This window comes from Strongylocentrotus purpuratus, unplaced genomic scaffold (assembly GCF_000002235.5).
Source record: "Strongylocentrotus purpuratus isolate Spur 01 unplaced genomic scaffold, Spur_5.0 spur5_scaffold_2, whole genome shotgun sequence".
Taxonomy (NCBI): domain Eukaryota; kingdom Metazoa; phylum Echinodermata; class Echinoidea; order Camarodonta; family Strongylocentrotidae; genus Strongylocentrotus; species Strongylocentrotus purpuratus.
The window spans coordinates 15,933,623-16,005,711 of NW_022145605.1; the positions used below are offsets into that span (position 1 = coordinate 15,933,623).

The 72,089-nt window shown below is 35.4% G+C and overlaps 4 protein-coding genes and 1 long non-coding RNA gene across 5 annotated transcripts; all 5 read left to right on the forward strand.

Moving 5' to 3' along the window:
- The first annotated feature begins 2,310 nt into the window (after window positions 1-2,310).
- On the forward strand, window positions 2,311-3,978 carry LOC105442515. The gene is made up of 3 exons (XR_004065096.1): window positions 2,311-2,376; window positions 3,046-3,117; window positions 3,835-3,978. It is a non-coding gene; the product is annotated as an uncharacterized LOC105442515 (long non-coding RNA).
- Window positions 3,979-8,292: 4,314 nt separating this feature from the next.
- Window positions 8,293-10,325, forward strand: LOC100892586 (G-protein coupled receptor GRL101-like). Its single transcript, XM_030991074.1, has 2 exons — window positions 8,293-8,321; window positions 9,071-10,325. The coding sequence occupies exons 1-2, from the start codon at window positions 8,293-8,295 to the stop codon at window positions 10,323-10,325; spliced, it is 1,284 nt and encodes a 427-aa protein (XP_030846934.1).
- Window positions 10,326-13,494: 3,169 nt separating this feature from the next.
- Window positions 13,495-19,000, forward strand: LOC115926396 (galectin-3-binding protein-like). The gene is made up of 2 exons (XM_030991075.1): window positions 13,495-14,006; window positions 18,639-19,000. Exons 1-2 carry the CDS (start codon window positions 13,883-13,885, stop codon window positions 18,998-19,000), a joined length of 486 nt encoding a protein of 161 aa, XP_030846935.1. The 5' UTR covers window positions 13,495-13,882.
- Window positions 19,001-24,483: 5,483 nt separating this feature from the next.
- On the forward strand, window positions 24,484-30,382 carry LOC105442514 (G-protein coupled receptor GRL101-like). The gene is made up of 5 exons (XM_030991043.1): window positions 24,484-24,549; window positions 25,166-25,237; window positions 26,946-27,017; window positions 28,476-28,547; window positions 29,156-30,382. Exons 2-5 carry the CDS (start codon window positions 25,233-25,235, stop codon window positions 30,321-30,323), a joined length of 1,317 nt encoding a protein of 438 aa, XP_030846903.1. The 5' UTR covers window positions 24,484-24,549; window positions 25,166-25,232; the 3' UTR covers window positions 30,324-30,382.
- A 33,695-nt stretch (window positions 30,383-64,077) lies between these two features.
- Window positions 64,078-66,453, forward strand: LOC590788 (neurotrypsin-like). The gene is made up of 4 exons (XM_790379.2): window positions 64,078-64,105; window positions 64,779-65,087; window positions 65,601-65,909; window positions 66,098-66,453. Exons 1-4 carry the CDS (start codon window positions 64,078-64,080, stop codon window positions 66,451-66,453), a joined length of 1,002 nt encoding a protein of 333 aa, XP_795472.2.
- The last annotated feature ends 5,636 nt before the right edge of the window (window positions 66,454-72,089 follow it).

Genomic DNA, 72,089 nt, shown 5'->3' on the forward strand with positions numbered 1-72,089 from the left:
TGGGAGAATTTACTGTTAATCACTGTTAGAGGGTGTCATACATCGACTCCTTCAGAGAAAACCATAGATATCTTCGTGGTTTGAGAATTTTTTCATGAATTTGTGCATGTCGGAGGGTTAGTACAGTAGAAGGAATAATAGTAAGCAACATTTTATACAAAAATTAAGCAATTTTTTCATCAACCTTCAACGATGTTATCAAGTCACTTTAACTAAACTTGTTTACAACTAATTTATTGCCTCATGATTTTTTTCTTAGGGTCATACACTCAGCTCTTTGGCATTTAAAACATAGCAATACTGATGATAACAATTTATTTTAGTTTACTTAAGTAATATTTAATTTACAACTATTTCATATATTGGTGGTGAATAGCAGTTATAATTTTCTTTAAATGTTGCTAATTTCCGTCACTGTAAAACGTCTTTCATATTTTCATCCTGTACGCCCTCTGCAGAGATCTTTGCATTAATCCCATCTAATAGATTCTAAGACATTTCCATTTTGCTATATTCATCATAAGCGTTCAAAGCCTTATGTTATTCACCAAATCGATCAACTTCTTACGCACACACACACACACACACGCACATATATATATGTCTTTAGGATGGCAAAATTCAACAATCTGATAAAATTTAATGGATAACACTGTCTCATATAAATCGCTAACAAAGAACTGCTTGGATCGATTTTTTTTGTTAATGTCTGTCCGTTTGCTTTACAGGTACTTGGATGGAAACTTGATTGAAACCCTACCAGTATCCATCTTCAGTGGAACATCCAGCTTAAATTACTTGTAAGTAGCTTATCCATGATGAACATATTCGGAAATCGAATCTCTACATTATTACACAAAACCACGATAGTTTATTCCATTTTAATAGTTATGATTTAGAAACACGATTGCATTTTCAGACCCAGAGTACCTCATAAAAAAAAATCACTGTGTACATACAAGCAATGAAACTGTCAGTAATAAGCCTACAATTCTCAAATATTCGTAAATTATTTACAACTTATCACAATCTATGACCAAACAAGGGGTTTTTGCTACATCGGGAAACATTAAAGGTTGACGAAAGTTTTTTTGTACTCTTATAAAACACCTAAAGCAAATCTGTCTTTTTCTTTCCATTTATAGGTATCTGAATGAAAATCGAATAAGATCAATTCCAGATGGGACATTCAGCAGTATGTCGCTTCTGTTTTATCTGTGAGTGTATCATTTTGAATTTCCGCATCATTTCCATACTCCACACTGTAGAGTTTAAGGTCACGAAGGACATGTGCATTTAAACTCATTCATGTAAATTCTGTTCTGATATTTTGTGGTTCAACACTATCTATCAATAATGCAGTATACGACGTACTTTATTATGATAATGATGATACCAAACTTCGTTTATGAGTATGATATTAATATCAAATGGGTATAAACATGATTATAACTCAAGACACAGACCTATGCCTTCATACAGGGAACTGATTAACATGAAGTTACAATGTAATTCAACTTTTTTTCAGTTTTGGATGCAGGACATTATTGTTTCGATTTGTTTAATGAAAATTTTACGAGCGGTATTACGTAACTTTCCGATGAAACTTTCAAACAGAGATCTCCATCAGAATCGACTTGAAGTAATTACTGATGGCACTTTTGACGGATTGTCGTACCTATTTGTCTTGTAAGTAATGCAATTTGTAGACTTTCATTATTTTAATCTATAATCAATATTGCAGTTATGTGCCTAGGTCATTAGTGATCATGATATAATAAGACAGGGCATATGAAAGACTGAAGCTCTATAGGTGGTTTCGTCAGTTTTCTGTAGTTTTCTATATGTTTTGAATGGTATTTTGATGACAACTTAAAATTCCTTGATAGATTAAGCATGTAAGCATGCACATTTAAGGAGCACGAGAGCTTAATATTTATACAGAAATAAGTATTTACTGTTGAACTTTTTTTTGTTTACCTCTTACATGCAATGATATCATTTAAATGTCTACATTTGAAATACCTGATTTTTTTTTTAAAAGAAATAGATTAAAGGTGTATTTAATATTTCGAATTTCGTATTTTCCTTGCATATTCACATAATTAGTTTTACTTTTTAGTATCTAATTCATACATGCCTTAAATAAAGGTTGTCCGTACGTAGTTCTTTTGTTGTTGTTGTTCTTGGGTTTTAAGGCTGACCAATCTAAAAAGATTATTTCTGCCAGCACTGATCGTTTTACATGCCCTTAATGTAATTTAATATTTGCACTTTAATTGTAATATCTTGTTTATATAACAGAGACCTCTCTCACAACAACATCGAAGTCATATCGCCGGGTGCATTCGCCGATATGTTTATGTTGGACCAACTGTGAGTAACAATATTGAATTAAACACCCGAATAACTAGAAATGGCAAACCTTTGTATTTCAAGCTTGCTTTTGTATTTTTTCACAGTGACAATAAAATAAATGTAACAAATCAATACAGAAAAATACATTACCAGCATCAAGCTGCTTTCTACTTTGCCCCCTACTAGCTCATATTTAGATGATGGTATTTTTCATATATTTTTGCTCATTTCCTCCTCTTTTTTTGAAATCATATTGTTCCGAACAGATTTATTTCAGATTAAAGATAAACTTGAGTTTTGGTAAACATAAAACAAATATTCTCACAGAATCCAACGAAACTTACACTGAATGTTCAAGATTACAAATCAATGACAAGTGCCAGACGATTTTGGAAGAAAATGTATAGTGGCTGAGTAATGAGCATAGAAAGATAAGGAAATCCGGGTAAGTAGGCCCGACACCATGTGCTTAACACAGGTCACGAGGTGCGAACGGGAGTTGTGGTTTTTATCGAAGATTAGCTTTTAGAGTATATGTATATAATTAACAAAAGAGTGTAATTCTTTAAATTCTCGAAATTTTGTATTAGGAATATAGAGTTATGAATATTGCATTATTTCTGATTCTTAAATGTCTGCCTCGAATGAATTAACATAAACGTCATGCCATTCTTCTTTTTCTTTCAGCGATCTGAGGAACAACAGGATCAAAATATTACCAGAAATGATTTTCAGAGATTTGCACGCCTTATTCTATTTGTAAGTGATAATGCAATATTATAATTATTATGGACTTTCAGTTTTCTAATTAGTATTAATGTGCTCGTTCCTATTGTTTGTGATTTTTTTTCGAACTCCGGAGATAATCTGAATTGAGATGAGTCTCCGCCATGCTTGCTTAAAACATTATTTACTGTTATAAATATTTACTATCATAAATACCTTAAAAAGCAAATTTGAAAACATATATCATTTGCTAAATTGTAGACACATTTTCCTAACACCCGTATCAAAAATGTTGTTCTACTTCCAATCTTATTGTAAACAAATAATCACTTGTACCATTAAAAGTGTGTGTGTAATACTTTTACATGTTTTACTAAATTTTAACCGTTCTACCTGTATGAACTCTACATCATTTCTTTAAAGCTTTGAATGTTGGGTTTCCTAGAACTATTTTAAATGAATTTATAACGAAATTTCGGCTTGCACCCAGTAAATAAATATGCTCAATCTTGTAAATACACAAAATAATATTTGTTTCCAGTTCATCGTGACTGTGCCGTAGACCAGTGATAGACTAGTGGTAGAGTCGCTGCCCGACAATCAGTAGTTTACAGGTCCATATCCCTCTGGCTTCAATAATTTTCCTGATATGTTTTTTTAATTTGAAGATCGAGCAAGTGATCTGAATTTACTTTGTGCGAGCCAAAACTTCTTTAAATAATACACATTTTATGTTGGATTTTTCTGCAGATACCTGCAAGATAACCAGATTGATGGAATCCCGGAAGGTGCTTTGTCTGAAATGGAGACGTTGAGGACCCTGTAAGATACCTCCAGTATCACAATAATGGTCTAACATTAGCGTGAATGCTTTGACAAAGAGCACTCAAGCTAACTTTGAATATCCTATTGCTCTTCCTATAAAAAATAATGGCCTAATTATGTAGTTTTTTGTTGTAAAGTTAGCACATTTCATTGGATGATAAGGTTTACAAAGTTCATATTTATTGTCTATTTAAAAATGGAAGTTCGTCGTGTTACATTGTATATAGATACACATATATGACATAAACACTCATAGAAAAGTTCAATAAGATAGTTTTCGAGTTGACAGAAAACAAAACCAAAACCATAAACAATCAAATAAAGATTTAGTCATGCATCGAAATTAATATAAATGTATACCAAGTAAGGTGGAGTGACGATAAGTTTTTACAAGTATCAATAATGTATTACATTATTATAGTCTTATTGCTGTAGTGGTACGCTGATTTAGGCAAAACATTGACCTAAAGGGGGCGCTATAGCAATAGAGGAGTTGGGTTAATTTGATAATTTGTATGGTTGTTAGTTGGACTTTGTATACATATAAAATTGTACAGAATTAATTATGTTTCCGATAGTATGCCAGAAACGGGTAAACAACCACTGGACCTAAATTTCTGCTTTAGATTTACAGGTGTTTATTTCCGATTAAACACGTTAGACAATAAACTGTTTTTTCCCGGGGATCTAACATTCTTGCGGGCTATAGGCTCCTCCTACTTTCTGCGGTACGCAGTCAGAACCACTCCATTTATTGTGCTTTGCCATTTGTTATATTTAATTGATTGTATAACTGCTCTCTTGATTGGTAGATTGAACTAATCTCGAGGTCGGGTGGCTTACGGGTCATTCTATATATCCTATCTTGTAATTGGTTGTCTTCGTATTTGGCCCTCCCGATTGGCTAGTAAGATCATGTGACATTAAAGCGGTGTCGGGCGCATGCATATTTAAGCACCATGTGCATGACTTCGTACCCCAGTTTTGTTTTTTACGTTTGCGTATTAGGATGTGCTGCTGAGTTCTCTCGATCTTTTAGGGCAGCCCAGCCTTTGAGAGAATAATTAATATAAAATGCCATTAAAAAGATAATCTTCGTTTAAAATACTGGAGCTTCGGCTGAGTTGGTAGCGACATTATAAATAATAAATTGGACCTCAACTGTATTTCCGAACCTGTTTTGTATTTATTTTGTCTCTGAACTCATAATCATCGATCCATTACAATGTTATCATTATTATTATTATTATTAATTATAATTATTATTATCATTATTATTAGTAGTAATATTATTGTCACTAATGTCATCATCATCATCATCATTATATTATTATCATTATTTTGTATTAATATTACTATTATTATAATGTAAAGGTATCATTATTGTTAACATTATTATCGTCATTATTATTAACCGCATTTAACATCAAGTTTTTTAAAAAGTTTGAACATTTATGCATTGAAACATTCATGATGGGAAAGGGTTAGAAATTGTGTTAGTTTGATATTTTCGAAAGTCTTTGTCATCATGTTGAATTGCCCATCTTTATCATCACAATCATCATGAGAAGGTGCGCTGCGAAAGGGGTTGAATGGACCCCCCCTCGGAATTCCTGTCAGGAATCCTTTGATAAATTTTTCGGAGAGTTTGTGGGTATATTCACTATGTAAAGGAACAGAATTACATCCGTACATTCTTGGTAAAGGTACAAATGAGAAAATTGGCCTTAAATGTTCAGACCAGTCTTTAAAATTTGTTGTCGGATTTATAAAAAGCCTCTTAGTTGTTAATGTTTCCGCTTATACTTATGAGCAAAACATTTCTTTTACCGCTTCGTTTCGCCATGTTTCTATGTTGTAGATTGTTGCAGAATAACAACATCACTGAAATACCAGACGGGATGTTCAACAATCTGTCTCGTCTTAAAACCTTGTAAGTATTCCCATTACCTGACGTAGCGACCCGAGAGTCTGGCCGTTGGGGCTTACTGGTATGTGTGTGTGCGAGCGTGTGTGTATATTATGTGTGCTGTGTGTGGTGTGTGTGCGTGTGTGTGTGGAGGCGGGGGGGGGGGGTATCCGGCGGCCTTAATAACTGGATGGGCATCCCTATTTTTCTCCCCTCTCCTTTTCCGTTTTTCCTTTTGTCTCGCTAATTGGGGCACCAGTTTTTTTAATAGACTGTTTGAATGAAGTCTAGGTCAAAGTATATCGGTCAATAAGAAGAATTAAGAGTTCTGCATTCTTTGTTGTGTATACATTTTAATGCTCTTAAAGATAAAGTTGAGTTCTGGTCATGCGATTTCATTGTGAAAGAAAAGGTGTGGAATGGATCATAACAAGTTGATCATGTAGCATGTAAGTATTGGTGTGTATTAAATGCAAGGTTGTGTAGTCATCAAAATCATAATAAATTTGGCCCAGTCTTGGTAAAGTAACAAGCACTGTACACAGAAAGACGTATAACGGACTACACAATGGTGTCAGGCTACTTACCTTGACTCTCTTATCTTTCCATACTGATTACTAAGCCAGTATACATTTTCTACCAAAATTGTTTGGCAAATGACATTTATTTGTAATCTTGAACATTCAGTGCATGTTTCGTTCGATTCTGTAAGAATTCATTTTTGTCTCTCCAGAACTTATGTTTATCTTTAATAAAGATAACTCATGTCACGATCTATGTACACATTTTTTATTTGAATGTTTTGTGGATAAGGAAAAGAGAACTGGAATGAAATAAATGTTACTTTGAACTTGGACTTGAACATGAAATACAAGAATACGAGGACATCCTTTGGTTCATCTTTGTCTTTTTGTTCTTTCGCTCTACTCGGATATGAGAATGGGGAAGTGACTTTCATCCCATCTCATAATTTATATTTTCTTCCTAGAAAATATTAAACTCTCACGGGCATATTGCATTATGTTTTACAAATTGCCATAGTAACAAAAACAGACAAAATAAAATCTGTTTACCGAACGTGTGTAATTGCACACAAAATCTGAATCATGGTCAACTCCACGACAGTTGGTTGATGGTATAATGGCATTGTTTATTCCTTTAATACAACTTGAAAGAAAATGTTTACACCAAGTCATGTCGTTGAGCACACTATCTATCGTTTATTAACGTTTCTACGTGGAAACCGTTGACATGTCCGAAATTGTTTGTGCTTACCTGAGTGTAAACGGTTACGCGTAAATGTAAGACAAGCTTAGTTAATGTTCGATGTTTTGCCACATTATAATAATTTTTTACCCCATTTTTATAACAAAAGTTTACATCCATGTTGGTATTTCATTCTTCAAGATTGGCTATTTCTTCTAGGAAATGTTCTCGAGCTTCAGCGCTGGACCTCTTCCCATCTTCCAGAGGATTCTTATATGTTCGGAGAGTCCAAAGAAAAAACCTTGGTGCCCACTTGTAGCCGTGGAACGGTACTGTAACATGAACGAATTCATAATAAATATTTGAGGAATAAAATATGATTAATACATTAATTTGTGTCCTTTTTTCTGTACAGAAATATGTCATCTAATTCCATCACTCAGTTGCAGAATGATGCTTTTCTGGAGCAAGACAATTTAGAGTATTTGTAAGTGAAACAATATAGTTTCGTATAGTATACATTACAGTTACAAAAACACATACATTTTTGACAAATACGAAATTTCTATGCTTTCATGTTCGCTAAGTTCATAAAAATAACAATCTCATACGTTTAAAAAACAATCTTACAAGGGAGTGCATTTCCAAAGATGAACGACTAGAACTGATTACACTTAATTACGAGTGACAATGATTCTTCCAAAAAAATTAATGAACACTGATACATAGAAAATGAAGAAAAAGGTTTACAAAAATGAAAGTACAGCATGCCTTTGTATAACAAATGATTAAAATGTACAATGTATAACTGACATGTCTACTCTTTCTTTTTCTGATTATGTCAAACAGAGACTTGGGAAACAATCGGATAAAGAACATCGAAGCTGGAGCATTCGCCAACTTGAGTAACCTGCATTACCTGTGATTAAGCATTTCTTTTTGCAATTCAGAGTTATTTATGCGGAATTGTTTTGAAAGGGTTATAAAGCACACTTAATGATACAAAATCGATTGAAAATGAAACAAAAATAAATCTAAATCCCATTTCTCTTCAGTATTGAAGTAAATTACTTTATTTCTTAGCATTTAAATTAAAAACGTAATGTCAAGAATATGACACCATTTACTTAAACCAGATTGGATTTAGATATAATGTGAATTTATGGGAGCATATAATAAAGTGAGATATTTCTTGCCTTTTTACATGTTTTGATCATCCTTGCAGATTTCTTTTAGATCTTGAGCTGGACACTATTTTTTATAACACAATGAGTGGTCTAACTGGACTCAAAGCTATGTAAGTTGAATAGTTCAAAGTTCTTCATGAAAATTCACAGCCATGTTACTTCAGCGCTTAAAGAAGATGAAAAGATGACGATAATTAAGATAAAAAGATTAAATATCTTTCTCGCATCGTGTTGTCAAACCAAATTATACCAAGTATACTGTTTTTTTAAACCTGGCCTCAAAGTTTTTTGAGTTTGAAGGTTGAAAGTTTAGTTTTTAAGACATACATTCTCAGTAAAGTGCATACATTAAAATCTTATTACATGTTTAATGACATATTGGTTTTTTGAAGTAGGAAAGGTAATTACTTGAAATAGTTTCCTTAATTTTAAAGTCAAAGTTATGATGAAAAGATTAATGGTTTTGTTTATCAGACTAATATATCAATTTCTTGTTTATTTCCTAAGTTATAACATATTCAACAGTTCACCTGTCGTGTCAGACTGCGTATGAAACGATGGATTTGTAAATGCCCTCCCATTTCCAATCTAACTTCCTTTGCATGTCTACATAAATATGTTTAACATCCTTGGAAATAGTTCATAAAACCTTCCAGCACATAATTGTCATATTGATGAAACTGTTTTAACAATGACTTGGCTAGAGAAATACACAGGAGTGGACGAAAGCTTGTCTACTAAATATTGGGTTTGGTAGAAGCTAAAACTACTTGTATTGAATCATCAACTTAAGAAGGTATTTTATCGATGATGAATTTGTAGTAATTAATTTTCAAAGTTTGACAATTGCTTTTGACAGGTCCACATCAGACAACCGCCTCTGCTGTCTTCTCAGCAATTCTGAAAACGTCACCTGTGCCAGAACCTCTCCACCCAGCCCTCTGGACACATGCGGCAGCCTATACCCGAGCGTTGTCCTGCGTATTGCCGGCTGGATCATCGGTCTTTCATCTCTCTGCGGCAACGTGGTCGTTTTATTTCTGCGCGCCACTCAGAAAAAACGCGCGACGGTTCAGAACATCCTCACCATGAACCTAGCGGTTGCAGATTCTCTGATGGGGGTTTACATGATTATCATCACCTCTGCAGATGGCTATTTCAACAGACTCTATTTCCTGAGTGCCCCGTTGTGGCGAGAATCCTACCTCTGTAAATTATCCTCTTTTCTTGCATTTTTCTCAAGCGAACTCTCTGTATTCACACTGACCCTCATCACACTGGATAGATACATCAGCATCGTTTATCCGTTTGGACAATACAAGATAACGTCCAAATCTGCCAGCGTCGCCTTAGTATTTACCTGGATCTTCACGTTCTTGTTTAGTTCGGTTCCATTCTTAGTCGGATCCAACGTTTCCGGATTCTACGGACTATCTGATGTCTGTTTCGGTTTACCGCTCCATGTAGAACTGGGAGAGACTGGTAGGCTGGATATCATCTGGGACCAGGAACTGAGCTCTGAGTTCATCGTTAAGTACGTGGCCACCGATGGCGAAAAACGGAATTTCTGGGTGTTCTCCATCGTGACCTTTATCGGTATCAACATGGCGCTTTTCCTGATTATCCTAGCCTGCTACGTCGTGATGTTTGTGACCGTCAAGCGCTCGTCGGAGGCCATCCATAACTCAGCTTTCAGGAAACGCGAGATTCGAGTCGCCAGGAAGATGGCGTTCATCGTAGGGACCGATTTCGCCTGCTGGATGCCCATCATAGCAATGGGTATCTTGACCCAAACTGGTCTGGTGGTCCTACCAACGTCACTTTATGCCTGGAGTGTGATTTTCATCATCCCCATCAACTCCTCGATCAATCCTGTCCTCTATACTGTCATTAATTATCTCGAGGGTAAGAAAACTAAAGAAAAGTGTAATGGTTTTCTCCAAGCTCGGTCCACTCGGTCAAGCAAAGAGGGAAGTACGAAAAGGATGAGTCGCTTGGACTCAAACAGCTCAAAGATAAGCGATAAGCAGGCGCCGAGTAATACAAATCCCGAGATTGCAATGTACATGGTGAGAGATAAAGGAATAAAGGAACTGCAAAAGCCCATTATTTGATAATGATATATGATACAAAATATGGACCGGGCATTATAGCAGAATTATGGCCTGTTTGCTAATTTCATGCATACTATTTTAATGAACAAAAGTCTCTCGTGACAACTTTGTAAAAAATTACCAGAGGCTTATCCGCAATAGCAACAATATCTGCAAAGAGAATTCCATCTACAGAGATGCCATTATGCAAAGCAGGTGAACTACATGTAGGTAGTTGGTAACTAGGCATTACGGAGAAACATATGCATGAATGGAAATATATACAGGTTCATTGCTCTAACTCTGTAACGCTATACAGGCCTTCTGAATTCTTTTTTAAAGCGCATTTATCTATTTAAAAGAAGGAACAAGAAAAAGCTAGGCCAATGACTCAAAGTGTACAAAGTATACATTGAGAGAAATACATCACTTTCTGTGGGCATGATAAAACGTGATAAAACACTTGTCACATTTCTAAGCAAATAACTTGTCATGAAGTGTTCAACAAACTACTCTAAAGACGACAGACAACAGATTTTAAGATTAAAGTCTTGAATAAACTCTTGAAACAAATCCTGACTTGTGGCTTCAAATTAACTTTTTAAAGTCTTGTATATTAATCCGTTTAAAATAGATTTGTGCTTTGTAACTCACAAACAAAACCTCTAAAACAGACTTGAATGTGTTCGAACGCTAGTAGAATGGATATCGAAATTGATGCAATTAACAAGTTAGTTTCCTGTCAATGTTTAGAGTTAGAGATTATTGTGATTTTGGTGAGTTCCAATATTGGAGATGACAACCGAATGATTATTCTTATTACAAGTATCACCTTGATGTTCACGGATTTCATAATTCTAATGCATGAGCTGTTATATCTGTAAGGACTTTATTTTGTGTATATACTGTTAATTAAAAAAAAAACTAAATGAAAATATATAACGTTACGTTTGTATGTTAAAAAGTATATGAATTGAAAGTTTATTGTTTATCTTTTATGATAATATAATTATTTTTTTTTCTTCAGGCAATTACACTACCAGCTCTTTATTTTTGATGATTCAGAGACTTTAATTGCATCGTGTGTTTCGTAAAAACGAGACCTTATATTTTCTTTAAATTCTAATGATATATCGCTGCAAAAGGAACTGAAATATTTGTGTTATGTTTAGTGGTAATGAAAACGTTTGTACTGATATTGCGTGTTTTTTTTGTAGACATAGCAAGACTTATGTTAGTCATCATGCCTATAACGAAATAAATCTTGATTTACAATTTGTTCAGAATTAATTTAACGAATTTTATCTATGGATTCGGGCACAAAGGATGTATCGAAAAAACATGCCATGTATCTGCCATTAAACATATACAGAAAACACTTTGTAGTTATCATATTTATATTTGAACATGTTACTATACAATCTATTTAGTCTATATGCGTCATTCATAATTTCAATTAAAGTGAAATTGAAATGAGATCCGATTAATTTGATTATCGAGTCCTTTTTTAAAATGTGATTGTAGATGAATGATGGATGGAAACGTCAAATACCCTTCGTCATGTGTTTATTGTGCACTGTTGGGATTAAACAATGCAATACAATTTTTGCCAGCTCAGTGTTCCGTCAACGCCAATTTTCAAATAATTCCGAAATCGTTCGCTAGCCTGTAGCACACGAGGGGTCATTTCGATTGCATTATTGCTAATCAAAATTTATGAAGGCAATAATCTCAGCAAGTTAATACAATATTTGCACTCTTCTTTTTTAAATTAATTTTTTGGTATACAATGTCACACTCATACGACGAATAACAAACCGTAGCAGTCGCTTAGGCAGTCTTACGTCAGCAGGAGACGTCTCGCGTGCGACGGGCATAATGTATTATTGCTAACTCTAATCAAGCCTATCGAACAAATCAGTGCATGTGACAGCGTTTCGATCACATCTTGTACAATGTCACTTTCACATGGTCAAAGTCAAAGTCCACACCAGGCGTTGACGCAGTTGTATACTGGAGTCTAGAGTTTGCACATACGTGTGTATGAAAATGCTTGAATATCCTAGATAGTGCATGGAACTGATGTCTTGTGTGCAGCTGGCATATTAAACGTACAAGGCAAACACACGCAGTGGCGTAATGAGCAATTTTTTTTTGGGGGGGGGCAGAAAAAAGAAAAAGTATAATTCACAAAAAAGTGAGAAACCCCCCGGAAAATCATGTAATTTGTAAATCACAGGTATCGAATTAGAAATAAACCACGTTCGAATTTTGTTAAGGGGTGGGGGGGGGGGGGTAACTGCCTCCAAGTCCCCCTCATCGGTACGTCAGTGCACATACGCAGCCACATAAATACACACATACACACACCACGCACGTACACACGTTCACAACACATTCACAAAGGAAAAAAAGGAGCAACTGACCAACGGGAATACATTAATCAGAAAATTGTTCTTATACATACTCTCTCTGCAGAATAAAACATCGTCGCCATTTATCGAAAGGCTAACAGTATGTAACTAATATAAAATGTTCATGTAAATTTGTATATATATATTTACAATTAAATGATTAACGCCGATGAACAACCGCGCTAATTTGTTCGTTCCAATCTACTCCTGTCATAGTCTCTGTTTAGATAAATCAATATTAATATTATTAGTAACTTACACTTTTTGATGTTGGGATTCCAGAGGGAAACTTGGAATCGTTGTGGAGGGGTGGGGAGGTGACAGTGCAGCGAGAACACCGCCCTGTATAATAACACGGTCGCAAAGACTTCCGAAAAACATTTGAAAGAAGCGAAAATTATGTAATAGAGTAAATACGTCATCCCAATATGATCTCTTTGGGATGCCAATAGGCTACCGCAAATTGCCTATGAGTATATATATAGTTGTAATATTTGTGTTGTTTTTGTTTTGTCAATTAATTGTACAATTCAACCTCAATTATTTTTTGGTCAACTCATTTGCCACGGATCCACAATTTTTAAATCGACATTGTTACGATGTCTAGTGTGAACCAGGCACGTAGCCACGGGGGGGGGGGGGGGGGGGGCACGTGCCCCCTAAAATTTCCAAGATCGGTTGAACTTTTTAAGACCCCCTTTTTTTTTAAACATCGATTGATTACATGTATGTGCCCCCCAAACATCGAACTCTGGCTACGTGCCTGATGTGAACCGCCCCACTTCAAATCTGATTTCTGCCACCGCCAGATTGTGCATACTGTCATGAACTAAGAATCAATTTGTTTCATTGATCGATGGAGAAACCACAGCCCAGTAGGTCATCCTCCTATTAATATGGAGACGGCAAATTAATTAGTTCGATGAGATATTTGTTACCGTCGTTCTAGCGTTTCGAGATTTTATCGTGCAAACGTCAAGTTCATATTTTCAGTCGACATGCACGGATCAATAACTGCATTTATCCACGTTTTTAGTTAACACCCAACAATCTACAAGAAAGAAAGTGGTTTACTAACTTTCATTGTGTACGTGCATTTAAAATCATTTATGCGATTTTAGTACTGGACAACTTGAATGCTTAAAGTCATTGGTTATTATCACCATGAAACTCTTACGTGTTTTGAGGATTGCTTTCAAATTAACGATAGTTGCAAAAATGTTTTACTTTTGTCGTGGTGACGTACCAGAGAATTACTCGCCTCGCGGTTCGTGTACCGCCAGCGAAGGTAAGTGTATTATATCAAAACAGTCATGTACACTGAATTACATTAACAAACAAATTAAAGGCATGAACCAAAGGGAGGAGAAGATCTTCGAGAAAGTTAGGTCCTTGGCCCTCAACAGACTAGAGTGGCGGGGTCTAATTCGGTTGCTGCCATCTGACAGGCCTACAGGCATCCGGGTGAGAAGGTGGAAAGGTGGACATAACTGCTTTGTTCAAGTTATATTCCCGGAAGGATTCTTTTTCTTTATTCTTTAAATTGTAAAAAAAAAACGGTCATATTTTGTTTAGAAAAACAAATGGAAATATATAATTAAAATGCCATAAGTTCGAGGAAACTTCCCTAGCCGTAAATACTCTCTAGGTTTAAAAAATATTGTTTTAGAATGCTTACTCTTCAAAGGATTTGCATCATATTTACCTTGTTATTGTGAAAGTATATGATGGCCCTATTGAGAACTAAACAAGAATGCACGCTCTTATACCCTTGCCGTTTCGATTGTCATGCAATCATGTTTGTGCATTACTCAATTATTTATGCAATTTATTGTGATTGCCAAAACAGCTTTGCAGAAACGATTTATCATCACCTTTTAAAAAGTACCTTCCGGTCTTTTAGAAGGAAGGAGTGAATAAACGACATGTGCCTAGCTATTATCAAGGCAGAGGATGAATTTGTTATCGGAGACCACAAAACATTAACAATCTTTTATCCTTAAAATTTTAATTTTTATCCATTTCATCTGCTGGGCTTTGATAGGGTCATCAGCATTTTTTTTTCTCCAGTTTTAAAATTAATTTTGTTCATATCATTTTGGGCTGGAAAGTTTTGTTTGATCTGGAAAATAATAAAATATTATTGTTTTGCTTATCACTTTATATATATTCGTTTATGTAGGATGTTTGAAAATTATGTTGAGGGTTCTTTTTTTTTTGGTTTTTGGCCGCCTCCTCCTAATAGTGAATAATGTTGATAATGACTGAAATTATTTGCTTATAAAGCAGAAGCTACATCATATCCTGCTTTAATCGAAAAGTGTATCATAATTGGACAGTGGTTGAGAGTTCTCGGTGCTGCTCTCTGATAAAACTATAAACTGTTATCAAATAAAATATACAAAGCTGACTATTTCTTAAAGATATGGTCTTCTACAAAGATAAAGCCTTTGCCTTCTATACAGAATGAAAATTCAGAGGAAAGAATAAATATAAATATAATATAAAAACACTCTCCAAGTTTAAAGTGCATCATTGTAGGGAAGAACACAGTGCAAAAACTGTTCCCTTTCGAATAATTTGAGGCAGAATAGCGTTTCATCATTTTATTAATTCAAGGGAAAATATATCTTCGGTTACCATTAGATGTGCTTAAAAAGGAAATCCAACCTTTGTAACGAACTACTCTAAAGGACAGCATAACAAACATAGACGCAGAGTGGTGTAAGTTTCAAAGAAATTGGATAACAAATCTAAAAGTTAACAATGAAAGTCGTAACCCCTATACGTACGGGACCTATGGAACCTTGAATAAGTAATGTCACTGAATAGTGCCGACAACTTTTCTGTTTGTTCCAACACACAGATTGACTAAAATATTATTTTGTCAACATGTATTCCTGTGTTTGCTCTTTGGAGTACCTATAATAATATGCTTACCAAAAGTATATATTTGAGTAGCGCCCTAGTCGAGAAGGTACTTAAGAAAGAAAAAAAAAACGGAAATTAAATATTTTTCAGCGGCTGGCTGAGTCGTTGCGATTTTTTGGGGACCAAAAAAAAAAAAGTGTCCGCTTACCCCCCCCCCCCCCCCCGCTTATTCAGCGGCTGGCTGAGTCGTTGCGAAATTTTGGGCCCGATTTTAAAACCCCCCCTTGAAAAAAATCCTGCGTACGCCACTGGGTACAACAGTAAAGTAAATATACTGAAACAATACATATATTCGTGTAACATGTCAATGAGGGTATTTTGCATGGTTTTCACATTCTCTTCTCTTTACTGGGTTTCATTAACAACTCTTATGGAAAGTGGAATGAATGAATTAATGCGGCGACTAGTTCTTGCTTTAACAGATCTCAATCTTCGTCCGCTTCTCAGGTGTATGTACTGGTCATTAAGGGGGTGGGTTAAATCAGACATAATGGATAGGGCCTTAGATACTACTTTCCTTACAGACTTCATCTAGGTCAACAGTATGGTTAATTATTTTGCTGGCTTGTTTTACAACCCTTCTCAGCTTTTGTTTGTCACTTTGCCTTGCATTATTAAACCACAATCATCCCTGTACAATCACCCAGGAAAATTACCCCCTGAAAATTACTTACCCTCGCCAAGGACAATTACCCCCCCCGTAAATTACCACCCTGTTCATTATTAAAGGAGAAGTCCACCCTGATAATAAGTTGGTTTAAATAAAAGCAAGAAAAAAAAATTAGGGGGTAATTTTGCGAGGGTTAATTGTCCTGGGGGGGGGGGGGGATTGCCCTGCCAGTGATTATCCTAAAACTGTCACAATCGTACCAAATTTCCGATTTGAAATTCACATAGATGTAGTGATTTCATATTTCAAACCTTCACAACTCTTTTATTATTCGTCCACTTTAATTCAAACTTTCGCCATTCTGTTTCTCATAATATTTCATTTTCATACAAAGAAACTTATTACAAAGGTCGGATTGCCCTTTAAAGCTGGAACCAATACTACAGCATAATCTGCCGTCACACTTTTTAATTAGCGTTTAATGTCACCGTCTACTTCCCATTTCGCATTTTAAGAAATACTCGCCATTAGATGTCATTCGTCTCATATACAATTTTCTAGTTGTAGATAAAGTAATTAAGGTGGTTTCATAGCCCAAAATTTGAAGAAGAAGAAAAAAAAATTATCTAATGAATACGTTCATGTCACGTAACTGGATATCTAAAGACAAAGACTGTTACTTTGTGTGACTATCACTGATGCTACATGAAACTTAAATCTTGAAGGCTGCTATTCATGTATTTAAAGAACTATTCGATTTGGGAAAGTAAACGGTTGAACTGAAATTCGGTTTAAACATTATGGGTCATTTCAAAAGAGGTCTCTCTGGATAAACAATGCTGTATAGGAACGGTCAAGAGCCTCACTCAATAAACACTAGATGTGCATAGATGACACTATGTGTACCTTTCGAAGATGGGAGAGATTGTTTGAATATTCGGCCCTTTTTAGATGTGCGTGTCCAGTGTAATGAAACCAAGACAATGAATATCTTCCATCAGCAAAACTGCCGTTAAAAACACGTTCCAGGCAGTCTTGATAAATTGCTTTGAGTATTTTCGGTCTGAACATCAGTTTCTGATCGTGTACGTAGAGTATGTCAACATCAGACTTATCTTAGGTTTTCAAAAAAGAGACGTTGGGAGTAATGTTTTTAATAATGGCATAGTGTTTGCACAGTCATGGGGGTGAGGGGGGGGGCGCTTGTGTCATGAGGGAAGAGAACGGGTTCACTTGGTGGATGAAATGCGGGAGAACAGGGCGCTAGAAAACAAGACGAGGTCGTAATGTGGGAGGGAGTCGTATAAAATATATTTTTTCTTCTTCACTTTGCCTTCCCCTACAACTTCCCCCTACAACTTTCTCTCCTTTTTATTTTTCCACTGTAGATTCGCAAATGGTTTATAATACAGTATGCTTTCGTATATATATATATTAGATAGCTTAGACAGATACCGAGATGTGATTGGTCCAGAGCTCGTCACGTGATATCAATTGTGAGGATCCAAATTGTTATATTTTCCTGGCCGGTCACTTTTCGGTGTTATATTAACCAGCTGGTGAAATGAATATATTTTTAATCAATGCATGTCGCCCTCTTGAGGACTGTATGTCACCAATTACACATATTACACCATTACCGAGGGTCATTTAATTTTTTCAATATTTTTTTTTCATGAATTTTGTTTCCCTTGAAATATTTTTCCACATTTTCTTTTTTTTCCCCCAAAATGCTTTTTTGGGTAATTTTATATTTTTTCCCGAAAAATGCTTTTTTGGGTAAAAGTTTTTTTTTTTTCCCGAAAAATGCTTTTTTGGGTAAGAATTTTTTTTTTCGATTTTTTTTTTTCCCCCCAATTTTTTTTTTATAATTTTTTTTTTTTGTAAGGTTTTTTTTTCTTTCTTGAACTATCTCGACAGTTTATTTTTCTGTAATTTCCGAAAAAAAAGGGGATTTTTTTTTCCGGGCAAACAATTTTTGGACCCCCCCCCCCACAAAAAAGGGCTTTCTAATATAACAGTTATTGACTGGCAGGGGGTATATAACATTCTTTGGACCCAAAGGGAGTTATATTTCCCCTCGTGACCATATTTTCCCTCAGCGCTGCGCGCTGCGGGAAAATATAACCACTTGGGAAATATAACTCCCTTCAGCGGTCCAAATAATGTTATATTACACCCCCTGCCAGTCAATAACTGTATAATATCACATGCTAACATTTCGACTTCATAAACGTCTCATATTAAACATGAAAGAATTAGAAACATAAAAAAGGACGAAAAGAAGAGCAGTTATGTTCATTTACGGTAGTGCTATTCTATATCGTCTCTTTTATAAATAAATCAAATCATCATGGCCTTTTTCCCCTATCTTCACAGATAGGACCGTACGATTGGCAAACGGCACCAATCCGTCTGAAGGGATCGTTGAGGTTTGTGTAAACGGGACCCGGGGACACGTGTGCGGTGCATCCTGGGACATGGCTGATGCTAATGTCGTCTGCTTGAGTCTTGGTTTTACCAGGGCGATTCGATCATTTACTGAAGTACCAACTGAGTTCATCAATGACGAAATAGTGCTCTATAACGTGGATTGCAGAGGGGATGAATCCAGTCTCTTTCATTGCCCACATGATGTAAACCTCACAAGGAATTGTTACTTGGATAAAACGGCTGGCATAGAGTGTTCAAACGATGGTGGTAAATTTACCCATTCCCTGATCATGATATACAGTGTATAAACTAATCATACCCGTTTATATTGTGAAACGTTTAAACAATATAACAACAAGACCAACAATGATGATAGTGGTGTTAGTAGTAAAAGTAGTAGTAGTTTTTTGTCTCACTCCAGTGTATATGTATTCTGTCCTTTCTTCTCTGTATATATAATTTAGTAGCTTAATTCGGTGAACCTATACGCAACAAACCTAACTTTTAAGCTAGTTCTCTTTTCATTTTCATATTTAATAGTTTACAGTACGTTTTTTCATGTTTTTAATTACTATGATTCAGGATAATTCATTTTAATATAACTTAAAGACATGTTAATTTTTATGAAATGTATTGTGCTTTGCTAAATTTGCTTGGAATATGAATAAAAGCGACCAATCAACCAATTAATCCTACTATATGTATTACTGCTGCTACTATTATTACTACTACTAATGATGATAATAATTATTTATTATAATAATAATGATGATAACAATCCTCAAATATCATCGTGAAGGTGGTTTCTATTTACGCATTAGTATGTTGTAATAACTCTCTTTTGAAATGCAATCAAATGTTAGAACAATTATGAGGTGTCCTCGTCTCCCCGTTCCGTTTTTTTTACAGAGAGAAGTTGTCTTGCAGGCCTCTGCACAGAAGACCCTGAAGGAGAAGGTAGGTCTTTTCAAAGTTTATTCAGTGTTCCAGTGTTCCCTTTCTTGTAAACATGGTAAATGCCGTTTATCATATTCCCCCCATAACTGTTCATGTGTTCAAAGATGGACTTTGAATGTATGCAATATAAACAAAAAACAGCTGGGAGAGAAGTGATACACGGTATTAGATGGTAAAGGAGCGAGACCAGACTTGGTCTTGTGTCTTGATCTCGGGTCTTGGCTTCGAGTCTTGGGTTCGGGTCTTGGTCTTGGGTTTTGGTCTCGGGTCTCGGTCCTGAGTCTTGGTCACGTGTCTTGATCTCGACCATGCGACCTCGCGATTTAAAAGGAATGCAATCAAGACGTTACTTTTTTTTTTACATCGGTTTAGAATATTGAATTAACGAGACGAGAGTAATAGCTTACATGAAATAAGTATATGATTTACAGTGATTTTATCAAATGATGAAAAAGAAATTGAGGATAAAAATGAAAGGTGGAGTCTAAGAAATATATATTTTTATTTTATAGAACCGTCAACAGTTTAAAGTGTGAATTCTTGTGTGAATTCAATCAACAAGCAATCAATAATTACTCTGTTTGATTTATATGGTTATGACAGGATCCATTTGTTATCCACTGACGGAAGGCTGTTTTATATTACCGTGGAATGGTAAGACCCTGTGTATATTACCTCTAGCTTTAAAAATCGGTATAGTCATAAATGTGGACTTTCTGGCAATCTTTTTTCTTCATCTTCTGGGTATTAATGCGTTATGATTGCTGATGCTATTTCCATCTTCATAATCTGTATCCGTATTTACATTTTGTCACTTGTATCTGTTGATTGATTGATTGATTGATTAATGTAGTTGGGAGGACCCTGTGTCTATGGGGCTATTAACTTTGGCTTTAAATTCAATATCTCACAATGATCTTCTGGTAATCATTTTTTATGTGGGCATTACTGCGTTATGAGTGTTGATGCTATTTTCATCTTCTTAATCCATATTTGTATTTGAATTTTGTCACTTGTATCTATTGATTGATTGATATATTAACGTGGTTGGGAAGTCTCTGTATGTAGTCTATTAATTTCGTTTAAAATTCAATATAATCACAATAGTCTTCTAGCAATCCGTTTTTTTTTATGAGGGGTGTACTGCGGTATGAGTGCTGGTGCTATTTTCATCTTCATAATCCGTATTTGTATTTCCATTTTGACATTTTTATCTATTGATTGATTACTATTATCGAATGGCAAGACCTTGTGTATATTAAACTTTGCTTGTAATTTGATAATTATAGTCATGAGAGTAGATTTTCTGGTACTTATTTTCCATATTGTGGGCATTCCTGCGTTAAACGTGCTGATGCTATTTTAATCTTCATAATACGTATTGCTTTCACATCTTTTTTTAATAATTTATATCTTTTGATTGATTGATTATTAATGCCTGTGTCGTTTTAAGTGATTGGGTGCAAAAAAATCGCATTCGTTTCATTGAAATAAAAAGTCTTATCCATTTTTTAAATTTTGAATAAATGCAGGAGAATGAGTAATACCCAGAACGGAGAAATAAAAAAAAAAACAAACAAAAAGAGTGAGAACTAATAAAACGAATTTCGATAAATTTGTAGCATTTTCCTCCTCTTCTAGGTATGTTACATTGTGATCACACAAATATTGGAATGGTTTCTTTAAAGTGCCTGTAAGTATAAGGACACGGTACGGTTTTTAGTGACATCCAGAAATGTTTTGATAATCGTTACATTAAGTCATATTGATATTATATTTAAACTGTATAAATTTATTTCAAAATATTTCGATGGTTGTATTAATGCAAACAAAAAGAGTACAATTACAAAACTGTGGTAATATTTAAATTGATGGTGATATTGAGAGGGATACGTGTAGTAATTCTATACAATTTATCATTTTTCTAGTCGCATTTGCATTCATATACATAAGTACCGATAGCGAAGCTGGAACACCCATAGAGTACCGAAATACTAAAGTCATATGCGCTCGTCGCTCAGGTAACTGGTTCCAACCCCCCCCAAAAAAAAAAATCCCACACACGTGGTTCATTCGAATAAATTTAAACAACGGGCTGGGGCCTGGCAAATTCAATGTTCGGGGCTGGTGTGATCACCACACCATTGTTAGCACAAAATTTTTGAAGCTAGAAACGTTGTAAACTACGCTGGTTTGACTTCACACTTCGGTACTCTATTGGTACGTTGAATATCACACGTCAAACTTCATAGTATTGTAGATAAAGACAGAAAATGAGCCCATCTCTTTACAAGAGCATGCGTATAATACGCACACCCATACACACGCACACAAAGCAAATGAATAAACTAATAATTCATTGCCATGAACATGTACCTATGTTACGAGTTTTAAAATAAAATTCCATCAAATCTGTTGAAGAAAAAGAGGGTTGTCCTCAATAATTTTTCTTTTTAATTTGTGTTTCTTCTGTAATTACTATTTGACAGAAAATGGAAGGATATAGGTTCATCATACCGCCCAGCAGGAATATTCCACGGAGAGCAGGTTGAGCAACTGTAAGTGTCTTTGATTTTCTATTCTCACGATTGTATGGCTTAATTTTTAAAACCTCTAAATATAACTTCACATAAAACAACACTTAGATAAGGGATCACCACATTTTGAAGATCTATATCAATGTTTTTTTAATGATAACATGATGTGGCTGTGTGTGTGTGTGTGTGTGTGTGAGAGAGAGAGAGAGAGAGAGAGAGTGTGTGTGTGTGTGTTCATAGGTTTCTATATGACAGGGGTAGAAGGTGTTATGTTGTCGCTATTCTTGGTAACATACACTGTCGCTCATAAAGGTGGAATATATTTTTTTTTACCCCAATTTACGGAATTATTTTAAAAATAATTTAAAAATGATAGATCTAGATAATAGTATACATACTCAGATTTTGTTGAATAACAATTTGCCCATGTGTGTTTTGCGTGACTGCTAAAGCATGTGTATGCTACTATGCTTATCAACTAGGGGACCTACGACCTTTAAGTCATAAATGACAGTAATGAGGAGTAATGCCCCATTAAAAGGCACTAATATAGCACATCGATACGGTTTTGATCCTGGGGCCTCACAGTTACGAGGCCATTGCTATGTCACTGAACCATGACTATACTCAGCGGGGGCTAGGGTAGGGGGCATTTTCCATAAATAAAAAAAAACACAGAAAATGCAATGAATTTTCAATAATTTATTACATTTTACCCCGGTCCCCAACATAAAAAATCCTCTGGATGGCCATGCATTATGGCTCAAGGCATGGGCACAAAAAAGATTTGTTCATGTTGGGAACCGGGGTAAAATGCAATAAATTATTGAAAATTTATTGCATTTTTTATTTTATTTTTATTTATGGAAACTGCCCCCTACCCTAGCCCCCGCTGCGTATACAGTCCTGGTTCAGTGACAAAGTGATGGCCTCGTAACTGTGAGGCCCCAGGATCAAAACCGTGTCGATGTGCTATATTAGTGCCCTTTTGTGGGGCATTAATCCTCGTTACTGTCATTTATGACTTAAGGGCGTAGGTCCCCTAGTTGATAAGCATAGTAACATACACATGCTTTAGCAGTCACGCAAAACACACATTGGCAAATTGTTATTCAATTACATCTGAGGATGTATACTATTATCTAGATCTATTATTTATAAATTATTTTAAAAATAATTCCATAAATTGGGGTAAAAAAAAATATATTCCACCTTTATGAGCGACAGTGTATATGGGATAGCGAATTGACATAGTGAACTTTCTCATAAGCACGTTTTCTTTATTCAGGTTGTATAATGACACTGAGGTTTAGAAGTGCAAGATCGTTTATAGAACATAACCTGTGAGTGTGACGCAATATTTGGGCACTTCATGACTTGATTACATATTAAAATGTTGTGAATAATCTTTAAATTATACAGAATAGAGTGATTGAATGAGTACTATACATATGAGTGATCCTAGGGTATAGAGAATGTCGTGTCAGAGCAAAGGTGATGTATCGATCCCACGTCATTTCTTTTGTCGAGTATTACACAAAAAAATAACAATCAAAGAAGTGACTGTTCAATATCTGTGGAACCAACTACACTCTCCCAAATAAGGAGATACAGCAGATGCACAAACCTCTGAATAGTATTAATCAGCTTGAAAAGAAATCAGAATGAAATAACGACTAGCTACTACTTGATGATGAGAGATATCTTCCTATTATTTTCTCATTACCATCAACTAGTATACTTGACAATAACACCATCCTTTCAATACAACCGGGACTTTTCAGAAGTTTCAAAAACCTGCTTTTTCTGTAAGTTAATTTTCTTTATTTTTTTGGTAATTGTTTCCTTCCCTGATTTGCTCAAAAATGTTGTTTCTGAACAGTTTTTTGAAATGTGATACCAGTGCAACACTCATTACATATTATAAAGATATATATTTATATATAACCTTACAATGGTACATTAAGTGGACATCTTTTCTTATTTCGCCAAACAAGCATTGGTTCTTAAGCATGCCCCTCCGTGTCACTGTATATATTCAGTTCTTTAATAGGTCTGTTTTGTCTTTTTACAGTCTTAGTACATTGTTTTATGTCATTTTTATTTGTTTTATGTACGAGTTCATAAGTATGTACATGCTCAAACATTTTCCTATTGGAACGGAGATAATAAATCAAATCAAACGAAAGGAAATGAACCAAATGTTAGATAAGTGTGACAATACACATACTTATGTATATGATTGTGAATTATGATGAATGCAATGAATGTATTTCATTATATTTGTGCAGCTTTATGACTAACAACATCATTGCAGAACTAGAGCAGGGAACTTTTGAAGGATTATCTTCACTCAGAATTTTGTAAGTACATCACTGAAGTTCTTCACAAGACATGATTAAAATAACACGATCGCTACTATTTTCGAAAAAGAAAAAAAAAACTCAAGGGCAATTTCAACACCTATTATATCGCTCAATTATTATGGACATCATTTTCTTAACATGTCATTGTCAAGCTCGTACATTTGATTATGAGAAACACAAGGCTATTGAAATTGCCTTGCCAGGTGAAGTCGATTTTACAAAAGTAGTTCTTGTCATGTTGAATGTATTATGTAGAACACCAAAAGAGCTTTTGTTCGCCGATTATTTTTTAACCAAAAAATGTAATTTTTGATAGTTTGAATATCTATTGTGATCCCAGATCATCATAAGTACATACTCAACTTGACATTTTTTTGCTCTGTCCTACTTTCCTCTATAATGTATTAAAATCTAAAATCTAAAATATTTTGTTGTTGTTTGTTTTGTCATATAAGATTAAACAGGATGAAAAAAAGATGAAACAGGTATTTTGAAGAACAAAAAAGAGAGCAAAATGAAAAGAATATGTTTTAATTTTATTGGTTTTCTGCTTGAAGATTTCTTCAACAATAAGAAAGGTTAAACCACCACTTTGTTCTTTCTCTTTAAACAGGAATTTATCGTCGAGCCATTTGAAGTATTTACACCATGGACTCTTCGAGGGCCTAGAAAACTTAAGAATGTTGTAAGTTTGAAAGTCACTTTCATTTATTACACGATGAAGGATAGTTCAACGTTGAAATTGAGTTTGTAGGCGGTGCACACCCTGTTTTATGTCTCCTATAATTCAAATACGGTTACTTTGGAGAAGCATTATAGAATGTATTGAAGGGCTTTACCTTTGTTCAGATCACGACGCGGCAAAAACCGCGGCGATTAAAACAAAAATTATGACTTAAAGTGTAATATGCTTCGCATTTCTGTATCTTATAACACAGAGCTCGATGAATACGCGCAAGTCCTTTATTGCACACAAGCATTTTACTTTTAAGGTTACTAAACGTGTGTCAGGGAAGCGAAATACTAATTTGGAGAGCGAGTGAGGTGGGTGACACCTTGGACCTCAGCTTTTCAAATAAGGCAACAAAAATTCCGAATCATTTTCAGACATGAAGCAGCAAAACAAAAAAGAAAAAAGAAAAAGAAGACAAAGCGTAAATGTTTCTGAATTAGCAACAATTCAAGAAAAAATGAAAATGAAAGAAAAAAGGGGTAGGTAACAGCTTCTCACTTCCCCTTTAACGACGCCATCACAAGTGTGTACAGTGAATCGCTGAAAGCTTTGCGTGTTAAGAGTGTTTTGCTGGCAAATTTTAGTCATAACCAAAGAACTATTATATCTTGTTTTCAGCTGCCGTGTCAAGTAAGGATCACAGCGTGACGTTGTCCTTGTACTGGTGATCGTTGTTGAGAAGTTCAAACAATGAGTATAGAACATCCCGCCGTGTCATTGCATTAAGGGATGCATATAGAATGTTTGCACATTAATTTGAAGAGAGCATGCTTACAATTCATGAATCTTCCATAAGCACGGAATCTGCGTATATTGTCTGACGGGGAATCTAACTGAGAAAGATGACGGAAAACACTTTAAAATGTATACATTTATTATTGAAATATTGGACACCGCCGATATTGATGCATAATAACATTCGACAAATCAATCGTTTACAGCTAGTCGGATTTTTTCTTTATTCATTTCTAGTCTTTTACTCCTAATGGAAGAAGCACGAGCGAAACACCATGTATTTAAGTAGGTTGAAAAACTGCATCTACATACTTGTCCAACGGAGAATCTAACTGACAAAGATGACGGAAAAATAATTTAAAATTCATACATTATATTGAAATATTGAACACCCCCGATATTCAATCGTTTACAGCTTTACGGATTTTTTCTTTATTTATTTCTAGTCTTTTACTCCTAATGGAAGAAGCACGAGCGAAACACCATGTATTTAAGTAGGTTGAAAACTGCATCTACATACTTGTCCAACGGAGAATCTAACTGAGAAAGATGACGGAAAAAACTTTAAAATGTATACATTTATTATTGAAATATTGGACAACCCCAAAATTGATGCATAATTACATTCTACAAATCAATCGTTTACAGCTATACAGATTTTTGTTTTCATTTCTAGTTTTTAGTTGGACTCTTAATGGAAGAAGCACGAGCGATACACTATGTATCGAATTAGTAGCTTATGGACATACGCAGGTCCTTAACGGAGCATCCCAATTTAATCTTAAATTTAGATTGTGCTAGATGACGTGGCTAATTCTAAATGGAATAAATTGCTGATTAAACTTAATGAATTCATGTAGATCACTAAGAGATATTACATTTTTTAATTGATTAATTGATTGCTTTCGAAAACCTTTGTTTAAAGGGATCTGAGCTACAATCCCATACTGCATATTGAGGAGGGAGCATTCGCCAACTTACGGAACCTTGTATATCTGTAAGTAGTTAACTAACTAGTTATAGGGTATGTATTTATTCATAGCTAATTGAGCTATTGATCAATACCTATTGATAAAGTTTCTTTAAAATAAAACAATCTAAATGGTAAACTAATGATCTTTAATCTCTGTTAAAAATATATTAATATTAAATAAACATAAACTAGTATTACGTTGTACGAAATGGAATTAGCTGAGAAATGATGAGATTTAAAGAATGATGCTGATGCTGAAATGCAAAGAAATTTATTGATCAGTTTTATTTTTTATTTTTATTGTTTTGATTTGCATATTGGTTAAATCTGACTAGAAACGCAATAACCATTGTAGAGTTACGATGTCTATCTAAAATATTTGGAAACAGCCCTGTGCCTTCTTTGATTCGGCATCTTAACACTAAAAGGATTAATTATAAACAATAGTTTTATTTTTAGGTGTTTCTTTTTTAAAATTAAAATTGTCATCAATATTATCTAATGAGAAGCAATATCACGATATAAGAACAATTTATGAATGCACTATATATGTATTTGGAGTACCAAGATTCAATCTTTTTAAACAAATTGTTTTCTTCAATGATTATAAAATGTTAATTTTTATCAATATGTTTGTAAATCCAAATACAATATTTTTTCTTTTCTCTAATAAAAAAACATTCTCCGTTTATATAATGACAATTAACAATGATTTAGACTGAAATTAAAAATCAACCGAAATGTTTATAACAGTATTTGAATATATATGTGAAGGTAGTGTAATCTCTTTTATCATGATAAATAAATGCATTCATTTTTTGTGTGTTCCCCTACTCTTCTCCCCCTCTTTTTTCCGTCTATACCATCCTCCTTTTTAAACTCTTTCCTTTCATCATTATTTCTCTATCTTCTCTGTCCATATTAGGACAGCTTCTGTCTCCTTGTATTCCTACATCCCAGTTGCAGTTTCCCCCACCCCCTCTCTCTCTCTCTTTCTCTCTCTCTCTTTCTCTCTTCCGTTTTCTCTCTCTCTCTCTCTTTCTCTTTCCCATTTCTTTCCTGTTTTATCCATCCTGATTGTACTTTTTATCAATGAATAATAGTTTGATTGTAATGTTACCATCTTCTACATTATGCATTTTATTAATTGTCACTGTTTTATTGTAAATTTTTGCAATTCGGCTTTGCCGCAATGAAAGTATTTTAATAAACCATTTTGAATTGAATTGAATTGAGAGGTTGCTTTTGTATTTTAAATTGCGTAAGAATTTGTATTGCGTATCAAATTTGACTTCATGCAAATAACGAACGAATATAATGACTTAATTTAGATGAAATAAATGACGGCAATTTTCCAATTTTATTCCAATGTGCTTTGTTATGTGCCTCGTCCAGTGCCCACCAGAAACCCGTGAGCGGGATTCTTGCGGGCAGCTGACGGATGTATTCCAAGTGAGTTCTTCATTTTGTTTTGCTCTTCAGGTTTTTTGTTGAAGTATACCTGCCATCCATTGAACCAGATATCATCAGCAATCTTTCTTCTCTCACGACCGTGTAAGTCAACGTTCTTTTAATGTGATTCCTGTAAAATATTGGTAGAGTAAATATAGAACGAGGAGGCGCGATGGCTCAGTGGTAGAGCAGTGGCTTCGTAATCGGGAGGTCCCGGGTTTGAAACCAACTCGATGCGCTATTATCCTTTAATAAGGTATTAACTCTTATTACCAAGTCCCTCGGAGAGGACCCGAAGCCATCGGTCCATTGGTTGCTTATTTACAAGCATACACATGCTTTCTTAGCAGTCCGGTAAAACAAACAACAATACAATACAATAAATAACAAATAATTTTCAAATGGTTAAATGAAAGCCATCATTGAAACTGTACAGTCTGGAGATTTTGAAACGTTTTACTCTTGTTACCGGTAATATAATTTAGTTGAAAATCTGATCCTTAATAGTTCAGAATTCTATGAATTGAGATTCTTCAAACGTCTTGCAGGTGATTGTGTTTAGAGTACTGATAAATTAATACTTATTTCCAAGCGTAGATGAAATGAAAATGATGTTGAATTTACATGTCGACATTTTAAGTTGTTTACCCACTTGTACTCCAAACAAAAACAAAACAATGTTTGATTGGATCTTACATTACTTTTTACAGGTCTGCATCTGACAACAGGCTATGCTGCCTTCTTAGCGACCAAGAGAACGTCACGTGTGCAAGGACGTCTCCTAAGAGTCCCCTAGAAACGTGTGGCAGACTCTATCCAAGCGTCGTACTGGGGGCCTTTGGCTGGATCATAGGTTTTACCGCTCTGGTCGGTAACATCAACGTACTTGTCCTACGATTACGCCAAGACCGGAACATTAATGTTCAAACACTGTTGATAATTAATCTAGCCGTCGCTGACTGTCTTATGGGTGTCTATATGATTTTCATCACATCAGCTGATATTCATTTTGGTGAAACTTTCTTTCTAAGTGCGCCATGGTGGCGCGATTCTATTCTCTGCAAGGTAGCGAGTGTTCTGGCGTTCATATCAAGTGAACTGTCCGTTCTAACATTAACCTTAATCACCCTTGAAAGGCTCATTTGTATCTTGTTTCCTTTCGGGAAATACCGATTTGATCTGAAAGTGACCCGTGTACTTCTGGTCGCTTTGTGGATTATAGTGTTTATGGTTGGTCTTGTACCGTTCTTGCTTGACTCACATCTTTCGGGCATATATGGACTTTCCGATGTGTGTCTTGGTTTGCCACTACACGTGGATTCGGGAGAGACCGGTATTCTGCGATTCGAGAGAGAACTCCCCTGGTCGGAAGAATTCGTTGTCGTCTACGACGTTATCAGTAGTGACAGCCGACCCTCGTGGATATACTCCGTTGTCATCTTTATTGGCTTGAACATGGTACTGTTCATAGTTATTTTAGTTTGCTACATCTCAATGTTCATAGCAGTTCAGAGATCCGCTCGATCTGTTGGAAACTCGAAAATGAGAGGGAGGGATATTACAGTTGCAAGGAAAATGGCGTTTATCGTATTAACCAACTTTGCCTGCTGGATGCCCATCATAATTATGGGTATTCTTACCCAAACAGGGCTGGTTGTGTTACCAAGTTCTCTGTACGCTTGGACAGTGATCTTCATCTTGCCAATCAACTCCTCCATAAATCCACTGCTCTATACCTTCTTGAATAGTCAAGTCAGAAGGCGAAAACGCAAGGGGGGCATGTCTTTACTGCCATCTATTTCACGGAACATCGATGTCAAAGGGGTCAATGTAAGCCATATACATACTGACAATTCTACCGGGGAAACTCGTGCATGAAAAAGACTGGGACGTGCTACCCGAGAGATGTTCGGGGTGAAACAATAGGGACTTTTAGATTTGCACGTCGACATAGTGGACTGCTACGTGTGACGGTGGCAGTGCCTTAAAAGAACGTCACTATAAAAAGGACGTCACACGTAGCAGTTCACTATGTCGACGTGCAAATCTAAAAGTCCCTAATGGCAGAGCAAACATGCGTGATTCCATGGTCAATGCTGTCTATGCATTATCTGTGTCAATATCAAAGCTTCAATTAACGAGACCGACAGCTCAAAAAGACTCGACAGGCCTTGAGACTCACGGCCCACGAGACCGATAAGGTCAGGTTCGTGGGCCTTCAGGTCACTTTTACGACAGTTGACGAGACCGGCAACCTATGAATCTAGACTGGCGTTGTCATGATTTCTACCTCTACTTATCATGCTTATGCCTACTTGTTTCGTTATTCCATCGTCTTCTGTGTATGCTTTTCTATTTACATGTTTTCCAAATTAAAACAAAATTCCCAAAGTTTTATATTTTCCCTTTTGTTTTCCCTTTCGTAACTTATGTAATATTGTGTGTATTAGTTCTTTGCATTTATTTCTAGATATTTGTTTTTATCATTCCGTATGTACTTTTGTGTTTAACCCCTATCCCTATCCTTCGCTCTGTAGTTGACAAATGTTACATTTTATGCTAAGAGACCTTTGAAAAACCTTTCCATCATTCCGAAAACTTTATTTTATTCCAAGTATGAGAAGCCTGTTACATATCTTCCTATACATTTCAAATTTATATTTGATTGTGGGTAGGATTTAAAAAAATGCCAAAAACAACTCCGTCTCTCTGTCTGCCTAATTCATATTCTCTTTCGCCCACTTCATATCTCCTACCTTATTTCTCTTCTTATCTTCCTGCTATCTCACATTCTACCTCTCTCCTCTCAATAAGACTTGTCTCTTCATCCATCTAAATGAACATCCTATCTTTATTAGATCTCTAAAATCCTTATGTGACATTACTATCTGTGGTATATGCAATATTGAAGAAGTTAATCATTCATCAAATTTTTCTTTAAATATGTAGTGACATATCTATTTACACATTTTTGTGAAAATATTTGTTGTATGCATACAAATATAATATTTATTATCTCCATAGTAATGATTCTAGTAGGTCGCTTCAAATTAAGACAAGATATTCCTCTGAAGTCTGTTCTTTGAATGTGTGGTAAATATAGTGATGTTTATATTTATAAGAGAGATATCTTGTTTGAAATGAAAGAAGAGATCAGTGAATCTTTTAGAATTAGTTCTAGGATAAGGAATTTATGAAGTTTAAAACTATTATAATGTATATTAAAAAAGACTCTGTTATTTATCTCGCGTGCACCTCCTCCCTAAATGATATTTTAAAAAAAAATATCATCGTACTTGTGTCCCATATGTATTATTTAAAATATTTTATATCAAGTCAGTTAAACTAGATCAGATTTGTTTTCAACTCAAATGCAAATGTTAATTGATAAATGTTTTAGTATAAAACAAAAGAAAGAGAGAAAGAAAATAGAAATAGAGGGGGAGTGGGGGGGGGGGGGGGAGGTGAAGGGGGAGGGGAGGGGAGAGAGGAGAGAAAAATGGAGAGAAGTACTCGCAATATTAATCACATATCCATACTTCAGAACCATGTAGGTATCAAAGAGGACTTCTTCTTAAAAAAAGAACCTGCACATTTTGGTATATCCCTATTGTGATACTTTTTTAGATATATATATTTTAATTGTTTTGATTTGCATAACTTTTGCATATCTTGACAAGACCTTCTTAGTCTTTTATGGTACCCTTGATTTCATGTATAAGATCTGCATCTGTGCTGTATTTTTTTTTGTATGTGTATGTGCTTTTATTGGAATTAAATAAAATTGAACTTGAATTTAAAGATGAACTACTTTATCTCCTTATATAGAAACCTGAATATACCAGCAATACTTCACCATCAAACAACAATCCATTCTTACACTGACACAATCCGAATTTACATCGAAATGTTGAATAGTGAACGACATAAAATTGATGACAACAACGCTTGATTGCTCTTAATCTATTTACAATACGTTTCAATATTCAAACATGCATAAAAGAATATAGCATTGATCATATTAAACCTAAATATTCGTATCCTATATATATGTACAGTGCGTCCCTGAAAAAACGAAACCGAGAATTATCGATGTTTTATCATAACTTAATCACAATTATAAGAAATTCATTACACATATGTGTAATGAATTCGATGCAACTCATAATGATGCGTAGTTCCTGCATGTGTGATTAAACAAAATTGAAGAAAGGGTACCAACAAGTCATTTGGTGAACGGTATCTGAATTTCAAAGAGAAAAGCACATATCTATAAAAGTTCTTTTTCTTCCCTTTCATATGAAACCTCACTCCGGGAGAATGAGCCAGGAATAACAAAGTTCTGTTTATTTAAAGTATTTCCATAATTTTAGTAAACGAATTCGTTTTCACTGGCTACCTGCCGTTGCAACAAACAAAGTTGACAAAAGACTAATAACTCCGTTACGTTGAAGATCAGCCTTACCCACAGAAGACGAAAAACTCCATCCATGAACAAAGAAGACGAAAGACTTCATGTATGGAGAGGAGGATCTAGGCTTTACACATATGTGTCATTTATTATTTATAATTGTGATTAGGTTATGATAAATCATCGATAATTCTCGGTTTCGTTTTTTCTGGGACGCACTGTGTAACAAAATAATTTCAAAATGATCTCTCAAAGTAGGTAGTTTAGTGAAATGAAATCCGTCCTGTGATGATTTTGTTTATTAATTGTCAGAATAAGATTGAAAGACATCCAAAAAAGAATGAAGCGCATATTTGTCAAATAAATTTCTTTTGAAAAGCTACATCGCGGTACTACGATATAGGCTGCTTGTTTGTTACCGTATGTTGCTTAGTGTGTGTGTGTGTGTGTGTGTGTGTGTGGGGGGGGGGGGAGCATATTGAAGCATTTCTGGAGATTTTTTTTATTTCTGTAAAGCAAGACGGAAACTTATCCAAAAGTACCCCAATTATCATTGACATTTGTTTTCAGCAACCAAAAATAAAATTGCTTTAATATACTGCATCAATCGAATGAAACATCCATTTTCTAACATAATCTAGGAACAAATTGATGACAAATGCAACTTGGTATTTCTGATTACATAACAAAAAAAATTACAGAAGAAATCTTTAAATATGATGTTGTACATAGAGAGGTGGAAGAAATGTGCATACCAGAGTACCTCTGAATTAGTTCATTTTAGAACAACGTTATTTACTCCAGCAGTAAATTCACGAGTCTCCGAAAGTTGTTTTCATTTGTTACCATACTAAGAACAACATCAGCAACAACTACAATGATTCATAACTAATACACTATGACAAAGGCAAAATCATATAACACGGAACAGATTTTAATTGTCCAGTGTAGTGTTCATGGCGTTGGAGTATTACAAATATGACAAAACAGGATGATAACACGATGGTTTAGATAATATAATTAATACTTCCATCTGTTGAATAACAGACGTTTATACTTTTGAGCACTTAAAATGTCCAACTTAAAAAAGAAGATTCAAAGTACACTTAAATGACACCATGGTCCTGACCTATGGAACACTCTCCCAGAATCTATTAAATCATGTTGCTTTTTCTACTCACTTAAGGCCAAAGTTAAAACGATGTTATTATCAGGTTATTCGAGGTAAAACTGTTTGTGTCAAATTTTCAGTCTTTATCATAATGTCATCTCTTTTTTCATTCGAATCATTATCCTCATCGTCATCATCATCACCATCGTCATCATCATCATCATATTCATCCTCATCATCATCATCATCATCATCATCATCCTCATCTGCATTGTCAATATCACCATCATCACAATTTGTATTTTCAATTACCTATCCGTTGCTAAATATGTTAATCTATTTCATGAGTTTTTTTCTCGGGCTGTCGTATTATCAAGCAATCTGCTTACAATGACATTCCATCTTCCGCAACAAATTTTATAATGTTTTATAATGTTTGAGGAAATTTAGTATTTATGACAGTTTAACGTTTCGTTTTTGAAAAAATAAATAAATAAATTGATATATATATATATATATGTAGTTGCTTAGTTATGATTCATTTTCAGAATAATACTTATTGCACTTTAATTTATTATTGTTATCGAACAACTGTGTACTTACATGAATGCAGAAGAAAATCAAATCAAATCAAACAGACCGGTCTACTAACATATTCAAATGGTATGCATACTTTTTTAACAAAGGATGTTCTTGACAACCTGAATAATTTCCAAAGGTTTGCCCGATATAGCAACAAATTATGAATGCAGATTGGAAATAAAGTATTGTAGTTCATTTATTAATAACGGGTTAATGGAATATCTCTGGCCACTAGATCCCCATGAAAGAAACATCCATAAATTTGAATATGTTAGGGGTATTAGTAAGCCGGTATATAGGGTCCTCACATATTTGTATCATTGCAATGCATAAGTAGAGTAGTAAAGTAGATTATAATGCACCTGTATTGCGTCATATACATAGTAACATAGGCCTATTCACTAACATGTTCATTTTTTCAACGACTTTAACTCTGTTGCGTCTTTCTAGCGAAGATCAGGAAAAACACTGTAGAATTCCCAAGCATAATCTATTTACGTTTAACATCAAGTCAAATATCTTTAAATTCTATTTTTTCCGAAACTACAACTTCTAAATAGCTTAACACACCGTTGAATAAGTATGTGTTCTTATGATCGGTCACCTGATCAAAGTGATCACGTGATCACTTTGGGTTTAATTGTAAACAGTATTTACTAACCCGTTACGCCTACCATTCGTAAGCTCTGATCGCGTTTGCGCCGGTTTTTTCCTATTTTCCCGGTAGTTAATGAAAGTGTACAATAAAGGATTAATAGATGAGTTGATTGGGAGGATGAATATTACACTCCAAGCATACAGGGATGTTGGCAGAATAACCAGACCGGATTGAGTGAGGATACCCATAATTACAATCGGCATCAAACAAGCGAAATCTGTTCCAACAACCAACGCAATTTTCCTGGCAACTCTAATTTCTCTGTCACGCAAAGTAGTGTTTCCAACGGATCTGGCTGATTGCTTTACCTGAACAAACATCATGACGTAACAAAGAAGAATAATACCGAATAAGATCATATTTACGCCAATGAAGGTTACGATTCCATATAACCATGACGGGTGAAAATTGGTATCGGTTACCACATATTGTACTGTGAATTCACTCAAGAATAATGAAAGATCGACTATTTCAAGCCTTCCGGTTTCACCCGACACTACATGGAGAGGCAATCCAATACAAACATCGGATAGTCCGTAAAAACTAGGAATGTAGGAATTCACCAAAAGCGGCATCAGACTAAGAGCCAAAGTGAGCGCCCAGAGACAAATGAGGATAATCCTGCAAGATTTGACGGTGAGACGATGCTTACCGAAAGGAAACCTTATACAAATGAACCGATCGACCGACATTACTGTAAGAGTAAAAACCGAACATTCGCTTGACACAAAAGCTAGAACACTTGTGAATTTGCACAAGTAGGAGTCGCGCCAAAGAGGTGCTATCAAGAAATAGTTCTCGTGGAAGTAAACATCTGCGGATGTAATGATGATCATGTAGACACCCATAAGACAATCAGCAACAGCTAGATTGATTATCAAGAGAGTTTGAACATTGACAATTTTTTCATGACGAAATCGGAGGATCAAGACGACGATGTTGCCGATGAGAGAACAAAGTCCTATGACCCAGCCGGCTATTCTTAAGACGACACTTGAGAAGAGCCTGCCACAGGTGTCCAATGGACTTGGTGGAGATGTTCTGGCACAGGTCACGTTCTGGCGGTCAGACAAAAGACAGCATAGTATGTTGTCAGAAGTAGATCTGTGAATCAAAATAAAGTATATTAAACACGATATATAGTAAAATGTTGATTACATGATATGGATCTGTGCCCTTTATAGAATATAAAGTAGATGTCATTTACATGATCGATCTGCTTCAGTGAGATTGATTATCAATATTGTGTGATCACTGAGATGGGCTTCATGACAAAATCAAAGCATATTGGTGTATTTTAAATATATAACTTTAATCGATAAATGCTTGTCCTGAATGACTCATTAAACCTAGCTACGTCACTGATGTAAATTACCTACAAAGAAGATAATAATAATAATAATAATAATAATAATAATAATAATAATCTTAGTACACTCCAAATTTTATTAAGTTAAACCGAAAATGAAAATTCTTTTTGCCCAATAAACGTACATTGCCTTTATAGAAACCAGATCAGTCATTAAACGCGGTTCGATGGGTTCTAGGTAAATGTCCAGGAGAAATCTGGAAAAAATAAAACAGATTATACAGAATTATATATAGAAAATAAATCACACGGAAAATTGTGGTATTCATGTTTTTATACCTTTCGAATTGTGAAGCATGACATAGATCATTATGCGATAATAAATTTCTAAAACCCCATCGGAAAAAGGAATTAATCAAATGTTGACATCAAAGAGTTGCCATTTACAACAATGTAAGCCTACGTGAAGGTCTGTTACTCAATGTTTTACCGATGGTCCGCCCAATTGACAAAAAAATAAAGTGTGAAATTATTGTGTTTACACGACAACAACAAAATCAATTGAAAGCAAAAAATAGTTGTTCTCCATAATTTAGCGCCCATCTGCTTTGGAAAGCTAATCACAAGTGGTTTTCAAATTAAGAACAACGGTTCCTTTGAAGAGACACATTGTCAAACACCATTGAGGTTTTGTATCGGAAATCGAGCTTTTGAAGCTTCGATGAAGAAGAAGAAGAAAAAAATCCCCTTTTATGACATTTCATTTAATAAAACAATGAGGATTCGTTGATAATTAAGAATGTTTGTAACCTATTTACATTATAAGCTACTAAAAGTGTAATATGTATTATTTCAAATTTATTACATCTAGGCATCATACCATGGATAAAGATATCACATATCAAATGTACAAAAACAAATACTTTTTTATTGGCATCGGTGATATAGTATAGAGATATCGACTGCTACGAGAGGACTGGCTGTTTTTAAACGCTCAAGGGAAATTTGCCTCCGCGACTATCACCCGGAGGCGTAATTTTTTCCCCCACTTGAGCTCGGGACCCCTAGTATGAACTCATTTGCATACAGCCAATCAGAGGTCATCTTGTCAATAACAAGCTTTACTATGCGTGCTAAAGATGCGAAATTCAAAACTGTGCGAAGCTCTGGGCCTGGGCTTCACACACGTACACACAGCGCCTTGCCTATAGCAGCATGCGCGGTGTGCGTACATAGGCATAGGCTTGCTAATGTTTTATTTCAGCTTTAACATATCTACCTTTAGCAAATATCAGCTTATCAAATTGCTGTGAAAAATTGTTGTTTAGCACTAAGTTACAATTACTCTATCAACAAGGATAGGTCTTTCTCGTCATCGAAGCCACTTATAGGGACTAATTTCTAAAGATTTTACAGTTGAGAATTTATCAAAGATCTACACCTCTAAAATATCCGCGATACTATCACTCAAGTCAGGTAAATATTGTAGATAAAATACATTTCATCCGACTTACATGTAATGGAGATTCGTCAAATTTGAAAATGCCCTGGAATCTATCCGAATGATTGGATTGTAGCTGAGATCTCTGCATATGGAGTATGGAGTGAAAACATTAAAGGCGTTTTACAGTGATAGACTTGTAGGTATAAGATACACAATCTACTTGAACTGTATATTGGCATTCATGTGAACATATCGAAACGGGGTTAAAACAAAACAAAATTGCACACAGCTAAGTGTTATAATTCATCAATAATCATGACTAATGTTTGTTTCTTATAAAGCGATATATTCAAATTTTCAATTGATCAATGTGCTTTAGAAATAATTTTGTGAAAATAGCGTTAGATCTGGAAGCGGATGGCATATTAAAGAGGGAAAAGAGGTTTTAGGACACCTACATCCTGGACATCCTCCCCGAATAACCACCCCCCCATTCAACTACCCCCTAGAACAACTACCCCCTAGAGCAACCACCCTCTAGGACGACTACCCCTCCAGGATAACTACCCCGGACACCAACCCCCAGGCAACCCCCTAGGACAACTAACCCCTAGGACAACTACCCCCGGACAACTATCCTAGGGGGTAGTTGTCTGGGGGTAGTAGTCAGGGTTGTTTATCCGGGGGGGGGGGGTGGATGTTCAGGGGGTAGGTGTCCGGATACGGGGAAAAGAAAGCAATAATTAATGTGGGTCTAAATTAGGACGCTCAAGACAAGAAGTAGAGGGAGTGTCATCATAGCGCGAAAGTCAGCAACCCGTTGTAAAAAGGAAAATGCTGAATTCAATAAATGATGATGATGATGATTCAACGATTTAGCACCGCAATCCAGCAAGATGACTTTGGAATATTAAGCTTCAAAGACATATATGTAGCAACAAAGAAAATACTTACAAAAATTCTAGGTTTGCCTGATCCTGAAAGTCTTCATGGGATATGTATGTAATACTATTCGTCGAGAGGTTTCTGAAAAATATCAAATATAGAGTATCGACACCAATTTACAAATGAAAATAACAACAACAACAACATCAACAACAAGGAAATAGCAACGATTACGATCGCAAAATATTTCGAACCCCCCCCCCCCGTATTACTTCAATAGCTTTGTCCTTTATCTTTTGAAATGTGCAAACATTACAGTGATGTATTAAGTTATCCGAACATAACATAAAATAGGGTTTTGATATTGCCCTGAATTGATTTACACAAATATTTGTTGTGTTAAAGGTAGTAATGATGATAATGATATTATCTATGATAATGATTATCATAACAATGATGATAGTCATTACAATATCAAATATATAATGATATAAAAACGACTATGATAACAATTTAATGACAGTACCAAACATAACTGATGAAAAGTGATAACGGTATGACGATGGTCATTGGATCGAAACACAGAGTAATTTTCTTTACAATTTATTAACAGCAAAAGAGGTTGGAATATTACTCAAATACCCTCACACTGCCTATACTAAGGCCATGAGAAAGAGAATGTAAACTTACAATGTGGTCAGCGCCGATAATCCTTGAAAAACTCCCAAAGGTAATGCACGAAGTTTGTTACCTTCCAGGCTTCTGTATTGAAATTCGAACACAGTAATCATACTTTAGTTACATTTTTTGAATTGCCACGTGTTTACTGCTCTGGAATTTCGAATTTTGAGATGTAAATAACTCAGTTCACAGTTCGATTAGCTGAAATTCTATAAAAAAAGACGAAAATAATTCTAAAAGGAAGTACGCTTTCTGATGCTTTCTAACGCTTTCTAAATGCTTTCTAAAATGTGATAAAATCAAGATTTCTAGTTGTTCTTATAATATGCGTAAAATCATCATAATAAGCCACTTCAAAGATACCATCTGAGCATGTGTAGAAAAAGGTAATCTGTACAAAACTGTCAAAGCCCATCAAAACAGTGATTCTATGACAAATAGGTAGAAGTATCATTTTCAAGAGGGAAAACGAAAGGTATTTATGCAGCACCGCCACCATTTTGGCAGTGATTCTAAAACGCACAAAGTTCCTCATTGAAAGCTCTACTAAAGGAACCTGTACATAAAGGCCACCTGTCTGTAGAAAATACCTTTCTTGTCTCCCTTTAGCGGTATTTTTGTACAAGTTTCACTGTAAGGCCATTAATTATAATTACTAAAAAGTGTATTCCCATTTTCGTGCATTAAGTGAGATAGGACTCTTTCATAATTTCAGACTTTAATAACATATACATTTTTCGTTCTCAGGCATAATTATGACTCATGTTGCATTTTCTTGGTTAAAATTTAGTTATAAAACTCACATTCTATTTAATGATGTCGATCCGTTAAAAAATCCAACATGTAATTCTCGGATAAAGTTGTAGCCAAGATTCCTGTGTAGAGGGAAATTAAAGAAGAGGGTACATAATTTACTGCTTATTGTAGTATTTGGACGTAGAACATAAATATAATTTTATCAGTATGTTTCTACAAAGATTTAACTCTTACTGATCGACGTTTGCACGACGTTTCCATCGACTGAATCATAAATTCAACCCAGGTTTGTTAACTTCGGCTGGCGCTATTCAGAAATGAGCGTTCTGCGCATCAGATCCCTTCGGAGGTAATGAGTAACCTGGGCTATGTTCTAGCCATTCTCCTGTAAGCGATGAGAGCATACTAATCGAAACGCTGGGAACCAAGAGCTCTTATCGGAGCTCAACAGCCCCTTTCAGGGCTCTTGTTCCTTTGAAAGAAGTACGCCGTATAACCCTTTGCTGATCGATTTCACACTATCCTGAAATCAAGCAGTAAATTGTATTTTCATGTTTTCTTTATATCAAAACGTGCAATACTTGCAATTATTTTATGTTAACACAAAATTCAAGCCAGTAATCGAGATTGAGATGCGCTTTATAAATATTGAGAAAACTGATGTTACATATAAGCAAACGTGTAGTAGTAGTAGTAATAGTAGTAATACATGCTTTCTAGATTGATCCGTCCATGCCAACGTTAAATTTCTCCTTCACATGGGATGTATTATTGTTTATGGCAAATTTTGATAACGATTTTGTTAATACTTTTTGCTATGAACTGAATATGCCGACATTCGATTCTTTTACGTGTTTGCTGGTGCTGACTGAAGCGTTGTAATAATGTTGGGAAAGTTTTTCCATTGTGATGAGCACACAGTTTGCTCAACATCTAATCCATTTTCAAAGCAGCGAACAAATGTGCAAATAATGCTATACAAAAATTGATAATATAGATTTTGTAACCGTTGGGCAATAAAACTGATGTTAGTTGTGTAATGCTGTTGACCAATTTAGATGACTGTGTCATTTCCCAAAAGTGCCAAACAACAATTGGTTGGGTTGACTACTAGATCAATGCTTGAGCAAATTTTTGCCCAATATTTCTAGCAGTATAATAGTTAGTGGCGGATCCAGGGGAGGGGCCTCCTCCCCTGGGGGAAAAAACAGGTAAACACACGTTAATTTTACCTTTATTTGGAGACGGGCCCCCTCCCCTGGTGCTCAAGGGGGGGGGGGGTGCGAATTTCAATTTTTCGAGGGCAAAACGAAAAATGAGTGCTCACTACCTTCACATAATTGGATTTCTTACCAGATTTTTAAAAACTGATATTATATTGGTTAATGAATTCTATCGAGTTAATTGACAAAATTATTGCTATATCAATCCTAAGTGCTAAACTTCTTCCCCCTCCATTCTCTCATTTGTTTCTAGTACTCTCTTCGTCTCTCTATCTCTCCCCTATACTCTCTCTCTCTCTCTCTGTCCCCCTCTCTCTCTCTTTCTATATTTCCCTTTTTCTTTCCTACATTTAGTATTTGGCGTCAACTGTGCATGTGAGGCGAAAAGCGTACTGAATCACTTTAACCCTCGGGTCTCTCCTCCCGGTATAACTGATTGAGGGTGTGTTTTCTGTCACTCTCTTTATTTTTCCCTAATGTAACCATTTGAAATAGCTTGGCCTGCTTACAAACCGATCAGCACATGATCTGTATAAAATTAATGAGTATTATAAGTTTACATATATTTTTTGCTATTGTGCATTTTAACAAATTTTCTATCAAACGAATTTAAACTAATATTCAAATATATTACTGTAATTTACTAAATGTTTCAATCTGTTAAAATCACGCAGTTATTCACTGTCACATTCTATCACAACCATTTTAATAGCCGCCTTTGATGACAAGAAATTCAGAACACGGTCCTTCAAAAGATTTATGAGTATCTGAGAGGAAATATTATTCCAAGTACATATTTACACATATCTTTATATTTTGTATTTTTACTATGAGCTTTAAACAAGTATCATTGTACTTTAATGTTTTTATCAAATTGGAAACATCACACAGTTCAGCCTTCGGGCTGCGAGATGATTTTGAATAAAGCAAACCATCAATAATATAATGATAATAATACAAATAATAATAATAATGATATTGATAGCAATAACAACAACAACAACAGATCCAACTGGCGCATTGTACTATTTTACAAATTGTAAGTTGTTAATTGTTTATTGTCAATTGTCAATCGTTAATTGTTTCAGAATAACGTAGACACATTTGGTAATTGTAAAAACTCTATACTTGATATAAGTCAATACAGTAGTTGATTGGACCAAACCAATGAATTCCAAGTACTTACAAGTATGATAGATGCGCCATATTGGAAAACATCTTTTCCGGTATGGACTCAATACGATTTCTGGCCAGGGAACTATGTTGACAATGGGGGAAAAAGTGACACTTTGTTTTGAAAAAAACATAGAATTAATTCTAAACTTTCCATTTTCCAATGTTTTGTTTGAATAGCTGTTTTTGTTATAAGAACAAGTCCTACCCATCACTCCCTATCTTACATACCTACATCCAACATTGAGGGCGGTATGAAAGAATGAAATATTTCCCCATTATTGCCTTTCTCTCATCTGATGTGATATGACGTACACTGTCATTTATAGCTATGTACGTACTGCATTTACATATTTGTATAGTCTGTTGTATTGACATAATGTTTTTTTATAATCATTATGACTTACATAATTTAGTGTTCTCAGAGGATTACACCCAAAGAGAAAAAGCATAAATTTCCCCCTTGATTCAGAGATATTATCTAATAAAAGTGAGTCGGGTGCCTCAAAAGCAGCGCCAATTAGTTTATAAGAGGAAGAATTAGATAACATATCAACCTTCAATTAAGAAGTTGTGAAAACGCAATCGATAATAATAATAATAATAGTGGGTTCTTGTATAGCGCTCATGTAAGTCAGATTTGACCCTCCTGGCGCTCCCGATTATTACCCTGGCTTTAGCACGGCTGCCATACGGCGCTCTAGCATTTCAAGGAATAAATTCCTACCAGGTACCCAGTTACTTCACCTTGGTGGAGTGTGGCAAATGTAGATCAATGCCTTGCCAAAGGACATTAGTGCGGCGGTGGGACTCGAACAGCGGACCTTGTGATTGACAGTCCGGCGACGTACCCACTAGACCACAACACCAATCAATTGTTAAGCTTTGTGTTTCTGGGCCCTGGGTCCCGTAACACCCAATTGGTCATACGATGGATTGATTAATAGTGGAAGTATTTGTTGTTTAAAGTGTTCAATTTAAAAATAGCTATCAATAATATAGTTTTATGTCACGGGGTCCTTGTCATGCTAGGGCTATATAAATGACAAGCGGAGGGCGGAGCTTAAAGGTCATGTGCGCCCACTGCTGCGTGACATGAGCAGATAATGCAAGACATCCATTGTCCTCGATAGACGTCACTCGTCATCGAAGCAAAGGGAAGAACTGGGATACTTACATATATGCTAAATACGGGATGGATGTAAAAATATTTTCAGGCAATGACTGGAGTAGATTACCGGAGAGGTATCTATATGATGAATAAAAAGACAATCTGCATCAATCGCAATCTAGAAGTGTTTAACGCAACTCATGAGATGTTAATTGCATGTATTATTTCGAGCTCCTTAAATTTCCACAAAGGCCCATTCTTGTCATTTTTTTAAAAGGAAGACAACAGAAATACAAAATTAAAAATCTGTTTTGACAGAACAAAAGAAAATCCCATTAAATTTGTATATTCATCAATAATTTTGATATGAAAAGCTACCTGTGTTCCCTAAAAGGAAGATATCTCTCGCTAAATATATAATATATATGATGGTTAACAATAGCGTAAAAGACAGCTCAAATACATTCATCGAATATATTGCTTTTCTACTGACTGATTTAAATATAGGAATATTAATCTCTACTTACATGTCTCTTAGATTTGGTGTGTTGATGAACATATCTTCATGTAACGACATGATACGATTATTCGTAATGGATCTATATGACAAACAAAGACAAAGCAAACAAAAAAGGTTTTGAGATTTGATAAACCATTTAGGGTATTCAGAACACGAATCCTCTTTAATACATTTTCGTAATTTTCTTGTCTTTTATTGGTGGCTTTAATCTTTTCCACTGCAGAATACTCTATTACCTTGCATTCCAGCTAAAAATACACTCTTGGATAAAAAGTTGCAAAATATTTCCTTTTACCTATACAATATAAAACATAGCTTTTATCTTCTCATAACTTTTTGATCAATCTAAACATTTATAAAGATTGATCTATAAGAATCTTTGAATTATATAAACTTCATATAAATAAAAAACAAAATCATTCCATTAAAAAAAGGAAAATCTAAATTTATTACAGCTTTATAGATAACAGTGTATAAATGGTTTTAAACAATATGCGAGGTATCGCATACATAAGTTTAACATATAAAAACGTGCTTAACCTTTATTTCAGGACATCATTTTATTTAGAAGTACCATGACTAATCTTCATTTCAATATGGAAAATAAAACCAGGATAAAATATTAGATATTGGAGAGCAAAGTTGTCTAATGACATCAAATTATAATCTTTAAGACAAGGTCTAAATAAAATAATTGACACGTCAAAAACATGCGTTGTTATGTTGCATGATGTCACAAAACAACAACTTATATATGAGTCGTTTTTTTTTTGTTGTAAATTTTTATTTTTTTGATCTGGTCTCTCACAATATCTAATGATTTACTTCCGAGGTTATAAGACTAGTGCCTGTAATATAAAAATAAATCTTTGAATATGCAATGAACTGTATCTTACCATTGTATATGTCTGTGAAAAAAAATCATAGACACTTTTTCATTGTAAAGTTATAATTGATTAAATAAGATTCATTTTGGTGATATTACTCACATGGTAGTAAGGCGATTAAAATGTCCATCAAAGATCTCTGCAGGAATGGACCCGATCATATTTGACCCAAGTTTCCTAGGAACAATAACAAGAACAAAAACAAGAACAGAAAGAACAAGAAGAAGATCAACAACAACAATAATGATAATAATCGTAGTAATAAGAAGAAAATAACAGTACTTCTACTAAACCTACTACTACTACTGGTTTATAATCTGGTACTAGGACGCACACAATCACCCCGGTAAATTACCAGCGGGACAATTACCCCCAAGGACATTTACACCCGGAAAATTACCCAAAGGACATTTACACCCCGAAAAATTACACTCCGAGGACAACCAACCCCCAAGGACAATAACCCCCAGAAAATAACCCCTGAGGACCATTAGCCCCCCCCCCCCCGAAAAAACTGCTTTGATTAAAACCAACTTATTATCAGGGTAGACTTACCCTTTAATGAACGGGGGGGGGGGTGGTGTCCGGGGTTGGTTGTCCTTGCTGCTTGTTATTGGGGTGGGGGTAATTGTCCTAGGGGTAATTTTTAGGGTCGGGGGAGAGGAAATAATCCTCAGGAGGTGGCTATCCTAGGGGGTAATTTCCCGTGGGGTTATTGTCATTGGGGTAGTTTTTTAGGTAGTAATTATCTGGGGTGATTGTCTAAGGGGTAATTGTCCTGGTACGCTTTTATCTACCCAGAAACAATAGCTTCACCAGTACAAACACTGTTTTCCCTAAGGGCCCTGCAATAATTTTGCCCCAATTTCAGCCCGGTTACAATGATAACGAGCTCAAGCATTCTAGGAATGCCGATACACTTCCCCTGTGTGAAGAGCGACAAACGTAGACCTACATCTTGCCAATGGACATTAGTGCCAAATTTCATTTGTGGTAGAAAGTTCAATTTTGCCTTGTCAATAGTTCACAGTTTTTTTTTTATATATCGGAAGACAATTGGTATCAATAGGGAGGATGGTGAATGAAAATCAGAATTATAATTATTACCGGTTTAGTTTTACAATTTTGAAATACATATATAGATAAGAACAAAATTAGATGTAAAGTTGTTTTGTTACGTCACTTCATATCTAGACCGCGCCTCTTCTCAAACAATACCGAAAAGATTACTTTTAATTTAGTTGTCATTAAAAATTCTTAAATATTTGGTCGGTAACTTACAATGTAAACAGATTCTCTAAATAAGAGAATAAACGCTCGTTGATTCTGATGATGTTATTTCGTTGGAGTTCACTTGTTGATATCCACATTAAAGATAAAAGCACAGACATATTTGGATAAGTTTAAATGGCTGGTCATATAGAACACGTTAAATTGAAGCGTCATTTTCCTGACGCAAGAACGACGCAAGACTGCGCCAGGTGCTGTTGAAGTCACTGGCGCGCCATGTGAGGGTGGCACTAAACAACAATACTAGTAAATTATAAAACAATTAACACATTGCATAGCATGAACGGTTGCACGCACGTGAATTATTGGCACAGGTAATAACGCACTTGAAATGACACGTCGTGTGTAACGGTCATTCATAATTGAGGCATAATTTCAAATGGTTAAGATCTTTTCATACGTCTGACGTACGTTTTAAAAACGTAGTGGGGTTTACGTTTCAGACAAAGGCGTCAAAAGAGGGAAGGAAACCTAATTGAAAAAGAATCTTCTATTAGAAATATGTTTTATATATTTTCTTTAACTGAGCGGTGAAAAAGTTTTCACTATTTTCACTTTCTCAAACAGTGTCTATGAAATATCAGAAGAATACCAGAAACGTTTGCGAGAAACTTATACAAATCCATGACATACAGATAACTTAGAGAAATGCATGGTAGATACAACGAAAAATAGCTCAAACGGGGAAATACAAACCATATGAAATATGTAGGAAATGTCAAATATATTATTACATTTCTTTTCATGTTAATAATTATATAATGCAAAGCAATAGAAAAATTGTGGGGGGGGGGGGGGGGGGGAAGTCCTCAAGTATAACTTCACATCATCAGACTTACACTCGTCCGAGAATCAATTGTTGCTGTAAAATGTTTTGCCTAGAAGAGTTTGATATAAATCCATGTTCCTCCGAAGACCTTTGGGGGGAATAAACGATAAAGAAATACAAGGCCTTTATATTTTGAACATAATAAAAATCATTTTATAGTTCTTTTTTATTTCAATGTATTTATAAGTGAACCGTAACACAGTACTTTCCGGTATTTTAATCCCCTTGAATATCGGGCATGACCTGACAAAAAATTCTGAAACGTGGCATATATGCAGTGCATAGATCATGTGTAATATGTCTAACACAAAATAAAGAAAACAGTATACTCACAAACAGTCCAAGATATGGAGTCCCGTTTCATTCTTATTATTCCAAGCACAGAGAAGCTCACCTTAAAAAAAGGAAGAAATGAGGAAGAAATATACAAATATTGCATGCCCCGGCGTTCAATATGATGATAACAAAATATATAACCGACAAATGCATAATTTCCAAAGTTATATTTTACCCAAGCCGCATGCCGAGGTTTAAATATTACGGTACGAGGGAACATCTGAATTTGGAGGTGAATATATTTTATATTGAACATCGACATGTATGCAATATTTGAAATTCAAAATTAAGGTTATTTGCGATCCCATCCATGCCTTGCTCTGGGACTAGCTTTTCGGTAACAATCAGATTGCTACGCGTCCGAAGCGCGCAGCTATGACAATGTAAACAATGGGTACAAGCAGGGAAGAGAATGTCTAAATCATTTTGTATTAAAAAAAATGTTATGTTGAACGCTCGTGCACACATAACAATACATTGTGTCACGTGATAGCTTTTTAACCAATAACATGCTTTCTAACAAACTTCCCTTAAATTTGTAACTAATATGTAACCAATTTATTCTCATATTCATGGGCAAATATATCAAAATCATAATAGTATTAATACGTTTGCCAGTATCATGACCGAAATATCATGAGAGAGAGAAAGAGAGAGAGAGAAAGGAGAAAGGAAGACTTGGTAACTCATATTCAGAACATTGATATGTTTTATGTTTTAAGATGTCATATATATTTAATTCAGGAAACCTAGAACCCAACCCACTCACTTAAACCATGAGGGCTCCATCCCTTTCGTCCTTCTTTATCAAGGAACCTAGAACTTACCGAATGACAGTTCACAGTTAGCTTCTGCAAGATAAGTGCATTCAGTTCCTTGGAGAAAAATAAAACAAAAAATATATTTATATCGATATCAAGATAAGAATATTATTTGGATAGCATTGTGTGTTGCCTGTTGGAATTGCCGAACATGGCGGTGAAAAACAACTTAATCCGAACATGCCTTCGATAGGCAAAACTATAGGGTGATCAACGAAATGAAATGGTCCCATAAATGCCGGGTGTCCACGACATCGCTATCACTGTTGTAATGAATTTTTGATTGCGCCATCTTTTGGTGAATTTTCGGTTCTTGTACCCAAGCATTATCACGTACGCGTCAAGAAGTTGGTGGTGTATTGTGGAACATGAAGACACATTGGGGACATTGTGAGCAGCACATGGCGGTATACATAAATCTGCCTTTTAGATGATATTTATTTTAAAAAAGACATCTGTTTCGATATGCAAGTGTCAAACATATGCTTATTATCATAGATTACTGTTCATAAATTGTATGTCAACAACCTACAGTTGTCATAGATATGATTTCAAAAGTAAATACAGATCACGCTGTTGAATAGGACGCATGAATATTACCTTTTCCGTCTGGTCCAAGTTTACATATACCTGCTGCACAGAAATTATCTGTAATCAAAGAAAGAATATGTTCATATTTAATTTCTATATTATTTTATTTTCTTTTATTTTCTTTTATGGTGAAATAAAATGTCTTCTAACACTATCACGAAAGAGAGAGAACAAAAATCATGTCCATGACTTAATATCTCCGAAATAGAAGCAGTGCTATCTGACATCGAATGAAACATTCCCTTGGTGTGTTTTTGATTGATTCTGATTATACAACAAGATGACGATAAGATTTCGTAAATTGTGACGTTGATAACACGAAACAAATTAGAGCGTGCGGGAATAACCATTTAAGTGTAACCGCATGAAACTCTATAATAAAGTAATGAAGTAAGATTTAAGCATGGACAAAGTTGAGCAATTGTAGCAGATACTTTATTTGGTGTTTCGTATCCATATAAGAATACGTCGGATATCATAAACAGAATGTAAATTATTTGTAAGAAGATTTCTAATGAAAATAGGGCGATCTGAGATTTAAAAAACCCAAGCGTTTATCCCATTTCATTACCTGAACTTACTATGATTGAAAATACCTACCCCCAGAACATACCACTCTGGCATTCCCTGAACCGTTGCAGTTGTCGTTAGATCGGTTCTCTGCTCCCGGACAGTCGAATACGTTTGACTCGTTCCCGATGCAATGTAGTGGACCTATTGCGATGTCCTCAGAGACTCCATCCGATACGGCAGACGTGGAAATGCTATGTACATGGCCAAATCCTAGACTTCTGCAGACAACGTCAGCGTCGTCTATCCCCCACGAATCACCACAAACAGATCCCCTTTGCCCGTTGGAGTAAAACACCACTTTGCCTTCCAGAAAGATGCTCCCATTGACAAGGTATGCGGCTTCATCTGCTCTTGGAAAGAAATCAAGATAACATGACACAACGAATGGATTTACGGGGCTAGTGACCATTCTATATTCTTGTCAGGGAGGACAACGTCTATCACAATGTAAGGACGGGGTCGAATTTCTTTGAGGAATCAGGATGTCATTGGCTCGATCAAAATAGATTTTACCTTTAAAAGAGAAGAGGTTTACAGTTTTATATCGCATTCAATAGGATCAGGGTACTTTCGATTGTTCTCCTTTTCTGATATTTGATTTTTTGGTAATGATTTACATGATCGCGAAGAATTTCAGAAACAAATCTGGGGCAATATTTATAACTTTGTGGATCACCTTATGAAAGGTTGAAAAATGCCAATGACATATTACTTAATCAGACTGAACATAATTTATAAAAGCAAAACATGTTGATCACACAAATTTATTACGATAAATGTACATTAATGCCTAAAAACTTTGTAAAATGCTTCTAAATGTTTTCTTTTGCTACCTCTACTTTAAAAAAAAAAAACCTTTTAGGAAATCATTCATAGGAAGAACAGACATACTTTCAGATGAGCAGGAAACACCAGCACCGTCGAATACGTAGCATATACTGGATGTATCAAAACGTACACCGGGACAATCGAAGATATTTGACTCTTTCCCTGAACAGGAAGCACCGGTCAGGTGGGCAGTGTGTGGACCGTGTCCAAACTGTGGCCTTCCATATGCCTTTGTTGCATGGGAAAAGCCTAGACTTCTGCAGATTACATGAGCGTTGTTTAAGGGCCAACTTTCACCACATATGAATCCCCATGAAGACTTGTAGAAAACCTCCACTCTCCCTTCACTTGAATTTCGACCCCCAACTAGGCGAACTGCAAAGAAAATACGCATGAATTTTAGGCTAGGACGTCCGTTACAAAGAACATGTAAACAAATTCATAAACATCTAAGTACAAACAAATAGTAGTAATAACATTGATACAGTGCTTTAATGTCTCAAAGCGCTATCATTGGCCCTGCTTTAGCTGAGCTACGCTGATGAGGCACTTTGGTATTCACGGATATTACATCACCGAGAGAAGAGTGGCAATTGTAGATTAATGACTTCCCAGATAACGTTTGTTCCGAGGCAAGGATTCTAACCCCGAACCTTGTTATCAATTATAGTCCGAATTATCATCCATTAAACCATGACATCACTATAATCTACATACATTATATCTATAACAATATATAATGAGTACAGTTTTAGTCTTTAATATCGTATCATGTCTTCACATATATATATATTTTTTTAAATTAAAAATACTGACCGCCTATAATAAATGATAAACAACATGGAGTTATACATGATATCAAATATCTCCAGCAAGAACATTTGCGAATACAGAAATCATTTAAATTTATTTCTCACCTCCAGAGGAGCATTTTACAAAGGCGCTACGAGTAGAATTGCACACGTGCACACCTAAACTAGAACCCGGGCATTGGTATATACTTGATTCATCCCCTCTGCATCGTAAGTCACATAGGACGCCCTCTTGGGTGGTCGTTGGCATCACGTTACCTTGATCGGTTGCAATTGCTATGCCCAGTCCTAGCTCTCTGCATACAATCTGTGCTTCTGTGATCATCCAGTGATCATCGCAGATTGGTCCCCAGGATCCGTGGTGGAACACTTCTACGGTACCCTCCCAGGGGTAATGGCCCCCTATAAGACGAACTTTTGAAATAAAGCATCTTCATTACCATTGACTATAACTGAGGTTTGACAACAGAGGCGTGATTAACTATTTCAAATGTTTAAATAAAATAAGATTTGACTAACTGACAAAATTATACTGAAGTTATTGAACACTTAGTATATAAAGGGTAAGTTAATTAACCCTTAAACAATTGTTGACACAATTGTGGTGATGGGTCACCCTCTAAATACAATGCTAAACATGTAATTCCACACGGATTATTTCAGGGAAATAATAATTATATAATAATAGACGGCTTTGAGTGTGATACAAAAATATATTGCTCGAGCCATGACAATATTAAACGAGTCGGAGACGCAATATATTCTTGGATCACACGAAAACAAAGCCATAGTTTAGTATTATTATCTATATCAGGCTGACTAGCGAAATAACAAAATTTGACTCACCTCGGTAAATATCGTCTTTTTGTGTGTGATATCGATATCGAATTCGATTGTTGAAGTTCCCGGATAACTAAGCAAAAACGATGTTTATCAGTCATCCGGGAACTGCGCTAAAGATATTGAATACACTGATTTGTTTGTACCACTTGGAAGCCTTATACAGATAATGATATGTTATATTCTTAATTCCGTCTATGAATCTATATAACACTGATACAGGGAACGAACATCAAATTTAGACAAATATTAGACGCATAAATTAAAAAAATATTTAAAAAAAGGACCTTAACATAAAATAGAAACTAAAAGAGGCCTGTACATTTGCTAAAAGCATATGCCTAGTATTTATGTGTAATTAATTGACTTACTTGTATCGTTCAAGCACCAAGCCGCGGCATTAGGAAGAAAATCATTCTCCATTGGCTCGCTATGGGGACAATCAAAGATAGTTGACTCATTGCCAGAGCATCGCACGTTGCACATTTTTTTGATGGATGCACGATATAGGTAATGTGCTTTCACCGCCTCGGTGAAACCTAGACTGACGCAGACTACTGACGCATCGACTACGTCCCAGTCATTGACGCAGATAGTTCCCCAGGAACCGTTAACATATACATCAACGATTCCTTCAGACGGATAGACGGTTTCCCCAAAATCATAAAGTCTCACATTCTTATCTTTCGTACCTATGCAAGAAAAACAAATGATATATCGGGAAGAAACATACATAAATTGAAATACATTTTTAAACAGCCTATCAGCCTATTTTTATTCTAACCCTCTAATTATATTGTACAGTAACCTGGCACTTAAGTACCAATTCTAATTTACAACATAAAAAAGGAAGAAATTGATTTTCAAAATAGATTTTTAAAAAAATGAAATAAAAAAGAGTGTACCTGATGACCCATGTAGGTTCACTCAATTATGCTAGGTCAAGGGCCATTACGTAACAGATTGAATTTAAGCACATTGATGTAGAGAGATAGAGAGGGGTGGGGGTTGAGTGAGAGAGAGAGAGAAACATGACAAGCACAATTCAACACAAGTCCACAGCTTTAGCGCCCTTATCAGTGAGAGAAAGGTGAAATTTTGAGCCCTGTAAACGGCACGTTCTCTGATTAAACAGGCAACGCAGTTTCAGGATATTGGTACTCACCCCACAACGAAGTTGCCTTCATTTGCTCCACAACGTTCAGGTTCAAAACACATATTCCAAATAGCGTGAGTGCTACGGCACGGAACCTTAGACAATCCATGTTGTATCCTGGAAGAGATGTATTAATTTAAATTCGAACATTGTACGTGATTAATAGAGGACAATGCTACGCATGCTCCGGATTACGCTCGACTAGCAGTGGATTTTACAAAAAAACAAAACTACACCATTTGGTCAGAAAAGAACGCCACGTGCGCTTCTGGTTTAAAATACTGTATTGGCTATACATTGTGGCTATTAATAAATTGCAAGCTTGAATTTGGGTTTCTACTTATGTCATTATTAATTTCTATGTTTTTTTTCTTTTTTCGTCGAGTAGGAAACACCAACCTTAGATCAATAAATAGCCATCGAATCTCAATTTGCATATATGTGACACATCGGGTCTATAAATTTGAAACAACCAACTCTTTTACGAAAAGAATGAATTTAATATGGATTGATCTATGCAATGCGCTCACCCGCACCAGATCGCGAACCTTGAGAGTCAAATCAATGCATATCACGAGACGCCTCCAGTTCTCTGGTGTTTCAGAAGTCCTAGTACTCAGCGGTTCATCTTCATCCAACACTTGTGCAGATGCGATCACATTTACATCATTTATACCAAAAATTCCTTTTTTTCTTTGTGACTGAAAGGGAAATGTTTAGAAAGATATTACAAAGACAGTGAGTGTAAACAACCGCTTGTTCTGCATGAGATGATTCATTATCGCTCAATAACGCTCGCGGACATTATCTTGTTTAGTCTTATATTTGCTTTGAGGTGTAAGATGAACAGAAAATGATGTTTGATAAAAGTCACTCTATGCCAGCCAACTCTTAACAAAAATCAACTTTGACCATCACCTTTATAGAGAGAGAGAGAGAGGTTGTTCATTTAATAAATGTTGACTGGAAGGAAAATCCGGTCGATTTGCAGTAACAAAACAAATGAATTAATGAAACAGAGAAAAAGAGAGAGAAAGAGAAAGAGAGAGAGAGAGAGAGATAAAGAGAAAAAAGAGAGAGAGAGAGAGATAAAGAGAGTGATTGAAAAGGAGATAGAAAGAGAGAGAGAGAGAGAGAGCGAGCGAGAAAGATGAAACAATACATAACATAAATAGAGAGATAGAGAGGGGGAGAGAGAGAAAGAGAGATGATAAGGAGGGTGATAAAGGCGATAGGGAGAGAAAACAAATTAAGCAACCCCCTCCCTTACCCTATGAGTGACATTGCAAAAAACGTTTAGTACAATGTTATGCGTTGTATGTAAAATGTAAAGTTGTAAACAACAGTTAGCAATATAAACTTATCAATGATGACAGAGGCATGACGAGAATCGAAGCGTTCCGTGCTCAAGTGGTAAATCATTTCATAAATTTTAAGGCGGGTTGCGCTTAACACAACGACGATCGTAGAAAAGGCTCCCCGTACAAGAACCAACATTTTATGTTCACATACACTGAACAAATATCTCTACAAGGTGTCTGAACCAATATAAATTCAATTATTGGGAGAAAAAAAAACACAAAGTGCGATCATATTTCACCCCATGACCCTAACCTCTTTCAACGTGTATCATACTCAAGCTGCAGTAAACCATAACCAATATTACATTTTTTAAAAATTTGTCTCCTTCTTGTATTTCACTTTTTTAGGTCCAAGTGCTTTCAATTTCATACATTTTTCATATCAACATGATACGTGAGATAACTTAATGCGTTAACTTTTGAGTACAAACTTTATATCATATTATTTCCCACCCTTTCCAGCAACGATGTAGAAATAAACTGAGATTAGAGAGAACTGAATAGAAATTTAAGTTTTTATCACGAACCATTACGTTCAGAAAATCTATTTTGTATGAGATTGATTTGAAGACCATTACCCCCGATGCCTGTTTGTATCTATGCATTATTTATGATTTATAATATGAAACATCTCTGCTTATTATCTTTGTATGTGAACCCATAAGTGGCATGGTTTCCACTGTTCTATATTTGCTGCCGTAATTGGAAATCACAAACCTGGTTTCAAGACAAATAAGCAAAGTTTTATTTTAAGTTGTAATAAACGTTTCCTAAATAATAATACAATAAATCAAGTTAGCAAATATTATTGGCATGTCGGTAAATATATTTTGACGTCAAATTGTAAGGGACATGAAATATCTGTACTTTGTATATCGACATTTTCAATAGATCTCATAATGTCATTTTAATAAACTGTAAAAGTGTTGGGTAAAATTTTCACCACACGTGGGTAATTTCGTATCCCTTTGAAAAATGTTAGGTGCCTAGTCACGATCACCTTTTAATCATATTAAGCAACATCACCATAGATGGGTCTATAATTTCCTAAGAATATATTGCACACATAATTACTTTCATGTTGGACAATTTCACCCAGCATTTTTTAGAGTGGACACCTACCAACATCTAAAACATATCATTCCCTCAGTCTGTATTTCAATAGACTTTTTTGTGTGTCCATAAGCTCTCTTTAACCTCGCCATTTCCACCCCTTTTGTGGTGGATTCGTTTTCTTCCTCTCTTTGTGTACTATTTTATTTAAATACAGGCACGCATATGCAATGCACACACATGCTCCCTATCTCCCCTTCTATTAGAAAAAAAGTAATTCATTACTCTACCATCCCTTTTGCTAGACTATTCTAATTTCATCTCCTTTCTCCCTTTGTGTTTAACAATATGTTCAAGTTTCTCTTTGTATCGATCGTTTCAAAAACCGCAAGATAAATTACTACAATGCCAAGAGACTGCACACAAAAAATACAAAAAATATTCAATCGTGAGAAAAGTCTGATATCGTTTATCACTTGAAAACTTATATCTAGGGCTCTATGAAACCCATCAATACAAAATTATCGTCTATAAGGGTACTGAAAGAAAGAAATAATGTTGCTTTATCACGATCTTGTAACATGTTAAGGTATTAAGTGGTTTTGAAGAGTGCCCTTTCGCGTCTTTGATATCATCTTCACATGTCCTGTTCGTGTGCCCTCAGCAATTATGTGCATTTCTACTTCCCACCATGTATTCCCCACCCAAATCGCTCAAGCTTCCATTTACTTTTTTCTCGATTCCTCTCTTCCGAATTTTATGCATTTAGTCATAATGTTATTTGCTTTTTTTCATCCGTCCTCAGATGAAATCCAGTACTCTTCCTAAGCAAACAATTCAAAGGCATCTTTAATGGAGTGTAGTATGTACATAAGATGCATACAGGCGCAATTCGAAAATTCAATTAGAGTGTTTTAGACAATTTCCTGTGGGTGGCATTTCAAATCATACATATATTTAAACACATACCAATCTCAAATGCTTTTAAAAAATGTTTCTTTACATGAAAGCGTGATATATGTGTACACTAATTTCTTGTTTTTTAAGAGGGAAGACAAGAAGTGGTGATAATATATTTTTCTTTCAAAGTATTTCCTTCTCCTTCTTTTTCTAACGAAGATATTCATTATGCGAAGAGTCAAGTCGAACGATGTAATAGACATTTGTTTAATGAATTGTTAAAAGTTTATCGCTTGTTTATTATTTTTCTTTCTATATTATTGGCCTGGTGTACTTAAACTACAAAATACAAAATGTCAGGCAACCAGGTATGCAAGTCAGGCAGACATCGAATATTATCATCATGAAAGAAATATTTTCAGCAGAAAAAGCGTTTACTTTATTTTAATCAAGTGTCTTGCGGAATAAAGCTGGAAACTTTGAAAATGGTCATGCTGGTAGGGTCAGATATTTATATATATATGTGTTATGTGTCATGTCAACGCCATGCAGTATAAAAATCTTTTGATCTGCGTGAATTATTACATAACAATATACAATACACAAGTCATCGGTGTGGTTATAGCTGAAGTATATCATCAACAGTTTCGTAGGGCTTTATGTTGTTGTTGAAACTGGTATGAATTTCTACAAGAGTTTGACAAAGATAATGTGAAGAAAGCAAATGCGAAAACATACTTATTGATTGATTAATGGAGTGAAAAGTAAGTGGATGGGTAGGTGGGTGAGTGAGGAGTGTGCGGATGGACGCATGATTGACTGGTGGGTTGATATCACTCGTTAACAATTCTGTACGATGATGTATCACACAAGAACTCTTTTTTTTTAGCGATTTAGACTAAAGACCGCGAAAAGATATCAGCAAATGTACGCAGAATAAGTTCAAATTCATTATCTTTCAGAGATCTAATTAAAAAACATGTATCAATTTCTTTGCTCATGAAATAGGGTCAATCATTGATCAACGATGTTTCTCTTTCACCTGAAACAACCTCAATTTAGCACATAGCTTTCTTGAGTACCGTCACCGTTTACGTCGTCCACCTTTTCGCATTTCATGACGATATCCTTCATTCGTTTTGTTTTGTTTCGCTTCTTGCTTCAAAACGAGTGTTTTCCCGAATCATTAATGGTTTTTCCGCCTTGGGTATGAATATTAGTAGTTATCACGCGAAGGATTTTAGCGATAGCAAACTGAATGGAAATGACAAATGCCAGAAATATCGTCTCTTCTTTATTTGTAAAAGCACTCAACCCATATCTTTCTTGCTATCTAACATTCGGGAATTTCTCTCACCCCCCTCTCTCTCTCGTTCTTGCACACAATTATGTCTCTCAGAATCTTGACTGAAATCTCGTCACATCTTCTTCCCCATCACTCTATTTTACGATGTTTCTCTTTCACCTGAAACCACCTCTATTTAGCACACATCTTTCTAAAGCACCGTCGCCGTTTATGTCGTCCCTGTTTTCAGTTCCATTACGACATCCTTTATTCATTTGTTGTTTTGTTTCGCTTCTTGCTTCAAAACGAATGTTTTCCCGAATGCTTAATGATTTCTCGGCCATGGGTATGAAGATCTCTCTCTCTCTCTCTCTCTCGTTCTTACACACATTATGTCTCTTAGAATCTTGAAAATGTTTCTCGTCACATCTTCTTCCCCATCACTCTATTCAACGATGTTTCTCTTTCACCTGAAACAACCTCTATTTAGCACACAGCTTTCTAAAGCACCGTCGCCGTTTACGTCGTCCCTTTTTTCAGTTCCATTACGACATCCTTTATTCATTTGTGGTTTTGTTTCGCTTCTTGCTTCAAAATGAATGTTTTCCCGAATGCTTAATGATTTTTCGGCCATGGGTATGAATATTGGTAGTTATCGCGCGATGGATTTCACCGATAGCAAACTGAAGAGAAATCACAAGTGCCAGAAATATTGTCTCCTCTCTATTTGTAATGCACTTAACCCTTATCTTTCTCGATATCTAAAAATTGGGCATTTCTTTATCTCTATCCCTCTCTCTCTCTCTCTCTCTCTCTCTCTCACACTCTCTCTCATGCACACACAGACATACACACACAACCATACACACCCACATACAAAATACCGTCTCTCAGAATCTTAACTGAAATTTGTCACATCTTCTTCCCCATCGCTAAATTTCATATATAGAGATAAAATGTTTATTTCACAGTGAAGGTCGTTATTATCAATTAGAAATATATCTTCGTGAAATATTTAAAGAATCTAAAAGGTATTCGTGTCCGCTTTTAACTTTTCTGAGTTAACTTTAAAAAGCTATAGTTGGTTTATTGCTTTACAGGAACATATCATCATCATTTAGAGAACAATAAACGAAATTGAATCTGGTATCAACATATCTACCAAGTACAGTTGTGGTGATTTGTCAGAAGTTTTGTATGGAGGTCAATTTTGTATCACATTGCCATCTAGTAAGATCAATTAAGTATAGCCTGATGTACAGAAAAGGGGAGGCAGAAAAGGTGTAGCCATATTTCTCTGAGCGTTATAATTGTATTTATTTTTCTATTTATGTCTACATTAAGAATATAATTGACACTTTGGATAGTGTAAATTGGAGCAGATATCTTCTTCGACTTTGCCGTTGCAAAAAAGCTTGGTCGTTGTGTTGTAGCATCTATATATACATGTACATCGTACTTGGATTCCTTTAAACGTCATACTGAATTTGGGCGCATCAAGATCACTCTATTAGCTTGAGCTCCCGATACTTCATAAAATAAGCGATGGCTATGGATTTCCGCAAAACAGTCTCAGTTCGTTTGATTTATGCAGTTATAGTATTTTTGACTTTCGGAAAACCAACCGCTGCCTTTCCATCTGATCGAAATGACACCGCTGGTAAGTTTTTTTCCTACATTAAAGTCGGATATACAGAATTTTTCTCAAATATTATGTTATCTGTTCATACAAGGATCACATATGAAAACATAATGGTATATCAACTTTATCAAAAAGGAAAGGTAATTTTAAACTAAAACGACAAATGGATAAAAGTTTGAGATTACCATAGTTACATCGAAATATCAATCTAGTTTGGTAACATGTTCAATGTATTGTTAGTTCTCAAGTTCCAATATCTTTACTATTCTTATCTTGAAGTAACACAGGGGCTTTATTTAAGCTAAATTTTTGTTATAGTTACTATCATTATTAATCATTGACATTATTACCAGTATGATGTATCCATCATCTTCTAATAATGTAGATGAAAGCATAGAAAGTATCATGATTACACGCGTTCCATGCGACCTAAACCTAATTACAGTGGGTACCCCAACGCATACTGGAAAGGCGGGTGAGCTACTGAGACAGATGCCTTTAAAGAATAGATTATCCTACATATTTGCTATATGAACAAGTACAATTAGTATGATGTTGGTGCTGTTGCTCTATTCACCAATTTCAGCAGTTATGTTCATTTTTTGGAACTCAACCAAACTAAAATAATATATCAACTTGTTTGACCGACAGATTGAGATGAATTGCATTACATCTTTCTTCAGACTGGAGATCCGGGGGGGGGGGGTGTTTCACAAAGATCCTAAGTTGAACTTATCTCTAAGTTGGACTTTACAATTATGGAAATCCGTTAGCATCTATGACAATATTTTGTATAAGTTATTTTATAAGGCATAAAATGTTGATTCAAATCATTCATATGTTCTTTTATCAAGGAGATTTGTTATTCTTGATGTGGAATTTATAAAAAGTCTAAAATGGCTCTCCATAATTTTTAAGTCCAACTAAGAGTTAAGTTCGACTTAGGATCTTTGTGAAACATCCCCCGGTGTACATTTTATCAATCATCTAGGTATTTGTAATATATGATATTATTGTGTCTCTTATCGTTATTTCTGTGTTTGAATCACCTATTTCCTTGTCTTTTTTGGGATCCAAGATCAATATGGGGCCGGGGAGCGGGGGTGAGGTTATCTCCCTTACCCTAAATTTGCCCGTGTTTAATTCTCAGTGTCGTTTGATTTCAGACCTCAATGTTTAACATTGAACTACTGTGTATACGAGACATGCTCCTCAAAAGATTGCTCCTCCTTAATTTCCAACACTAACCGAATTCCTAACTTCAATCCTAATTAACAGTAACGTAACCCTAATCCTAAATCAAAACCTAAGCTTAAACATATGGCTACCCAAAGCCTGTACATCTGGCAAATTAGAGCCCAGAGCAATGGTGATGAAATGTTAGATCACCAAGTCATTTCTGCTTTGATATTCTACTACAGAATGGGCAGTGCGACTTGTCGGTGATGAAGATAATGTGTTGCCAACTGAAGGAATAGTACAGGTCTTTCTGAACGGATCCTGGGGAAATATCTGCCATCATAACTGGGATGTCAGCGATGCCGAGGTAGTCTGCCGCAGTCTGGGCTTCAGCAGCTTATTCATGGATGGCAAATCCTTTCTACCAAAAACTACGAACGTTCTGTTTGATTTCCGATGTTCGGGGAACGAGTCTTCTCTCGAGGAATGTCCGCACAGTTTCGCTGACAAATTCAATGAATGCGGGATTCCTATCAGGGCGTCAGTCACATGTATGAATTCAACAAGTAAGCAGTGTTGTATCACTTTCATTTAATTACGTATCCTTTTTTTAACACAAAATGTTTATTCATTCAGAAGTGGGTTTATTTTGAAGCTGTGTCGAATAATAGAAAACAAATCTTCAAGCACGATTATAATTTCATTTAACCCTCTCAAGAATGCAAACATATTGCTCCTGTTGTCTCATTTTAGCAAGCACAAACGCAGTTAGTTCGCCGCCTATAGAACGTATATAGCAGACGGCAATCGGCGGATCAGACGACACTTGATATTGATTGTGTATGTGAGATTGCTTTGCTAAATGCCCGGTCCCACTGCACTTACGGATGCAAAGAGGATGTAAAACGTACACAAATCTTGCCATCCGTTGGAAAACGCTATGCATCCGTTGTGTACTCATTGAATACGTGTTTTATACGCTCTATCCATCGAGCATCCATCCACTGTGATTTCATCCGCGCAAAAAGTTTTGAGCTGCACAAAACTTTTAGAACGGATGAACTTCCGCCGTGTACGATGTAAATCCGCGACAAATACGAGCGTTCTATGTCCTCTGGGCATCCTCGTAACTCACATCCGCTGCAGCTGAAAACGGAAAGAGGGAGGAAAGATAAGATACATGGAACGTCTATACATCGTTAGTAGCACGGAAATATAAAGGATGTAAGCGTATGCATCAAAGCATTCAAAGCTGTCATCCACTTCCATCCGCTTTCATCCGCTAGGCTTCCGATGAACATCCGTTTAACATCCCCGCTACATAGTACCCAAGTCCGTTATTTTACGTTCTGTTTTCGCAAATTTTTGCAAATTTTCGCAAATTTTTTCCATTTCGGGAGCGGATGAAAACGGATGGAGCCATAAATATAAAATACAAGAACCTTTTCCATATCTTTAAACTATCATTGATATCTGATAATTAAACAGTTAGTAAACTAAATCTACCAAAATACATAATACAATGAAATACTTGACTGAAAGTAGGGGAGTTAATGTAGTGCACAATTGCACCCCTCTGTTAATAATCGAATAGTCCATGGTGTTCATGAATATTCAGGTTTTTGCTTACCTCGGCAATTTTGCTTGCCTATACTAAATGGAAAAAATAAAGACCAGTTATGGTCATGTGATTGCATTGTGAAAGAAACATTGTGGAATCGATCAGAAAAGGTTGATCATCTAGCATATAAGTATTGGTTTACATTGTAAGGTCCTGAAATCATCAAAATGATAAGAAATTTGGCCCAGTCTTCGTAAAGTTACAAGCACTGTACACAGAAAGATGTATATGGGACTACGCACACGCGCGCGACACGTGCGTTTATCTCTCACATAACAATAGATAAACTACTTTACCAAATATATCAATTAGTAGGCGGTTTCCCGGCAAATTTTGTATCATCATGTATTAGTTAAAACATATTCTCTCACATGATTGGTAATAGGAGCTTCCATTTCATTTGTTGAAATTGGGGCGTTTCCAATACTGGTATTTACCTTTAAACTATCATTGATATCTGATTATTAAACAGTTAGTAAAATAAACCTACCAAACTACATAATACAATGAAATACTTGACTGAAAGTAGGGGAGTTTGATGTGGTGCACAATTGCACCCCTCTGTTAATAATCGAATATTCCATGGTGTGTCATGAATATTCAAGTTTTTGCTTACCTCGGCAAAATGTTTGCCTATACTAAATGGACAATTTACGGTGGGGGTTGGCTGAAGTGGACATTATGAACCAAGCGGAACTGATCTATGCTAATTCATGCTTCTTATTTTTCGTGTGCTTGACCTAAAATCTTACAATCGCGTGGTAAATTGCGTCCAAAGTTCGACTTGTTACACATGCGTTATATATGCAATGGCGAGCTTGCGACCTATTTTTATCAAATTACGGTGTGTTATTTGTCAAAAGTCAATGGACATGAGGGTTCCAATGAAAGAGCTAGTGTCAACGTACGTCGGGGTTTGATGTGCTTTTCGTTTGAACAAAAACAAAATTAAAATGATTTTTGTGGTAAAATTCCATAGGCTAACATGTTTATAGTCTGCTGGACTCTGACGATAGGGGGCGTTGTCAAATGAGACTAAACGGAGCTATATGTTTCCCCATTAGTTTTCCATCAGTCGAAATAACCATTGCAAACAATAGCTTTACACGTATGTGCCTTCATTGATAGAATTGATAATTGTAGTATCAAGGAGCACCCCATTCAACCCCCGCCTCCTCCATGGCCATGAATCAATGGATTCGTAGTTGGTTTTTAGTTAGTCTGGCGATGTGACCGATGTATGAATCTGACTTGCTCAAGACCTTTTCAAATATACACTGTTGTCAATAAAGTCGGACTTATTTATTCATAACTTTTTCTCAATCTCTATAACTCTCTAGATTGATCAAGAATGTTTCACAGAACATATAAAACTTATACAGTGCGTATAAAAAAGTGTAACCAACTTTGGTAACGTCTAATTATAAAGTTATGACCTATGTGACTTTGAATCATATATCATAGTAAAGGGTAACGTATACCGTGTCTAATGATACCATATTTATAATCGTGCATTTAAACACGGATGATTGAGCAGCAGGCTTTTCAAAAAGTATTGTCAAAATCCTCTTGTACCAAGTTTGAGCTCAAGCAGTGAATGTGGATCAAAAGCCATTATGTTTGTTTAATCTCATTCCAGACACAATTGCTCACTTATTTACATTGACTATTAGGCAGTCGAAAAGCAATGGTGTTGATATCAACTAAAAAACAAAGAATATTACAAGCAAAAAATATGACATTATCTTCATTATGATGATAACCATGACTTTATTCGCATCTCTTGTTCGAGGTAACTGTTCTTATTGAGTGATACAAAATGGATAAAGTGAATTTGTTAAGGTATATTCGAGTTTTGTAAGGTTACGAAACCGATATTGCTCCTTAGCGATGTGAAATGGCGCACCGGACAAGTGATCAGAGAGATCTTATATATCATGAGGCAAGAAGTTAGTAGGCTGTTCAAAATAATTAAAAGGTTATCCTATGGAGTGAAACAAGGTTATGTGGAAGCATAGATACATTGCATCATATTAAACAATATAGTACCAAATCAAGAGGCCAAATGTATCTTATAAAAACATTTAAGTCCAAAGAAGCACATGCATATGATCTGCCCCTCATTCGTTCCATCAGCCCAAACTTTCCACAAGGCGATTTTGACAATACTTTTTAAAGAGACTGGTGCTTAGTCACCCGTGACAGAAATATTATAAATATGGTATCATTTGACAGTAACAAATTTATCCTTTATGATGAAAATAATTTCAAAGTCATGTTGTTTAGGAATGTTTAATTAGGAGCTACCAAAATTGGGTTTACATTTTTGATATGCACTGTACATCAAGAATAAACCATATTGTTAAAATCATTTTAATAGGACATAAAAAAGAGGTATTTTTTTAAAAAGGGAAATGTATGGCTGCAGTGTATATTGATGTAACCACTTTAATTATACCCCATAGTTCGTCTGTCTGGAGGCCATTATCCTTGGGAGGGTATCGTAGAGGTGTTCTACCATGGCTCTTGGAGATCAGTATGTGATGATCGCTGGGACATCAACAGTGGACATGTTGTCTGCAGATACCTTGGGATAGGTACAGCTCTGGATACCGACCAACATGCTACCGCTTCTAAGGGAGCCCCAGAATATTTCTTAAATGGCATCAGTTGTGATGGCAATGAATCCAGTATACTTGAATGTTCGTGGTCCAGTCTTCGTAATCGCCAGTGCAATTCGACCCGTATCGCCATGGTCCGATGTTCAACTGGGAGTAAGTTACTATCATTCATTCTTGTGCCATACATATAATTTACTTTAGATATTGAAGTTAACAATTACTGGCAAGTCCATGATGTTTGGCCTTTTGATATCACCCAAAGTTTGCATGACATTTTCCAACTCTGCACATGTTGATAGTCGTCCTTCAAAATTAGAAGTATCGTGTAATATCTATCGTATATATAATGCACTATTGTTGTTTGTTTGTTTTTATTTCCGAAATCCATATATACATACAAGTTTAAAAAAACATACGTATAAAACAGATTTCAAACGATAAGAAAGTAAGTAAATGTGTAAAGTATAGACAAACGGTTGGATAGCCCATTTCAGGACCATTTTCAAAATGGTCCAGTTTTTCAGTGGGGTCTAAAAGCAAAAATCATATTAATTTACATACAATATCGATTTTTATAAAAATCATAGTAATTTACAAATACACGACCCCCACCCCTTATCCCCCGCCACATTTAACATAAATACTCCTTCCTAATTTCCATTACAGTTCGTCTGGTCGGGGGAAGGAATAGCAGTGAAGGGAGAGTAGAGGTTTTCGCAAAGTCAACCTGGGGAATAACCTGTGGGAAAGACTGGACCCTTAACAATGCACACGTCATTTGCAAAAGTTTAGGATTCGCTGGTGCATTGAAGGCATTTGATTATGCTGAATTTGGATATGTTATAAATAACATACATTTATCGGAGGCACATTGCACGGGGAGAGAAAACAACATCTTCGACTGCCCAGATGCAAAATTCGAAACGATGGACTTCTGCTATGACGACGGTGCTGGCGTTCAGTGTTCAATAGAAGGTAAATATTATACAGATATTGAATGGTAGGCTGTGTAGTATATCATTCATTGGACGGTCATATTTACTATGCCATTTTTTTTTTTTTTTTAAATAAACTATTACTGAATTACTGTATCACATTATTACACGCCATCACCCGTAAAACTATACCATGTTTCGTATTTCTCTCCTCCATTCCACTTTAAGACGAAGTCATCTATCTGACTGATGGAACGAGTATCTTCGATGGCGTAGTCGTGTACTACTACAACGGCCAACAGAGATCTGTCTGTAGTGACTCTTGGGACAAGAACGACGCTGACGTTGTCTGCAGAAGTCTGGGACTGGAAAGCGCGCGAAGCATTACTACATCTCACATTTCAGATGGCAGCCATGTTGAGGTCACACTCGACCGTGTAGAGTGCACGGGTAATGAATCCAGATTTTTCGACTGTCCTGGGGTAGGAGTTGGATCTCATGAGAACTGCAATGTGTCAGAGGTGTCTGGAGTCACATGTTCTGGAGGTATTTACGTAATTTGTGAGCTCATCCGTCCACACTAAAAATAGTTGCATATGCCATTGAGGAACAACTGCAGAAGACCAACGTAACCCCAACTCTGACCCTGACGATAGGGCCTATATATCCCACAATCACTACCCTTACCCCAGCCACCCTAATCGTAACCCTAACCTTAAACCTAACCCTGACTTTGCATGACCACGACCCTAGCCTTACGTTAACCGAATACGCTTGGTATTCTGCGGTTAAACCGCAACTGATTTCATACTTACAGATTGATCGTGTTGATTTTTAAAATTTTATTTGAGAGCTTTGATTGTTATAGGAATAGTATCGTCACTGATTTTTCATCATCGCATTCTAGATCAGGGTATGGGATAAGTCTCTTTATGATATCTCATTCAGTTACAACACATTTTCTGATATTTACGCATTAGCAATTTGCATTATTGATCACGTATTTCATGTATTTAAAACATGGCAAATGTTGGAGAAAATCTTTGAGTAACAATCGTTTTTTATATCTTTGATTGCAGGAAACGTTTGTGTTTTAAGTTTGTGTCCTCTTGAAATGGATTCCCAAGGTATGAGAGTATTGAATTTTGTATAGTTTTGATAATGATGAAAATAACAATAATAATAATGGTAATAATACTACCAATACTACTACTACTACTACTACTACTTCCAATAATAATAATAATAATTATTATTATTTTATTACTAAGTGCTTCTATGGTATCTTAATCAAATATATATGGCACTTAGCAGTAAAGATAGTAAGATAGCGATATAATACGAACAACGGAATAGAAACCTAAATATGGTGTGTGACAGATATGGACGCTAGCAGAATACAAATGATTTATTATTTTTCTATTATTAATCAATTAGGCGTTGGTAGTAGGTTGATGGTTTACATTTCACTGGAGTGAAATCAGTTGTGATTCACATTATATATTGATCTGATAAAAGGGTAATGATGTCATATTTTCTTTTATTAAATAGGAACCGTATGTACCTACGTAAGGGGATCAGGTAAGAGGAAGCATACCAATTTTCAGTTGCTAAATGAAGTCTAGAGCAAGATGTCATTCTTTTTTTCTTTTTTAACACAGAGGTCTTCTTTCTTAATTCCATATTTACTGATAGAGACAGGTGTTGACTTTGCCAATCAGTATATCCAATGCCCAGATGTAATTGAATTGTTTCATTGTACAGTCATCAATTTCTTAAACTGATATTTCGAATTTAAAAAAGAAAAGAAAAAAAGAACAAAACAATTATAATAACAGTTTAAAACTCCTGCCTGCCGTAAAATAATACAACCATCTTCAAAGGTACTATGTCCCATTTCCAGGCCAAACAAATGAAAAGATTAAATTTCACCTGCATTTTAAAGATAATACTAATTTAGAACTTCCCTCTAAACGAAAGGGCTTGAAAATGTCTTCAAGTGGGTAAATAACGACTGTTAGTTGTGAAATCGACTGTAGGGATTGCAATCCCTTCAGTAAATAGTCTGATTTTCAGACCCTTGTACCGAATGATCATTGGTTTTGTGCTGCGCAAAGATTCAATCATAACAATAAACGGGTTATTGATGTAGAAAAATGCTCATGTACCCTTCACAGCTCATTTATGTATGCAAAATAAAAGTCAGTCAGTGACTCAATAGTGTCTGACAGTGAAGTATAGAAAGTAAACGGTTTTTGTTGCATAATTTGAATACCAGGACACCGCTAACGTTGACATTTCACAGATAGGACATATGTGACATATTTATAATTCCTGCAAAATTATACATAATTATTTTGATGTCGGCTGCAAATGGGACAAAGTACTTTTAACGATGCTTACTGAAAGTGATATTTCAATTCAATATTCCATCTTGTAGACTGAGACTCAATTGTCAAATAAATTACTGTCTTTTTTTTGCATGTAGATCAATGTGCTCATTATGAAAACAAGAACACTGGACATGGACCTTTTGGCTTACAATGTCTGTGAGTATAATCACCATATTATGGTCTGATAGAATCGTGAGATAGACTGCTCTTGTGTTGTAGAGATATCAAACTTGGGGTAATTTACCAATGTGTGGCTTTAGTATATACTATCTAGCACCTACCTGCGGTATTATTAACCGAGTGCATTCAAGAACAATTCAATATTTTGACACTTAAAATTTCTAATTGTCTAAGGCGAATAAATTATAGCTTAAAGATAATGTTCGGGGAATGCGATTGCACTGTGAAAGAATTTCCTAGAAGCAATTGGTTAAGGTTGACTCTGTAGTACAAAACAATTTTTGTGTCTTGGAATAAACAAATTGATAAGAAAATAGACTCAAATTTGTTGAAAACCATATGCGCTGCAAACAGAAGTGAGTATATGGTACTACACACATGTGGCGTAATGTTCGGTCCAAACTAGTACTCATCATTTTTGGGGGGAACATTTCTTCTACGATATTCTTCCAACTGACCTACAAAAACGAGAAAGTACACAATTTATTTTACACCTTGAAGAGAGATCAACCTTTTACAAGTTCTACTTAACTTAATCATTAAATAATTGTTCTCTTCTTCAAAAGATCATCAGTAGAGGAGGGATCATCTAATTTTTCATTTGGACAGATCCTGGAGTGTCAGAGGAAAATAATACGCGTGTAAGTTCAGTGGTCTTTAAATTTCTGCTTTAGTCCTGTTAATTTCCTAATCGTAATTAAGAACCAGTTGGTAGAATTCTAGTAGGTGATTATCCTTGGGGTTTGTTGTCCTATAAGGTTATCGTCCAGTGGGTGTCCGGGTAGGGTGAGAAGGGGGAAGTGTTGTATTTTGTTCCATATGGCAATTGATTGTGGATCACAAGGTATTGGTTTGATGGCACTGTCAGCCATCGCAGTAGCGTCCTTTGGTAAGATATTGATCCATATGTGACCTCTCTTGTGACTTAATCTACTTGGTTTGGAAAAAAATCTGTGAATTAAAATTAGTGATTAAAATTCGTGGGCATTTTCAGGGGGCGCGATTTGAGCGGGCCGCACATCGGATCCCTTCGAGGGCAATACAAAACATCCACTGGCATGACTGAGAAATGGTCCCGTCATTCTCCTGAAGACGATGAGAATACATCGATCGAAACGTCAGAAAAACTTATAATTGAAATCTCATAATGCTCTTAATGCAGTAGGTTGGTTGCTAAATACTAGAATAAAAAGTTGTATTTAAATACATTTTTTGCAATAATTTTTGATCGATATGAGATATTCATCATTATGTTATAAAATTCATTCGGCATTATTTATTTTTGAGAATCAATATACCAATGAACGCTACAATTAGTGAAAGTTTGATTTTAAATAATTTGCACTAGCTTTTTAGCCCTTATTTCTTGAGTATCCAGTAAATTCTTAAAACTTAGTTATTTTTTTATATGCAGTTTTCTCGGAAGGAGCAACATCGCTTTGTTGGCACAGTCGACTTTCTCTGAAATGAAGAACCTAGTATATTTGTGAGTTGTTATTCTGTTTATTTACATAAAATGATTTACAAAAGAAAAGGATATGGTAAAAATTCTCTTTTTTGTGTGGAGTCAATTCGGTATATACAAGAGATATCGACTGCTTTTTGCCATCACCCCTCAGCGCGCTGCCCACCCAGTTGCGCCTCGGGGTGATAGCATCGGATGCAACTTCCCCTTGTGCGTATAAAAACAGCCAGTCCTTTCGTAGCAGTCGATATCTCTATAATAGGTCGTAGTTCGTAGAAGTAGTATAAGTATTATTAATTTTATTATAACAATATTATTATTAATGAAACTACTACCGCTACTACTGCTACTACTACTACTACTAATACTAGTAATGTTAATAATAATATTTGTCATTGTTATTTAGTTTTGTTACTATTATTAATGTTATTGTTATTATCATTATTATTACAAACCAATTCAACAAAGCCAAAAGTATATGATCTTAAGAAGATATGAAATTGGCCTAAACTATGGGCTGAGGTTATTTTATTTTTATTCCGGCGCATTCCATTCGCTATTCTAAATGTTTTAAATTGGATCATTTATCTTAGATTGCTTGATTCCAACATGATTGCAAGTCTTCCTGATGGAATCTTTGAAGGACTTGAGCATCTTGCATTTATGTAAGTTTAAAAAACTCTGTTCTTTTATTTCTTTTTATCGTCAGTGCTCATCTATCGCAACCAATGGGGAAATTATTTCGAAGATAAAATAAAATTTGAGATAGCAAAAAGAGACAGCCGTTTTTGTTTCGACTGATAAATAACAAAATCCATCTGATATTAAGAAGACAAAAATACTTGTTAACGTTGGAGAATGGTTGCGGAGATGTAGCTCTTTACCTTTTTAAGGATAGAATCTAATGACTTATCACATTAGACACAAGAAAAAGCGTAAAGTATACCTTGTCGTGGATGTAAAGAAAAAAAAGAAGATTTTTGTACAACTTTTATCAACTTCAATGAGTAAATTAGTTTGTATGATCTTTAGACGAAATTATGATTATAACATTCTGAATGAATGTTATTTTAGTCAGCGTGTTTTATGTCAGTGCTGGAAATGTGTTGGAAAGTATTTATGTTAATGAAAATGTACGATTCATATCATTATGTAAATCACAAAGACATTAATTAGATTCAAATTCAATTTACAGCATTAATGTGTTCAACAAATAACTTCGAATATACCAACCCTGACCCTTCCTCTAATCTTTCACTCAGCGACTTGTCATACAATCAAATCACATCGATCTCTACCAAGCTGTTTTCCTACTTGCCAAAACTTCTTACGTTGTAAGTATATACATATATAAAAGCATGGAGGTGAGATTCTTAAAATGACGCAAATTATGGCAGTTTCATGCATATTTTTTTCTGAGATTTAAGCAAATATTATCTAGACCTCGCGGTACAGAAACAAGAATTTTAAAGATACTTCTGTTTTGTAAATTGTCGAATTTCAGCCAATTGTATTGGATTTCTTTTGGGAGAGAGGGGGGGGGGGACATTTTGCAATATGCACACCTGGCCAAATTCGTAATTAATGATGGAATGTTAAATGTCAATATGTCATTCACTTTCGGGAGAGGGGAGGGCGAACTCTCTATTCGACTGCGCTAATAGTATGCCCTATGTTCTCAATGTGTAATTCATTGTAAATTATATATTTCTTTTTTCGTAGATCACTTGGAAATGCAATGTGTGCGTTGCTTTGAATGATAATAATTATATTGATAATATTAAGTGCACTGTTATCTAAAGCTAGTTCTATTTCCGAGTTTATATGCATGGGAGCGTCTATTTTGTGCGTGAGTGTGGAGGATGGAGATGTAAAGTGAGCTCGTGTAAGTGTTTAATAAAACTCTAATCCATCATCACCTGTTCTTATCTTTCCCTTATATTTATTCCACAATTCCTCTTAATGTCCCATAAGCGGGTTCTTTTGACTAAAGAATATATATATATATCAACAGCCTTTTCAATAAGGCTGCCACATAATGTTTCCGAAAGCATAACTTTCAGATTATTGTTTAATTTTGTAGGAGCCTGGAGTACAACAACATAGTAGACATTTATAACGGAGCATTTCATGGACTGCCATCACTGGAGAACCAGTGAGTATAATCAGAATTACAATACAT

Coding starts and splice junctions, on each gene's coding strand:
- LOC105442514 (XM_030991043.1), top strand. Junction 27,018..28,475: donor TTACGGAACCTTGTATATCT/GTAAGTAGTTAA, acceptor TTTGCTCTTCAG/GTTTTTTGTTGAAGTATACC. Junction 28,548..29,155: donor CTTTCTTCTCTCACGACCGT/GTAAGTCAACGT, acceptor TACTTTTTACAG/GTCTGCATCTGACAACAGGC.
- LOC115926396 (XM_030991075.1), top strand. CDS start 13,883: ATGAAACTCTTACGTGTTTTGAGGATTGCTTTCAAATTAACGATAGTT. Junction 14,007..18,638: donor TTCGTGTACCGCCAGCGAAG/GTAAGTGTATTA, acceptor CTATCTTCACAG/ATAGGACCGTACGATTGGCA.
- LOC590788 (XM_790379.2), top strand. CDS start 64,078: ATGACTTTATTCGCATCTCTTGTTCGAG. Junction 64,106..64,778: donor ATTCGCATCTCTTGTTCGAG/GTAACTGTTCTT, acceptor TATACCCCATAG/TTCGTCTGTCTGGAGGCCAT. Junction 65,088..65,600: donor GGTCCGATGTTCAACTGGGA/GTAAGTTACTAT, acceptor TTTCCATTACAG/TTCGTCTGGTCGGGGGAAGG.
- LOC100892586 (XM_030991074.1), top strand. CDS start 8,293: ATGAGTGGTCTAACTGGACTCAAAGCTAT. Junction 8,322..9,070: donor CTAACTGGACTCAAAGCTAT/GTAAGTTGAATA, acceptor TGCTTTTGACAG/GTCCACATCAGACAACCGCC.